Here is a 72,089-nt window from a genome sequence, read left to right as displayed (position 1 = left end):
GTGCAATGCACAGTCTAACCGAGCCTGTTGAGGACTAAAATTGCGTAATGCACAATTTCAGTCAATAGTGACATGCAAACCAGCGAATGACATTGTGCATTTTCTGGGGCCAGCAAGGAACTGCCTCCCAGAATTACGCAATGCAAGCCTCGAGGTCAGTGTTGGGATAGACTTACGCAATTTCTGGAGGGAAGGAAGAGCCTTCACTTCTGAAAATGCGCAATGCTAGTTGGGCAAGGCAAGGTCTGGGCTAAGGCAGCCCAGATCTGCTGACGGAAAACTGAACACATGAGAAGTCTGAATGCATGGAGATACTGAGTGTAAACAAGAGTGAATGATATTGCATGCAAACAGTGAGTTCCAGATTTAGAAAATAGGAAAACATGCATGTGTGTGAAGCAAGTCGCCACAACGGTGACCGTCGGTGCAAAAACAGTGTCATCCATGCGACAATAGTGAGATGCGAATGAAAACTGAAACGATGCTTCTACAAGCTAACATACATCAAAAGGACATCAAGCGCTCATTGAAATCAAGAAGACAACACTTACATAAGCTGAAACACAAAAAACGACATAAACGAAGCGCAAGACATGAAAAGTGGGCTTACATTGAAACAACTGAGCTGAATGTGCCAACAACTCCTAGATGTGATGTGGGATGTTAGCACTGCAATATCGATGTGAGGAATAATCTCTGCAGTGTTCGGTTCATATTTTTTGATAAAATCGAGGTTATGACGTGCATTCCACAAATATAGGAAGAGCAACACTTTGCGAGAGGTTTCTAAAATGAGCATTGCATGTAACCTCTAGCTGCTAAAAATAGATCCTTAAATCTAGGGATGCCTTTACATGCTACCTTGGTAAAAGCATTCCATGCATGCAAATCAATTTTGCTCAGTCTCGGAGGGAACCAGTCAACCTTAAGGCACATGCATCGGTCTGCAAGCCTGGGATAAAAATTTCCGCAGTTCTTAGGATGAACTAGGCTAGCTGTCCCAGAGGGATTACGCAATTTCTAGGGTCAGCAGGTGACTACCTCCCAGAATTACGTAATTTCTGGGTTGAGCAACAGTGCTGGGTCAGATTGTGCAATTTTTTGGAGGAAGACTACCTGACTACACTACGCAATTATGGAGCTCAGCAGGCTTCCAGGATGATTTGCGCAATTTCTAGAGGGAAGGTTGGTTCCCCTCCATAATTGTGCAATTTTCTGAGGGAAGCCTAACAAACTAATTTGTGCAATTCTTGAGCTCATCAGGTTGTCTAGCTGATTTGCATAATTTCTGGAGGGAAGGTTGGTTCCCCTCTAGAGTTGCACAATTTTCTGGGGAAGTTTCTTAGCCATGTTGACACGTAATCATAGAGATTGGGTGAACAATTGTAATTAGTGTAAATAAATAATAGAGAAAATGGAGAGTCATCGGGAGATGAACTGAACAGTCACTCCCTCTTGTATATAATAATGAACTACCTAAATGAGTAATAGAATTACATTTGAGGAGTTACCTCCTGACCTGACATGGTATCAGAGCTAGCTCTACTTTTAGCATTCCTTCCCTTGTAACTCCTATTCTGCCTATGTTCTACCCATATTGCAGAACTAACACCTTTGAGTGTATTGTGGTGCCTATTCCAACATCTAATATTGACACCTCTGATTCAGATAGTAGCACTCCCAATTCAAAACTCAGCTGAGTCCAAAACTTGCAGAATCAGAATCGAAGGTCGAGGAGGGAACGCCACTGCAGGACAAGACTCGACTGCTGTGGTGCCATTGTGGCTCTGAGCTGCACTGTTTTCAACATTGTTTTCATAACACCTCCCTCACGCTGGTATCATTCATAACACCTCCCTCACGCTGTTTAATACACCATTTTTTATTGTTATGAATGCATTGTTATGAAAGTATATGCTCCCATACCATCGCTCCCACACTGTCTAGCTCCTCCCATACTCCATACGACTTGCACGCTGTCATATTACAAAGGCCTGCCACTGGCTATTATATACGTTGTGTGGCCATACCACTCCCAGGTTACGCACAACAGAATTGTAACTGTGAAATATATGATATCCGCAGACTTCCACTCTGCTCACTCCATATGCTACCTTAAAATCCTACCACGTTGCGTTGCTCCTCAAACCATACGACCCCTCCTCCCACGTTGCGCTACTTCTCCCACACTGTCGCTGCTCCACGTATATCCGCCATAGGGTATCCTCTCCCTCTTAACTCGCAGCGCTAGTCCCACCACTCGCAGTGCCTCCATATAACTCCATTGCACAGTAAATAAATCCGATTTTTTTTTAATATCTCCCCTCCCCCACATACTCCCTCCCCCACATACTCCCTCTCCCAAATATACCCTCCCCCAGTAATACCTCTGCTCTATACATATCATATTGTGATTGTCTTACCACCAGAAGTACAAATTTTATACATTGGCAGCAGAAGTATTTTTACAGTACACAATTTTTTAAAATGCATTCATTGATATCTATTATGGGAGTGGTTCTCACTAGCGAGGAGAACTATCCAGAATGGTCAGAGAAAATCAAACACACTCTCATTTTTAATGAGGTGTGGAAAGGAGTGTGTGTTGGAAACAGAGACAAAGAGCTAGAACAACCTACCTCAGACAAGGAATTCACCGTTTGGGAAAATAAGAACAGCAAGGCTTATGCATTGATTGTAGCATCAGTAAATGAAGAGGTGAGTCGCCATATTTCTCCATTTTCAAATGCTTTCAAAGCCTGACAAAAACTGAAGGAACTCTATGACTCACACTCTACACATGAAGTTTTTCAACTCATGATTAAATCGTTCACCCTTGAATTACAAAATGATGATCCTCTTGCTCTTGCATCAGAAGTAAACTCTATTATGCATGATATCAAAGTCACTAATGTTGAGCTTGATATTCCTCTGATAGCTTTTCTCAAGGCACTTTATCCCACTTACTCAAATTATCTTGAGTCATTGCAAGCAAATGGAAACCTCAAAGATATTAACTTTGACTCCCTTTTGAAAAAAATTGCTGAAATAGAGAAAGATTTTAGGAAGAAGACAGCTCCTCAGTCTTCTGAATAGGTTGTGTGCCTTGCTCATAGAAAAAAGAATCTTGCTCAAGATTCTTCTAGAGGAAGAGGTGGTCGAAGAGGAAGAGGAAGAAATTTCAGAGGCAGGGGGGGCAGACACTCTCAAGGAGAAAAGTCAGATTTGCACTGCATATGTTGCAAAAGAGATGGATCACATGATGCATCCACATGCAAGTTGCCTTGGGACAAAATTGAGCAGGAAAGAAACCAACCCAAAGGTAAAACTAATGACAAAGAGAAAGGTAAAGCACCTGAATCCGCTCACTATGTTGTGGCACACTGTAATATTGGAGTAAATGAATGCTTATTTAATGCTTCACTTGCTTCTTAGAAAAATGATTGGTTTCTTGATTCAGGAGAAACTTGCCACATGACTTTTAGAAGAGATTTTTTTAAGAATTTACAGACAATGTTGATGGAGAAGTATACTTTACAGACAAATCAAAACTCAAGCCATCAGGGCTTGGCACAATCAGGCTTAAATTGCCTGGTCTTCCAGATTTTCTTCTGCATCATGTTCTATATCTCCCACAGCTGAGGAGAAAATGTTTTCCTTGGTCCACATATGCTAGCAAGGGCACTCAATTCATATGTTTGATGGCAAGCTTGAGGTGACAAAAGCATCAGACCACTCACTTGTCATGACGGGGATAGAAGAAGAAAGGCTTCTCAAGTTGCAGGGTACCTCTGCTTGTGCACAAAATCTCTCATACAATTCTCATTATGAAGAAGGTACATTTGCATCAAGTTTATTATGGCATGCTAGATTTGGACACTTGAACTATGATAGCCTCCACTTGTTGAAGAAAAATGGTGTTACTGGTTTGCCTAAAATTCCTAGGAAACTTAAGCAATATGATGCTTGCATTTTAGGAAAGCATAGCAAACAGTATTTTCATGATTCACATTCCAGAGCACAAAGAAAACTTGAACTCATTCATTCAGATTTATGTTGTCGAATGCATGTTCCTTCTGCAAATGGAAATAAATATATGTTGACATTTATTGATGACTACACCAGAATGTGTTGGGTTTATTCATTGAAGAACAAATCTGATGCTTTTCAAACATTCAAGAACTTTCATACATGGATTGAAAATGATGCACAATCTCATATTGGCTCTATTTGCACTGATAATGGAAAAGAATACACTTCAAATGAATTTGAAAACTATCTTCGCCAACATGGGATCAAACATCAAACAACTATGCCTTATAATCCCCAACAGAACGGAGTAGCTGAAAGAATGAATAGGACAATGATGTTTTTCAAAAATGTAAAATTGATTTTTTGGGCTGATGCAGTTCTATGTGTTGTATATGTAAAGAATAGATGTCCATCTAATGCTATTAGAAACAAGACTCCTTATGAAATGTGGTATGGGCACATTCCTTCGGTAAAGCATCTCAGGGTCTTTGGTTCCACATGTTATGCCTTGATACCAAAGGTACATAGAAACAAACTTGGTGCAAGAAGTCGTAAGTGTATCTTCCTGGGGTATTCAAACACCTCCAAAGCATACCATCTCTATGATGAAGTCAATAAAAATTTTGTTGTATCTAGAGATGTAATCTTTCTTGAATCATCCAAAACTGACAATGTTGTTGAGCGACAACTTAATCGCTTGGATAGATTCACAAATGCAAAATCATTTCAAGAATTGGATAATCAGATTCCATAGCTTGAAGGGGGGATTCCTATACTAGATCAACCTATGGAATCTTCTTCTGAAGCACTCTCTCCCCTGCATGAAACTTCAACAACGGATGATACTTTGAGTGATGTGATTAACAGAATTGGGAGACTCAATCTTGATTCAGTCCCAACTCAATCAAAGGAGCAGCCTGGACCATCTGAGAAAGGTCCCCCAAAGTGGCTGATAAAGACACTTGAAAGTGTTCATCTTGATGAGTTTGGAAAGACAGGAACTAGAAATTCAAACCGGCAAAATGGAGGTGATGTAGATGACTCTAATTCACCTGTTGATATGGATGTTTCTTATGATTGTGAATTGAATTTGTCTACAGATCTTGAACCGACTTCCTTTAAAGAATTTTCTTCTCATGATGAATGGAAAGAAGAAATGCAAAAGGAGTATGATTCCTTAATAAAGAATGGCACTTGGAAGCTGGTTGATCCTCCATTGCGAACCAAACCAATTGGCTACAAGTGGGTCTACAAGAACAAGTATAACGCTGATGGCTCACTTGACAAGCACAAAGCCAGGCTTGTGGCAAAAGGTTTTACACAGAAGGAAGGGGTTGATTATGAGGAGACTTTTGCCCCCACAGCAAAATGGGCTACCATCCGAACACTCTTTGCCCTAGCAGCTTAGAACGGTTGGAAAGTCCATCAAATGGATGTAAAAATTGCTTTCTTGAATGGAGATCTAAAAGAGAATGTTTTTATGTCCCAGCCTGAAGGATTTTCTATGAAAGGACATGAACATAAAGTATGCAAACTTGTGAAATCCTTGTATGGCCTCAAACAAGCACCGTGAGCCTAGTATGAAAAACTAACTGAGCATCTTCTGAAACTCAATTTCAAACATTATGATCTTGATAATGCAACTTTATTTGTCAAGAAGGTTGGGAAAACAATTTTATATCTTGAGGTATATGTAGATGATCTTTTGATGAAAGGGAACAATGAGAGATACATTGCATCCATAAAGAAACAATTGAGGAAAGGTTTTGAAATGACTGATTTGGGCTATGTTCATTATTATCTTGATATTGAAGTAACTCAACATCCCAAGTCCACATTCCTTTCTCAAAAGAAGTACATTGGAGATCTGTTGAACAGGTTTGGCATGACTGAATGCAATCCTCTGACTACTCGAATGGAACAAAACTTAAAGCTCACATCCATTGAAGGAAAAGAATTTAAGGATGCAACAAAGTATAGACAGCTTGTAGGAAGCCTCAACTACCTAACTACTACCAGACCAGACATCTCATTTGTTGTTGGAATCCTCTCCAAGTTTATACAAAATCCTTGTGAGGGACATTGGTCTGCTACAAAAAGAGTTCTAAAGTACTTGAAGGGAACTCAAGACTTTGGAATCAAGTATACATAGGTGGGCGACTTTAGCTTGATTACATAATCTGATTCAGACTTCGATGGAGATAAAGAAACTGGGGTATCTACTTCAGGTTATGCTATGAGTCTTGGATCAGGAGCTGTCTCCTGGAGATCACGCAAACAATCAGTTCCAGCAGATTCCACAACAGAGGTAGAATATGTGGCAACAGCTGAGGCAACAAAAGAAATTGTGTGGCTCAGGAAAATTCTTGAAGATTTGCAGGTAAAACAAGTACAATCGACTCCACTCATGATTTACAATACCTCGGCAATAAAGTTGGCCAAGAACCCAAAGTTCCATGATCGAACGAAGCACATCAATACAAAATATCATCTGATTCGACATCATGTTGAGGCCAAAACAATCCATCTTCGCCCATTGTTCCACTAATGAGAAAATTGCAGACATCTTCACCAAAGTGCTTGGAAGAGAAAAGCTTGAAAGATTTAGAATGATGCTTGGACTCACCAACATCCCTTCAGATTAAGGGGGGGAATGTTGACACCTAATCATATGGATTGGGTGAACAATTGTAACCAGTGTAAATAAATAATAGAGAAAATGGAGAGTCATCGGGAGATGAACTGAACAATCACTTCCTCTTGTATATAATAATGAACAACCTGAACAAATAATACAATTACATTTGAGGAGTTACCTCCTGGCCTAACAGGCCAACACATGGTCTAAGTCCAGAAAGACATCATGTGAGGGGAGTGAAGAAAAATGACATGCATAAGCTAACAAGACGCAGAGACATGCTGCTAAGGATGGTTGGTAGGAAGGCTCCAAAACGAAGCTAAGGAAAAATTTTGGAGGGTGTTTGTAGCCACTACAATACAAATATCTCCAAACCAGTGTGAATTGTACAGTCACAATTCTCTTCATGCTTCCATTTTGCTAATCACCATATCACAGATACCAATGAATTTCTCTAATCTAAAATAGTTTTTTTATTTGTGTATTATATCTTTAGAAGGCACTTCTAATTCAAATAACAGCCAACTCCATTGATGGTTTGAAGCTAATGCTCATCAGCTCACTAAAATTTGAATATGTTGTCAAAGTATCTACCATTGAAAATGATAATTGCTTTATCACAATGTCACATACATTGTTTACGGTCTCTTCCTTTGCTACGCAGAGGATTGGTAAAATGTTATTGTAAGACCTCAGTAATGGCAGAGCCACCAATCAAATGCAAAAATGAATGTGGCTTGGAGCGCAGGAAATGAAAAAATACACCATTAGCCTCTATGTAACATGTTCAAGAGAGATGCAAGCTAAAAATGCAACAATGCAACACCATTTCAACATAATTACTGTTTGTTTCAACAAAGGATATTTATTTTTGGGCATTTTAAATATGGAAGGCGAGAAACTATTGGAGGATCAATAATTGTGCTCTGTATTCGCCATTTTCTCCTTCTTCAAAAGGAGCATAATGCTTATATACTATGTCTGAGGAATATGTTGAGGGAAATTCTAGAAGTGCTACTTGTAAATGCTGAACTCAACAACAAAAAAGAAATGCCAACATCTAGTGTTGAACGTAGCTCTTTCTTCCTCATAGTAGTGTCACGACAACAAAAATCACATACAAGTTCATTAATTAATCACACAAGTAAACATCTCATTCACAGACATCTCTAACAAGAGGATTTTTCTCACTCTGCTTTGCGGCTACAACAATTCTCCAATGTCCAAAGTCCACATCTCAGTTCTCCAGAGTCCACATCTCAATTCTCCGAGGTCACCCCATCGAATGGTTTGTTGACAATTGTAGTAATTTGTTTGTTAAATCTCACCACAAAGTAGGAGGAACCGGATTGAAGAAGAAACACGTGGAGTAATAACGAAATTAAAATATGTGTTGAGTGGAGTAATAATGAATGCCAAGCTATGATGACTACACCTATTGCATAAATGTCAATGATGGCAGTTGCCACAAGATGTGGGTTGTTGTTTGTTCACCAGGCCATCTCTGTTGAAAAATGTGACTAGGTTCGATCTTCATAAAATGCATTTCTCAAAATAATTTTTATTATTGTTACAATGACTTATTAAATCATGGGTTTCATGCTTGGGTCATCATTTTATTATTCAAAATCCCCATTGTGGGCTCCTAGAATTAATAAAGAGTCATTAGAGTCATTGTATATTTTATGAGAACCTTCTTGGGCTTTCAAATGATGTAAAAAGAATTATTTTTGAGTCAAAATGAATTATGTAACCTCCACACCAAGTCAGCCTCTAGAAGATCAAGTCGGCCTCAAGGAAGACAATTCGACCTCATTGGAAGGCTATATATACAAGGTAGTTTGACTTCATTTGGAGCATCTCACTCTCTCACACATCATTCGATATCTGAAGCTGGAACATGGAAGCTGGGAAAACTGTGAAGGTGAAGAAGGAGTCTAAAAGGAGTACGATTTTTTTCAAGGAGGAAGGCAAGAACAAAATCGAAGTTTTGGTGTCTCTCTCTCTCTCTCTCGTGTGGGCTAATTTAGGATATCAAATTCTCCTTGTCAAAGTTGAAGCTATTGTTGATGTCGGAAGCTTCCAGGTCGAAGTTTCTAGGGTCGAATTGTTGTTGCTGTTAGGTCAAAGTTGCAAGGGTTGAATTGTTGTTGCTGCTAGGTCGAAGGTTGGATCAAAGAAGGAGAGGTTGTCTTGGTGTGGAAGAGGTCTTTTTCTAGGTTGAAGAGTCTCAAGGAAAACTATTGAAGGAAGAGATTTTGACTAGGTTTTCCCTTAGATAGGGGTTTTTCCCTAGCAGAGTGCCTACATCTTGTGTCTTGTGTTTTTGTGATCTTCATGCACTCATAATTTGGTAATTTCTTGATGAAATATAATATAAAAAATAAGTACAAGAATCTAACATAATTTATAAGTAATTATCAAGAAATAGAAATCTAACCCTAATCCTACTAGCATTGATTTCTCAACATGCTATCGAAGCTAAGGTCGAAGAAGATTGAAGATCACTTCGTTGGCTTAAAGGAAATTATTACTCCCTATATGATAAGAATGGGATTCGATTTTACATGAATATGGATCAAGAAGATTGTCTACTACTTAGTCAACAAGGTCAAAAGCCAAGGATTCTTAGCTACACTTACAAGATCACTTAATGATGATAATGCATGGATCATTGACAGTGGAGCATCAAGGCATATGACTGGGAAAAGTAAAAAACCACAAACTCTATCAAAGGAACCATCTTCCCATGTAGTGGAATTGGGAGACAACAAAATCTATGTTGTTATAGGCCTAGGATCAACATCATTGAAGTTGGAGAATGGAGCAAAACTACATCTTAACAACATACTATATGTTTCATGTTTGAAAAAAAAATTGCTTTCAATTTCTTGCTTAGAAGATAAATGGGATAGAGTTGCTTTTGTTGATAAAAAGGCCTTGGTTTAGGGAAGAGATTCAATTATTGATAAAGCTAGGGTTATTGGAGTTCGTGAAGGAAGTTTGTATAGAGTCATTACACCACCTCCTCAATCCCTAGTTCATATGGAAATATCTCATATTGAGCTATGGAATAGAAGATATGGTCATATTTACTATGTAGCATTTATTGATGATCACTATAGAAAAACATGGCTCTACCTTCTCAAGAAAAAGGATGAAGTATTTGATAAATTCAAAGAGTTTAGTTGCGAAGTGGAAACCCTAACCGAAAGAATGATAAAAACTTTGAGATCCGACAATGGTGGGGAATACACTTCTAAAGAATTGATTGCATATTGTAAAGAAGAAAGAATTAAGAGGGAGCTTATTGTTCCCTACTATCCCGAACACAATGGAGTGGCTAAAATAAAGAATAGGAAAATTGAAGAAGGTGTACATACAATGCTATTTGATCAAGACTTAATAAAATTTCTATGGAGAGAAGCAGCAATGACATCCGTGTATATACAAAATATAAGTCCTCATAGAATTCTTGATAATATGACACCCGAGGAAGCATTCATAGGGAATAATCCAAGTGTGGACCATCTCCCAATATTTGGGAGTCCTGCCTATATCCATGTTCTAAAGGAAAAATGAAAGAAACTAGATTCTATACGCATCTTCGTTGGCTATGGTCTATCCTTAAAGGAATATAGAATCTACATCAAGGAAGGGAGACACATTGAAGTAAGCAGGGACATTATATTTTATGAGAATCAAGCCTAGAAAAGATCGAAGGATATTCCTATTGATTTCGATGACGAAGATCTACCCATATTTGGAGAAGAAGAAGTACAACCCGACAACCCTTCTACAATTCAAGAGGAAGAAGAATGACCAAGTGAGCCTATTCAACCTATGGTCATACCAAGCACAAGGAAGAGCCAAAATTGGTTAAAAGTTACTCTTGAAGATGTTGAAGGGCATGGAGCTATGAAAGGTACCTTTAGGGAAAGCAAAAGGTCGAAGATATATTTTGGATATGTTGCATATATGACAAGACTAATTGAAGCAGAACCATCTACATTTGAAGAAGCTATTCATCAAGAAGTATGGAAGAAAGTTATGCAGGAAGACTATCAATCCATCATGAAGAATGGGGTTTGGGAAATCATTCCTAGACCTAGTCACAAATTTATTGATACCTCAAAGTGGATCTACAAGATTAAACACAATGTTGATGGAAGCATAGATAAATACAAGGCAAAATTTGTTGCAAGGGGTTTATCTCAAAAGGAAGACATATATTATGAAGAAATATTTGCACCCACTACAAGGTATACTACCATTAGATCTTTGGTTTCATTGCCTGCTATAATGGGATGGAACATCCATCAAATGGACATGAAGACAACATTTATGAATGGAACCATCGATGAGGAAGTATATATTGAGCAGTGTGAAGGCTTTGAGGTAAATGGCAAAGATACTCATGTTTGTATACTCAAGAAGGCCCTGTATGGTTTGAAGCAAGCTCATAGGGCATGGTATGCAAGAATGGATGCATGCCTTCTAAAAAATGGGTTCGTGAAGAGTTCCACTTACCCAAATCTCTACATCAAGGTTTTGAATAATGAGCCAGTCATTATTCTAATGTATGTGGATTATCTATTCATTACAGGTGTGGAGAGAAGAATAAAAGAATGAAAGAAAATGTTGGCAGCTGTATTTGAGATGAAGGATATGTCGAGGTAAAGGCCAGTCAATGCAATTATTTCGATGTGCCCATTCCCGATTCACCCATACCCCATGCCACTCGCAAACAAATGGATACCGTGTCTCTCTGTCCGAACCATTCGCTTCATAGACATCATTCCGTGCGTGCCATCGCTATCATCGGCCAATCTATTCGCATCATCAATGGAGCATCAATGCCATGTTCATCAGTCTTTCCTCAGTAGTGGCTCCCTCGCCCCTTTCACAACGTTTATTAGTATTGCCAGGTGTCGCTTATACCCAGTGTCAATGATGGTACTCGATCCCAAGAGTCGATTACAATCATAGCTGGGCTGCTCGGTTCGGCTTTGATACTTTGTTGGATACTTGGATGGGCCACACTTGGACGGGCTCCCCGGCTCGGTTGGGCTTATAGCCGCTTGGATACTCGAGCTTGGATACTTGGATTAGATACCAGTTATTTAAAACAGCCTAATTCACCATTATTCATTAATGAAATTGCTCCTTTTGAAAACTGGCTATCAGCGTGCCCCTATGGCTCTGACTGGCTGACTAGTACCGGCTGGCAAGGCCTCCTGGCTAAGACTATTGGCTAAGACAATTGGCTTAAGACAAATGGCTATCAACATTGACCTTAAGGCTATGAGGACTGGCAATGCCTAGCTGTATGGCCTGACCTTATGTCAATGAGGGTGTAGCACTGACTAGAATGATATTATGGCTGCTGCTCTGATACTGGTGGCAATGACCTTAAGGCTCCTGCTATGACTGGTTATTACTTACTGTATGGCTAGGACTGGCAATGACTCCAGAAAAGGACACCTGGCTTGGCAATGACTCCTTCCTGTCTATCGGCACTGACCTTAAGGCCTTCACTATTCAATTTCCCAGGTACCAAGGCCACCTTTCTGTACTGAATTTACCCACTTTGCACAAGGTCAGGGTCATTCCAATACGCCACCTTTTTGCTGCACTGTTACCTAGGTTTGGAAGTATGGAAAAATCATGGGGAAATATATTTGGGGTAAGGAAAGTATATCATCGTGTTGCTGCAAAAAATTGGGTTGGTGGATTCCAAGCCCATGACAACTCCTATGATCACCAATCACAAGAATGTTAGAATTAATGGAGAATAGGCTATTGTTGTTACGTAGTTGTGCATTTTACTTTCTATAGTTATTTAGTTCCTATTCTTCAAGGATATGATTTGTTGTCCCTAACAAATTGTATCTATTTAATATTGGAGATTAATGTGAAGTCCATGCAGCGTTTTGCTTGAGGTAGCTCTTGGTGATCCGCACCTGTGAGCTCCTCTTGTGTTGGTTTGTCATTTCATGTCTTCCCTGTGCTACTCTTGACATGGTATCAAAACTGCAGGATTGGTGATCCTGTACGCTGAGTGAAGGGTTCAACTGAGGGGAAATCATCGCACAGTTTGGGTGGAAAAATGAAACGATCACATTGTAGCACTTCACCCATAATTCAGTTTGAAAATTTGGCACGATGTCCTGACTCCATCCTGAATATCTGCGAAGAGCTTCGTGACTGTAGGAATTTACAGGGTAAGTTCCACAGAAAGAATACCAAAAGGACACCGCTCACAACCAGATCTCAAATCAATACACCAGTATTTTTAACGTGGTTAAAACCCTGTAAATTCCTACATGGTATCAGAGCTATTTGAGGGCCGCGTCCATTGGTGATCCAAATCTGAAGCCGGTAGAACTGCATGCGGCTGTCGTTTCCTAGATCTGCTGTTTCTGACTGCTTTCGGGCCGAGAGGACTGCTCTGTTGCGTTCGGAGCATCTGTTCCAGTGAGGAACCCCTTTCGTTTCACGCGAAAAGGTTTCCGGTAGCCCTAGCTGCGTCATTTTTCAGATCGGGAGGTATACAGTGTTTCTTTTGCAGTTTACTGTTATTTTCTCTCTGCTTATTTCGGTCTCAGTTTATTTAGCCTTTTTTTTAACCGAATCTATACCTTTCATTTCTGCGTATGCTCTTTGCCCTGCGACTCTGTGCGATCTGAACAAATCAGAAACAGAAAGGAAGGATTTTTCTCATGCGTATGCTCTTTTCCCTGCACCTTAGTGTGATCTCGGAAAATCAGAAACATTGAGAAAAATATTTAGTTTTTCGGCTAAAGCTAACTTTGAGATTTTTTTTTTTTAAATTTCTAGTTTTTTGGCTAAAGCTAACTTCGAGCCGCAAGGTTCGTTTTTCTTTGCATATTCGTGTTGGGTTTTGTGTTTTGTGTTTTGTAGGGAAAAAGAGCTTTCTCAAGGCAAGCACGCAAACCAAGCCCCCCCCCCCCTCTCTCTCTCTCTCTCTCTCTCTCTCTCAAATTTTTTGTATAGATCAATTCGTTCAAAGCTATTTTAAGAGAGTAGAGGTCTTGGGTTCAAGTCTCCATTTTGTGGGGGCGGATTTTTTCATTCCCGCACATTCGCGCACTTTGCCGGCAACGTCAACAATTTTTTTTCAAAAAGCCATAACTTCTTCATCCGGAAGCCTTTTTCAGAGCCGTTTTTTTTAAAACCGCCTATTTTTTCGAGATTTATCCGTTGGAACACTTACTTTCAGCATCTTCAGCTTCAGTTTTTTTTAAAATGGAAAGTCCATGCCAAGTCATTCTTGACAGCACTAACTACTTCCAATGGGTAGAATACATGGAAGATTTACTTAGAAGTAAAGGTCTCTTCAGAATAGCCACAAACCAAGAGAAGAAACCAAAAGATGAAGACAAGGCGGCAAAATGGGAAAATAGACAAGATCAAGCACGTGGTTTGATAGGGATGTCTATTTCTCCTGATCTTAGATTCCACATTGCAGGACTTGAGACTCCTCATGAAGCATTAGAAAAACTTGCTAAAGTTTTTGGGATTAAAAATGAAATTAGAGCCCATCAACTTGAAAATGAGCTGCTTACTTTGGATCCTAATAATTTTTCTTGCATTGAAGATTTCTTGTCCAAATTCAAGACCCTTAGATATCTCTTGGAAGGTGTTAAAGTTAAGAAAGAAGATGGTAACCTTATTTATTCCATCCTTACTAAGTTGGGACCAGCCTACTCTGTATTTGTTTCCACTTTCCATTCTACAAGGGAAGCTTTCATTTGTCAAGGACAAGACTACAAGGCCCCTTCCTTTGACTCCTTTTGTGATTCCTTAATAAGAGAACAAGAAAAACTCTTACACCTTGGTCTTCTTAATCTTGGAAACTCTTCCACGAAAGCATTAGCCGCCCAGCAGCAACCAAATTCAAAGAATCCTAAGAAGTCATATCCTCAAAAGAATGGTCCTAAACCATCTCAGCCTCAAAATGAAAGATCATTTCAGCAAAATGATAAGACCAATAAAAACAAATGGAAGAAGACTGATAGACATTGTAACTTTTGTAATCGAGATGGCCACTTAGAATCTAAATGCTTTAAGAAGATGGAAGCCTTGGAAGCCGCAATGAAGAAACATAACATCCATGTGGAGCCTACTTCAACTTCAACTTCCGGAATGGCACTTTCTGCATGTCATTGTCAATCATCTCAGTCTGGTTATGCATTAAATGTATCTTCTTCTTCTTCTCATTCTCATGAGTGGCTCATTGATTCTGGAGCCTCTTGTCACATGGCCAAAAACCAAGCCATGTTTTCTTCTTTAAATGATTGTAACACCAAAAATATATATATTGGTGATGATAGATCTCTTAATGTTGTAGGGACTGGAACTGTTCATCTAGACAATGGTCAGTTTAATGATGTATTATGTGTTCCAACCTTATCCTGCAACCTTCTATCTGTCTATCAGATAACTCACTCAGGTGAAGGTAAAATTGTTGAATTTTCACCTCATGATGTTGTAATCAAGGATCTAAAAGATCCTAAACAGATTCTAGCTACTGGTCTTGCTGATGATTCCAAAAGGTTGTATAAGTTTCACAACTTTGGGTCATCCAATCTTCCCTCAGTATTTGTTGCTCATAATGATGAAGTGAGCAAACTTTGGCATGAGCGATTTGGTCACTTAAACTATCGCTCCCTTCAGCATCTATGTAAAGAAAATATGGTGACAGGTCTTCCTATGGTATCTTGCAGAGATGGTGTTTGTTCCGGATGTGTACTCGGAAAACATCATCGGGACAGTTTTGACAAACGTGCCTCTTGGCACGCCTCAGCCCTTTACAGCTTGTGCACAGTGATTTATGTGGTCCTCTTCCTGTTGCTTCATTCTCTGGCTGCAAGTACTTCTTAACTTTCATTGATGATTTCTCCAGACGCACTTGGGTATACTTCTTAAAACTCAAGAGCGAAGTATTTAACACTTTTTTGGCCTTCAAAGCCTTTGTTGAAAAACAATCTGGACATCAAATTCTTAAGCTAAGAACTGATAATGGTGGAGAATATGTTAAAAACACATTCATCAACTTTTGCACCGAAAATGGAATTCAAATGCAACATATTGTTCCATACACTCCACAACAAAATGGTGTAGCTGAAAGGAAAAATCGCACCTTAAAGGAAATGGCTAATTGTATGCTGCAATCTAAAGGACTCAGTCTTAGTTTTTGGGCCGAAGCAATTAATTGTGCAAATTATATAATCAATCGCACTCCTACTAAGGTTCTAGAGAATATCACTCCAGAAGAAGCTTGGAGTTCCATTAAACCAGATGTAAGTCACTTTCGTGTGTTTGGAAGTGAAGCATGGGCCCATATTCCAGATGAAAAGCATAAAGCTTTAGAACCTAAGAGTGAGAAATGTACTTTTGTTGGATATTCTGAAGATGTAAAAGGTTATAGACTTATTCCATTTAAGTCCAAAAATGTTATCATTAGAAGAGATGTAAAATTTGATGAAAATAAATCGGCCTGCGAGCCTAGTCCGGCGGATGTGCCACCTCTTCCTATCTCTTCTACTTTTGAAAACCTTTCTTCTTCAGATTATGAAAGCGAGGATGATAATCCTCCCCCACCCTCTCAGGATCCTCAACTTCCAAGATGGGTTCGTGCTACTCGGGATGCAGCAGGTGATCTTGTCGGTGATCCTACAGATCAGCGACGTACACGTTCTCAGTTTGAAAGAGCCTCTTCTTTACTGGCTCAAGCTCCAGTAAATCATGATCCTGACACTTTTGCAGAAGCTTCAGGCCATCCACATTGGGAAGCAGCTATGAATGAAGAATATCATTCATTAATGACAAATGATACATGGGATCTTGTTCCTCTACCAAAGGGACGCAAACTTGTTAGATGTAAATGGGTTTACAGAACCAAGTATGGACCAGATGGGAAAGTTGATAAACATAAAGCTCGTCTCGTTGCTAAGGGCTTTTCACAGGTTGAAGGCATTGACTACACTGAAACCTTCTCCCCTGTTGCCAAAATGAACTCTATCCGCCTTGTTCTTTCCCTTGCTACCTCTTTAAAATGGGAAGTCCATCAGATGGATGTTAAATCTGCCTTCTTGCATGGGGACTTGCAGGAAGAAATCTATATGGAACAACCCATTGGCTTCATACAAACAGACTCCAGCCTTGTTTGTCGACTTAAGAAATCCCTTTATGGCCTCAAGCAAGCTCCTCGGGCTTGGTATGCCAAAATGGATAACTTTCTTTTAGAATCTGGCTTTTCTAGGTGTCATTCTGACAATACTGTCTACACCAAGAAAGTGGGCAACTCTCTTATCATCCTTGTTCTTTATGTTGATGATCTTATTCTTACTGGTAGTGATCCCAACCTTATAAACCATGTGAAGTCCAGCCTTAAAAAGAGATTTGAAATGACAGACTTAGGACATTTACACTATTTTCTCGGTCTTCAAGTCTTGCAATTCGAAGAGGGTATTTTCCTTTCCCAGTCCAAGTATGCTTGTGATATTCTTCGTCATTTTCACATGGAAGACTGTAAGCCAGCCCCTTCTCCCTTTCAGTCTGGAGTCAAACTTTCAGTCTCTTGTACTTCTCCTGAAGTTGATGCTACCTTATACCGTCAACTTGTCGGAAAACTCTTGTATTTAACCCATACTCGTCCTGATCTTTCCTTTGCTGTTGGCCTTGTTGCTCGTTTTATGCAAAACCCCTGTGAAAGTCATTGGAAAGCAGCTAAAAGAATACTTCGTTATGTTCGAGGTACAGTACAGTTTGGGATTCATTACAGTGCCAAAGCAGCTCCTCTGTTAGTTGGTTTCACTAATTCTGATTGGGCTGGTGACCCTGATGATCGGAAGTCTACTACCGGTTATGTCTTCACTCTTGGTTCAGGACCTATTACATGGGCTTGTAAGAAACAGGCTGCCATTTCTCTTTCGTCAGCAGAAGCAGAGTATCGTGGTGCCGTGGAAGCTAGTAAGGAAGCCTTGTGGCTTCGTCAGATCCTATCAGAGTTTGGCTTTGAGCAGCAGCATCCAACCACACTTTGGTGTGATAATCAAAGTGCCATTCAGCTATGCAAAGATCCAGTCCAGCATCAGCGCAGCAAACACATTGAACTACACATGCACTTCATCAGAAAGCTCATTCATGACCATGTTCTTGAAGTGCAATATTGTCCAACAGATGATCAGGTTGCAGACATCTTCACAAAGGCTCTCACAGAGGCGAAGTTCACTAAACTTCGATATATGCTTGGAGTTCAGGAAGTTGTCACTAAGGGGGGATAGGCTCTAGTGCCTCCTTCCTTCTCCTATTGTGTCATATTTGTAAATCCTTCAATCCTATCCCAAGTTGTTCTTAAGGGGGGATGTTAGGATATTCCGACACATAGGATATAGTTAAGTTCAACTTGGTCTAGTATAGAGTTAGGTTAGAGTTAGGTAAAGTGTGTTTCTTTACCGTTGTACATTTTGTAACTTACAATCCGACGGTCACGATATGTAGTGATCCGACGGTTCACTCTCACCTCGGTATTACCGAGGTGAGAGTGAACCGTCGGATCACTACATATCGTGACCGTCGGATTGTAAGTTACAAAATGTACAACGGTAAAGAAACACACTTTACCTAACTCTAACCTAACTCTATACTAGACCAAGTTGAACTTAACTATATCCTATGTGTCGGAATATCCTAACAGTGACTCCCTGGTGGATAGGGGCGCTGATCATTGTAGAAAAAAAAAAAAAGTTGCATATATATTTTTTGTGGTCATCTACGTATGCGTGCCGTTGGATGTTGAGGTGACATGAAGGAGGTCCGGATCACCAAGTAGAACTACTGAGGAGGTGAGGAGGCCAAGATCGCGGAAGAAGCCGGCTGCGTGTGGCTGTGTGTCAGACTGGTGAGGACTGCCACAGAGGCCGCGTGGAGGAGTTTCCCACCAAGGGATTGCGTGAATCGCTGTCTGGCTGAGTGATTGGCGTGGATGGCAGGATTCGAACCAGCGCAGGCTGATAGAATAGAGGAGCTTGGACTTGCCCGGAAGTTGCGAGGAGGAGGCCAGTTTCTGTTCTTTTCTTGCCGGCTATGAGGAGATTACCATCCTCGGAGCAGTGTGAGATCTGTGCAGCAAAAATATGATCCAGGCCTATGCAATCTAAGGAGATTCATGGAGCGTTGCTACTGCCTCTACGTGGAGAAGAATTGTGTGAGAAGGATTGTGTTTTTTTTTTGGATTTGGTGTGGATCTTTGAACCTTGTGAACCTTCTGATTTTCTCCCTATCGCGGCAAGGGAAGAAACAACAGCCAAATTCGGTGAGATCTGAAGGCAGCGGATTCAGTGAGCATGAATTTCGTGGAGGCATGCAGAGGATATGAGATCCTGAATGTTCGTTGCTAGTGAGAGGATGTGAGAACAAGATCCTGAATGTTCGTTGCTGGTGAGAGGATGTGAGAACAAGATCCTGAATGTTTGTTGCTGGTGAACCTGCATTGAATTAAAGCGATCTGCCATTTTAATATATGTTGAGGTGGCCCCTTGCAACAAGAAAGTTTGAATAATTATCGCTCAGATAATTAAGTTTGTTTTTTAATTGAAGTTTTTTTTCAAAGCTTTAATTAAAAATTTTGGAGTTCTTTTAATTGAAGGGCTCTCATTATTTGAAGGGATTATTATCTGATATTAAGGGGGTGTTTTTTTTTTAAAGGAATTTGGGGTCAACATTTTTTTTAAAAGAAGATCTGGGGTTTCTTTAAATTATTGAAGGTTTTATTCATTCAAGATGAATAATCAAATTGCTGAAGCTTATCTCAATGAGAGTAATAAGCTTGATGGTTCCAATTACACTAATTGGAAGTTTAAGCTCCAGAACTGCTTGAGGGACAGAATGCCTATGGCATTGCCACCGGTGATGAGGTCAAGCTGACTACTGCAACTGGTGGATCAAATACAACAATTCAAGACTGGGAGAAAAGGGAGATGAAGGCAAAGGTTCTCCTCAAGTTATCAGTCAAAGATTGCATCATCCCTCACATTCAGGAGTGCAAGACAGCGAATGATATATGGACGATTCTCAAAGAAATGTACGAGATCAAGAACACCAGTCGAACTTTGTACCTCAGGAAGAAGATTCTCTCCATCAAGATGGAGGAGAATGAGTCTATTTCTTCATTCATATCTCGGATAAAGGAGGTTAAAGATAAACTAACTGATATTAGTCAGACTATGGTGAATGATGATCTGGTGATGATTACCATGAACGACATGATGGATGATTATCAGATGTTTATAACAGGATTGAATGCAAGAGAAAAGCCTCCAATCTTTGAAGAGATTATTGGGATCTTGCTACAAGAAGAAGAAAGGAGGTTGTCCCTCAAACCTCAAAATCCAGATCTTGCATTGATGACCAAGTTCAAGCCGAAAGGGAAAGCAGTGGTTGATCATAGGAAAGGCAACGTATCATGAAAAAGGACACCATAAGGTATGACCTCACATAAACATGACTCTTCTCCTAAATGTTTTTATTGTGGTAAGATAGGCCATATTGCTAAATTTTGCCATAAGAAAAAGGCAGATGGGGAGAGGTACAAGCAGAAAAGACATGTAGGTCATCTCGCTGATGTAGATCAGAACCAAGATGTCAGATTATTTATGGCTGAGACTGCACTAGCCACTAAGGAGGATGAATCAAATATTTGGTTCGTAGATTCTGGAGCCTCCTCACATATGATAGGTAAAAGGAAATGGTTCAAAAATTTTAGAGAATCCAAAACTGGAGTAAAAGTATACCTTGGAGATGATAGAGGGTATGAGATCAAGGGACATGGAGATGTCCTTGTCACTCTGCCTGATGGAAAAATTAGAAATATATCTGATGTGTGGTATGTACCTGGTATTAAGAAGAACCTGATTTCTGTATCAAAGATTGCAGATCAGGATCTCAAGGTAGAATTCTTTAAATCTTATTATATTATTAAAGACTTGTTGAACCAGATGAAGCCTATTTCTACAAGTGTTCATATAGGAGGACTCTACAAACTGGATGTGAAGAGTACACCACAACAAGAATTGATGTCATCAGATAAGTCTGCTGAAAATTTGTGGCATCAACGACTTGGGAACAAGCATTCAGTAAACAACATAGAGATGAATTTCCTGCTGTTAAAGATAGAAATAGAGGGATACACTCAAACTTTTACACACTGATTTATGTGGGCCTATGCAGACAATATCGTTAGGTGGGGCCTACTATTTTCTAATATTTTTTTATGATTGTACAAGATTCACATGGGTGTATTTTCTTAGACAGAAGAGTCATGCCTTTGAGTATTTCAAGCAGTTTAGGAACATGATCAAAAAGCAGACAGGAAAGTTCATCAGGATTATTCGATGAGATCAAGATGGAGAATTCAAGAAAGAGGATTTCATCAAATACTGCAAAGAGCATGGGATACAGCATCATTTTACAAAACCTTACACTCCTTAGCAAAATGGAGTAGCTGAGAGGTAAAACAGAACATTGGTGGAGTGTGCTCATAGTATGTTGAAAGGTAAGAATCTAACTAATGGTTTTTGGGCAGAAGCTGTCAATACTACAGTATATTTGAAGAATAGGAGTCCCACTAAAAGTCTTGATTATAAAACTCCTTTTGAAGCATTGTTTGGCTTCAAGCCTGCAGTAAGTCATCTTAGAGTATTTGGTTGTAAAGCTTTTGCGCATGTTCCCAAAGAAAACATGAAGAAGTTAGATTCAAAGGCCATTAAATGCACTTTCATTGGATACTGCAATGAGTATAAGGCTTATAAGTTGTTTGATCCTTCTACTCACAAGGTGTTTGTTAGTAGAGACGTAGTATTCCATGAATAGGTTGATGATGGAAATCCTGTTCAAGATAATGAAGAATGGAATGTACCCTTACTTTCAGATGAGGATGTTGAAACAGGGATCAGTCAGCAACAACAACAATAGCAACAACAGTAGCAACAACAGGATAAAGAGGAGGAAATTGAGTTCAGTCCACAAAGAGAAGAACAGAGCAGAATAGTTGACACCCCACCACTCAAGAGATCTAGCAGGTTGAAATAGTTACCAGCTCGGTATAGGGATTGTGTGTTCATGACTGGTATGTTAAACATTGCATAACCTTCTAATTTTCATGAAGCTAGTAAGATTTCTGGATGGAAGGAAGCAATGAAAGAGGAATATGAATCTATTATTAAGAATTATACTTGGGATCTAGTAAAGCTTCCTCATGATAAACAACCCATAGGTTGCAAATGGTTATTTAAGTTGAAATTTAAAGCAAATGGGTCTATTGATAGGTATAAAGCAAGGTTGGTTGCAAAGGGGTATTCCCAAAAAGAAGGTATTGAATTTGAGGAAACATTTGCCTCTGTTTCAAAATTAAATACTATTAGATTGATTATTGCTTTAGCCGCTAAACATCATTGGAAAATACATCAATTAGATGTTAAATTTTCTTTCTTAGATGGTGATTTAAAAGAAGAAGTATACTTAATGCAGCCTGAGGGGTTTGTTAAGAAGGGATAAGAGCAGTTAGTTTGTAGACTAAAGAAAGCTTTATATGGTTTAAAACAAGCTCCTAGATCTTGGTACGACAAAATTGATTCATTTTTCCTCATGCATGGTTATAAATGGAGCAAAAATGATCCTAATTTGTATATTGTGTTTAATGATGAGGGGCAGATAGTGTTGATTTCTTTATATGTAGATGATCTGATCATGATAGGGAGTGCAGACAATCTCATTGAAGAAATCAAGCAACAGTTATCATAGAAATTTGAGATGAAGGACCTTGGAGAAATGCATTATTGTTTGGGTCTAGAAGTTTGGAGAGATTCAAGCCAAACTTTCTTGTCCTAGGGTAAGTATGCTAAGAGTTTGTTGACTAAATTTAAAATGGATGAGTGCAAGGTTGCATTTGTGCCTTTACAGTAGAACAACAAACTTCAGGTGAATGATGGTTCGAAATATGTAGATGCAACATTGTACAAACAATTGGTTGGTAGTCTTATTTATTTGACTACAACGAGACCAGATCTAGCTTATGCAATGAGTGTTTTGAGTCAGTTCATGACTCAACCTCATGAGAACCATTAGCTTGCAGCAAAAGGAGTACTGAGGTATCTGCAAGGAACTTCAGACTTTGGTATTTTGTATTCTGACTCATTTGATGTTAGCTTGATAGGTTATACAGACTCTGATTGGGCGGGAAATTTAGATGATAGAAGATCAATTACAGGTTACGCCTTTAGCATTGGATCCGAGGTCATCTCTTGGTGCATCAAGAAGCAGCATATTGTAGCCTTATCCTCAGCAAAAGCAGAATATCAAGTTATGTGTGCAGTAGCATGTGAGGCAGTTTGGTTGCGCAGACTTCTCCAAGATGCAGGGGGAGAACATATAGAAGCTATGGTTATCAATTGCGATAATCAAAGTTCCATCAAACTGGCTTACAATCCCATGTTTCATAAAAACACTAAGCACATAGACACTCAATTTCATTTTGTTAGGGAAAAGGTGTAGTCCAAAGAAATTTGTGTTGAATATTATAATTCTTGTGTTAATATGTTTGATATATTTGCTAAGCCTCTGGGAAGACTCAAGTTTGAGTTGTTTAGGAACATATTAGGTGTGTTTAAGAACCCTTTCTCCATTAAGGGGGAGTGTTAGAATTAATGGAGAATAGGTTATTGTTTCTACGTAGTTATGCATTTTACTTTCTATAGTTATTCAATTCCTATTCTTCAGGGATATGATTTGTTGTCCCTAACATTGTATCTATTTAATATTGGAGATTAATGTGAAGCTCGTCCAGCGTTTTGCTTGAGGTAGCTCCTGGTGATTCACACCTATGAGCTCCTCGTGTGTTGGTTTTTCATTTCATGTCTTCCCTGTGCTACTCTTGACAAGGAAGTTGAGGATCTTCGGCTCAAGTCTCGTAGATCCTACCCCATATCATCAGTTGGTAGGTTCTATGATGTATCTAGTAAATACTAGGTCGGATATATGCTTTATTGTGAACATCCTCAGTTAGTTTTAGTTGGAGCCTCGTCATGATCATTGGATAGTTGCCAAGCATATATTGAGATATCTTCATGGCACGATACATCACTACCTAAAGTACAATATCAAGGAAGTTAAGTTGATTGGCTTCATAGATTCTGATTGGGATGGTAGTGAGACCGATGGAAGAAGCACTACTAGAGGATGCTTTAGTTTAGGATCTATCGTGATCTCATGGATGAGTAGAAAGCAAGATCCTGTTGCTTTGAGTAGTGTTGAAGGAGAGTATGTGGTTGCATGTGAAGTAGGAAAGGAGGTTGTATGGTTGAGGAAGATTTTGACATATTTGTTTGAGAAGCCTATGGATCCTACTGTGATTAATTGTGATAATCAAAGTTGTATCAAGATGTCTAGAGATCCCATGTTTCATGTTATAATGAAGCATATCAACAATAAGTTCCACTATATTAGGAACTTGGTGCATGATGGGATCGTGAAGCTACAGTATGTCCCGACAGACGATCAAGTAGCTAATATACTAACAAAGTCTCTTCCTAATAAGAAGTTTGAATATCTTAGAAGCATGCTTAGTTTAGTTGATATTGTTGATTTTGTTGATGATGATAAAATTTTGGAAGAGATTTGTTGAGGCCTTGTGTGTGAGACACGTTTCCTTAGAGGACACCTAGATGACACTATGTGTTGATGTCTAATTCCCGATGTAGGGAGGGTGGATTTTATCATGGAGCTCTGACTTCGGATACACACCTAGATCCATGGGTTGATGGTTAACAAGTAAGCCTGATGGTACCTAGAGAGGTTGAAAGCTTTAGGCCATCTTAGTCCCACTTGGATAGATTTCCCTGGTTGATCCAGGTGGCTCCAGGGACACACACAGGACAAAGAGGGCTTATGGAAGCTCAAAAATCAAAGTGATCAGAATTCTTTCGAACTAGGACTAGAGCGTAGATCTTGTCATCCTGATCGCAACAGTGTGAATGGTTTGTCAATCTGAGCTCGTATGAGGGAGAACGAGCCAGTCAAAGTTTTGGTCAAAGTTGGACTGTGGGCCAGGTTTAAGTGTCCTACAATTTGACCGACCCCGGGGCATGAAACCTAGCTCCCGAGAGTGGGCGAATTTATTGGATACTTAATTTGTCTAATATCCCTTATATTAGACAAATTAAGAAATGACTTTTATTGTTATAAAAAACAAAAAAATATTAATATAGGTGGCGGGCCATGACCCCCGCCACCTCCACCGGACCCAATGTTACATAGAAAAATTTAATTTTTAATTTGGGTCGGCGGCCATTACCCCGCCGAACCCTCCAACACTCAACCACATACATTATTAATGGGCCGACGACCATGACCCCGTCGGACCCCCTCAACCGCCAACACACATTAATAGTAAATGGGGGTGCGTGGGCCACCTCCGGTGGACCTAGCCCACGCCCCCACCTCCATATAACATATGCCATATATAACAATGGGCCAGCAGGAATCGAACCCGCCTGGCCACGTGACCGGCCCGCACCACGAGCAGCCCAACGAACCAAACAATACGCCCCCTTTAATACAAAAACAAACCACCATTTCCAACGTGTTGCGGAGGTTAAGGGGCAGGCCGCCCAATGCGAATCCAACCCTCAAAAAATATATTAATGCGGTTTTTTCTTAAGAGAATGTGTGTTAATATGGAGTGGTCGGGGTTTGACCCCCTGACCTCCTCCTTATAACTCGGCATTTTTACCAATCCGCCTACAACCACCTCATTGTAATATTCGCCCACAAAAACATTATATAAACCCTCCATTTCTCAGTGCACAGAGGCCAAGGCATGGCACGAAAATCAAGAAACATTTTTATTTCTTTATTGCAAGTGGAACCATGATCCTGGAAAAGCACAAGCGAAACCATGATTGAGCCAAATTCTCAAGAGGGCGGAATTTTTCCAGTGTCCAAATTGGACAAATTTTATGTTGATCTTACACTCTCAGCGACACAAACTTGATGGCGCAGTCAAGATTTTGATCTGAACAGAAGATCTTCAGATGACCCGGAGAAAGGAATCTTGAGAAATCTAAGGGGAATCTAAAAGATTCCTTAAACCCCAGATTTTCATTTTCTCAAAATTCAGAAATTTGACAATTGATTTTACACTATTCGACGCCACAAATCTGATGGTGCAATCATATTTTCCATTTGGTCATTTCATTTTTCGGCCACTTTTCAAAGTGGAGTGTAGGTGTCAGCATTCATGGGCAAGCAGTCATTTCCATGAGATTCGATGCTGCGAGATTGATGGTACGGCCAGCTTCAGCAGTTTGACATCATTTTCTTCAGATGGCCCCAGGGTGTGAGGTATATGCACTGTGTTCATGTACTTCTTTTGCTATGAGATGCATTGTGCTGCATAGATCCCTATTTGATGTTTGATGTGGGATCTTGTTTTCTTACTTGTCTCATGATTCCTACTTGATGTGATGCATAATCATTTGTGGGATGTATTTGTTGTCATAATTCGTCATGTTTTGTTTGAGATCCCTTTGTCGTCATGTTGACAGGATACTCATGTGTCGCCATGTATGTTTGCATTGAGATCCCTTTTATGCCATGTTAGTGAGATGTCATCATGCATGAGTTTAGGTCATACTAATAGGAGTCCTTTTTGAATGAGAGTTCTTGTAACCTAACATCTCTTGGAGCCACTCCTACGTGAGGGCATTTTCCTTGTATGATAGCGATGTCACCACCTATGTACATCATCACTATTGACAGCACTTAATGCAACGACCTACACCATCTTGACACTGGGGCCCGAAGATGTAGTCCCTCCTAGACGAACTCCATTATCAACGTATTGAGTTTTATGTTGTTAATTCTTGTCATGTTCCTTCTTCTTTACAATATGCATATATGTTCCTTTGTGCTATTTTAAATTCAATTATAATCACATCATGAAAGCAAAAGATCTTGGTTAAATCAGGGAGTTAAGTCAACTCGGATCATTGGTCGGGAATCTAGTCTGTGGTACTGTGGTTCCTAAATTGTTGAGAGGCCTTAAATAGATTGCCTTAGTCAGGAATCTAGTCCATGGTATTGTGGTGCCTAAACTCTTGATAGTTCACATAGTTTGAGATCTTCTATATGAATACCTCCCTAGTTAAGAGGGAGTGTTGAAAAATGTAACTAGGCTTGGTTTTCATAAAATGTATTTGTCAAAAGAATTATTATTATGGTTACAATGACTTATTAAAGCATGGGTTTTATGCTTGGGTCATCATTTTATTAGTCAAAGTCTCCATTATGGAATCTTAGGATTAATAAAGAGTCATTAGAGTCATTGATGAGACCCTCTTGGGTTTTTGAATGATGTAAAAAGAATTAGGTAGCAAGCTAAGTGGGCTTGATTGTGGGGAAAACTCCAGAGTTAAGCGCGCTTGAGCCAGAGACGATCTGGGATGGGTGACCTCCTGGGAAGTCCTGGTGACTGGGTGCAAGCCCCGAAAGTGATGATTGATGCTATGTGATTTATTTCACTAGTTTCAATTCCACTTCTTCACCCCTATGAGCATCAGCCGATGCAATGAATGCTAAGTGGACTATTCAAAAATCATGAGAAATTAGTGAGTTATGACTACCTCTCATGGAAATGGTCATAGATGAATGACTTACTTAAATGCAATGAGTGCTAAGTGGACTATTCAAAAATCATGAGAAATTAGTGAGTTACAACTACCTCTCATGGAAATGGTCATAGATGAATGACTTACTTAACACAATTGAATCCCAAAAAATGATATAGAAATTATTTTTTAGTCCAAAACAAATTATGTAATCGCCACACCAAGTCGGCCTCAAGGAAGACAATTCGACCTCATTGGAAGGTTATATATATATAAGGCAATTCAACTTCATTTAGAGCATCTCACTCTCTCACACATAGTTTGATATTTGAAGCTGGAAGCTGGAAGGTGGGAAAAGTGAAAAAGTGAAGAAGGAGGCTAAAAGGAGTATGAGTTTGGTCAAGGAGGAAGGGAAGAAAAAAATCGAAGTTTTGGTCTCTCTCTCTCTCTCTCTCTCTCTCTCTCTCTCTCTCGTGTGGGCTAGTTTAGGAGATCGAAGTCTCCTTGTCAAATTCGAAGCTGTTGTTGATGCCGGAAGCTGCCAAGTCAAAATTGCTATGGTCGAAGTGTTGTTGTTGCTAGGTCGAAGGTTGGATCGAAGAAGGAGAAGTTGGCTTGGTGTGGAGGAGGTCTTTGTCTAGGTTGAAAAGTCTCAAGGAAAACTATTGAAGGAAGAGATTTTGACTAGGTTTTCCCCTAGGTAGGGGCTTTGCCCTCACAGAGGGCCTACATCTTGTGTCTTGTGTTTTTGTGATCTTCATGCACTCATAATTTGGTAATTTCTTGATGAAAGATAATATAACAAATAAGTAAAAGAAGTCAACATAATTTACAAGTAATTATGAAGAAAGAGAAATGTAACCCTAATCCTAGTAGCATTGATTTCTCAACAATCTCCACCGTAGATATATGTTCAGATGAAAGTATATTCTTTAAAAAATAAATCTTGGCCATTTGTTCAAAAGTTAACAAACCTCCTTCCACCTAAAGTTCATATATATAGGCCTCGACTAATTATAAAATAAAATTATTAAACTTTTTTAATTTTAAAATTTTAATGATTATTTTATAATAAATTTATAATTTTAAAATCTAAACCATATTTTTCAAAAAAGAAGAGAAATATTAAAATAACATTTAGATGTGGTTGATAAAATAATTAAGATAATCCTACTGAGTAAGAGATATATCATCACATCTAATAATATTAAAGAGATAATGGACAATAAAGTAAAAAAGGTTTTAAGAAGAGGTATAATAAGATATAATGAAAAATATATATTTTTTTAAATTAAGAAGAGATATATTTGTAAACTATTATCATATTTTAACCAAAGGTCGCTGATCACAAATAAAATTAAAAATGACAATAAAATTAAAAAGTTCGAAAAAGAAATATAATGAAATATAATGAAAAAATAATTTTTTTTATAAAAATATGATAAAATATAATGGAAAATATTTTTCTTTAAGAGAAGATATATTCGTAAATTATTATTATATTTTAACGAGATAAAATAGAGTAAGAATCCAAATTTTGGAAAATTAACAATAAATAAATGTGTTTATAAAATTTAAAATTTTCTATAAGATTCCAAATTTTGGAAAATTAAAAATATATAAATGTGTTTATAAAATTTAACGTTGTCTATTTATTTATATTGGAAGGATATGAAAGCTCCATTTATAAAATTAAAAGTAAAATATGGATTATATGACAGGTATAAGTGGCAAAGTAATGAAGGTGGTAAAGAAAAAAGAAATATAAAAAGACAAAATATCGAAAAATATGACATCGGTGAGGGCCCAACTGGTGCAGAGAGAACCTGTCTTATTCATTATTTACGTGTTTGCCTTTATGACGAATGAATTAAAAAATACATGAAATTAGCAAATTCATAGTGTAAAAAATTAAAGAATACATGAAATTAGAAGATTGATGGAAAAGTTATTAAAGAACTCTGTAAAATGCGGGGACCGTCGCGCCAACAAATTCGCTTTAGTCAATCATTTTCTTATTACAAATTATGAAGTGTGTATTACATATGCAAAACTCGCAACACTTTACAGACAGTGGCGTGAACAAACAGTTCCATATTACAAATTTAGAAGTGTGCATTACAGATACAAAAGTCACCACAAAAATGGATCGCGACACTTTACAGCGTATCGCGAGGGCACAAATTCGCAATAAAAATTATAATTTTTGGTGACACTTTACAGCGGATCGCGAGGGCACAAATTCGGAAAAAAAATGATCATTTTTGGTTGGAATCTGGTTTGTTTTTTTTTTTTCTAATATAATCATAAGTGTGTTTGAATTGTTTTTTACAGGTTCGACACCCCAGAATCAAAGTGGTAACCCAAATTTCTAAAATTTATAGAGAGTTTTAACAAAAATGATACAAAATTTCCACTAATTTCCCAGCCAATAAAATTTATCCTCTTAATAAAATTCCCTACCTGGAATGCAATTTCAATTTTATTATTAAATCAACACCTGTCCAAAACGATGGGCTCTTATACAGGAATCATCCTCCACATGGGCTACCATGCAGCCTCAGCCTCCAGATGACCTCTCAGGTCAAAAATAGACATTACTGTAATGATTGTAATAACTGGAACCTACTACAGCCCGATTCCCAATAATCTACTGTGGCCTGTTTCCCCATATTCCAAAATCGGCAGCATCTAAGGACATAGAACGTTCTACGCATTGATATGACACAATACCAGAATATACAAAGGAGTCATTCGGAAGAAAAAGCAAAGATTAATTAACAATCAACCCAGCGCTCCTTGATAATGTAAAAATCCATAAAGAGGAAAGTTGATTCTCTGAATTAGACATTCGTATACCATGATTCTTAAAAGAAAATGCACTTGTGACAGAGATGATTAAAACTGCTTGAGACCTTCAACATTCTGAGCAATCCAAATTTAGCAGATCTAACTTCAGTACGAAAGCCTCGAGATATCACTAGCCACATGAAGGAGTGATTCCAATTTAATTTATTTATACAAATCACATATTGTAGCTTTGTAAGTATTGTAGGAGGTGTGAAACTTGTCAGGTATCGAGTAAACCCTAATTTATCATTAAAGACCTTTTGAGTGAACTCTTTAAGTTTAAAAACGACATTTTGAGTGAACTTTTCAAGTTTAAAATGTTTTTTAAGTGAACACTCTACTCATTATCAAAGATATTTTGAGTAAATCCTCAATAAATCATCTACTTTTCACTCATCAAAAACGGAACTCATTTGAATCAACCTTCCACTCATCATGAAAGAGGTTTTGAGTGAACCCTTAGCATTTTGAGTGAACCCTCCACTTACCTGACATACACTTAATTGACATTGTTAGTGAACCCTAATCAAGAACAGATCTCATAATCAAGAACAATAGAAAAAAAAGATAAAAACAAAAGGAGAAGGGAACCCATTTTGAGTCAACCTTCCACTCATCATGAAAGAGGTTTTGAGCGAAGCCTCCACTCATCATATAATCAAGAACAAGAAGAAAACAGATGAAAAAACAACAAGAAAACAGATGAAAGCCAAAGGAGAAGGGAATCAAGAACAACAAGAAAACAGATGAAAGCCAAAGGAGAAGGGAACCCATTTTGAGTAACCCTTCCACGCATCATGAAAGAGGTTTTGAGTGAACCCTCCACTCATCATGAAAAGCAAAGACAACATTTTGAATGAACCATCCAATTAAGTGACTTAACACTTAATTAGCGTTCCTAGTGATCCCTAATCAAGAACAGATCTCATAATCAAGAACAACAGAAGAACCATCAAGAACAGATCTCATAATCAAGAACAATAGAAGAACCCATGTAAGCCAAAGGAGAGGGAGATAACTTCTGGCCTCTTTTTTTTCCAGCTGCGAATGCCTAAGGAGAGGGAGAGGGATTTTAAACTGTGAAAGCCCAAGGAGAGGGAGATAACTTCTGAGCTCTCCATATCAATTTTAGTAAATTTTCGAAAGTATTCACTTAATTGCACACAATTTTGGGAACACCATTCTGTAAATGAACGTCATCGAGAACACCATTCTGTAAATGAAAGAAAAGGAAAGTAATGTAAAGATTACTGCAACTTGTAAATCAAATTCCACAACCTTAGCTGCATTTATGCAGATCAGGAGATAATACAGAGATTATTGCAATGTGCATTGTATTTGGAAACAAATTAGGCTATAAATTCCGCCAAATATAAGATAAAAGAGATGGACATTTTCCCATCGATGATTCATACATTCATTCAATTATTCTGTTCCAGCTGCTTCAGAAATGGCAGATCTGACAATGCCCAGATCAATCAACCAACAGCGGTCCAAATGAAAGCTTGAACTGAGATTAACCCATCTGATGCTGATGCTGATTCCCTCAACGACATCAACTGTGTACAATGCTTGAAGTGAGGAAACAAAATCAGAGGCCCAGAATTAGTATCAATGGCGAGACGAGGAAGAAAAGGGCGGATCTGTGGTTAACCAGAGGAGCTGAGCGCGAAATCGTGTAGTAAGGATAGTAGGGGTGCTGTGAACCAGGGCTGACCGGAGGAGGTGGTGCGTAGGGGTAACTGTAGGTGTCGGGAGGCGGAGGGCACGCGCTCACGACGGGAGGCGGAGGGCACTCGCTCACGACAGCAACTGGCGGTGGTGGCGATGGCGGAGGAGGCGATGCAGGTACCACAGGAGTACATGGATTCTCGCATGTATCACAGGCCGTGCATATCACATTGGGAGGGGGAGGAGGCGAGTTGTAGACAATCTGTCCATTATTCAGGCCTGCGTGATTCGCCAGCAGCGAAAACACCAACAGGATTAACGCCATGAGAATCCTTTCCACGGCCATGATTGAACAAGAGGACTACAGAACTGATTAACCTGGCAATGTCTGGACTCTGAACCAGAAAAGATCGCCTCGCCTGGCTATTCAGACAAGAAGAGGAGCTCAAATTATTATAGATAAATCAACGTAGGGATTTAGGACACACTCAGAAAATATATAAATGGAAGGCTTCAGGTTCTGGAAGATGTTAAATGAATTGAAAAATGTATGGTGGTCGCCTCTATTGATCGCAGGGGACGCGAATGTCGATGCACAGGGGCGTAATTTTACCCGTTAGAAACGGCACATATAAGGCTGTGCGCCTGCATGGGCATGTGATAATGGGAACGAGGAGTCTTGGGCAGGCCGCCATCTCACGTTCTCAGGTCGAAAATCCCGGTGATTCTTACACCAGTCGTCGCAATCCCTCGACACCAGTCACCGATTGACTGAAATTCTCGGAATGCCGCAAGAAATAGCATATACTAATGAGGCCTAAACTTTTTATAAATTTCTATGGAAGTTTTTGGAAATCTGGATTACTCATGTGAAGTTTCAAGATAGATAAATTTTGGGTGTGCCCTGAGTGCACAGTTCACGCAGTGGGGGTTGTCAGTTTTTTGGCACCTCGCTCTTACCATTGTGACGTTGCGCAGCTATCATTGTGTAGTTATAAATTGGTGTTATGTGATTGATGTGACTGATGTATATATGTAAATATTGAACAATGGGCTTAATATAACAGCTTCTTCAAGGGATTAGCCACTTCTTTTAAAAAAAAATTGGGTGTGCTAAATTTTTTGATTGGGTTGAATTAGGGAGGTTTTAATAATTATTATTTTATAAAATCAGACAGGATTTTTTGTAAATCTAAATCAAAATTGTGAAATTTCAAGATAGATTTTAGATGTCATAAAAGTTTCTGTTTTTAGTGTGATTTTTTGGGTTTTTTGATGCCGGAATTTAGTAGAAAAATTTCAGGTGAAATCTTCATTTGTGTTATTTAAATTGGTTTTTTTGATTGTATATAGATTCAACACCCTCAAAAACCAATAAAACACTTCAATTGTGCAGGAGTTACCCATCAAATTTATAATTTCAATATATTCTTCTAAAATTTGACTAAAAAACTCACCAAAAAAATTCCAAAAAATCACACTAAAAACCATTCAAAAACAAAATTCAAACATAAGCAAATTCCAACTATTGTTTACCTTTCCGGCCAAATTGACCCTCGATACCCAAAACCGAAGCTTCGATCCCGAGAAATTAATCACATGAATTATCCGCAAAATTAGCTATGCATCGTCTTTTTCGATTGGGTCACGTCAATTCTTTTAATAATTTACTGGTCCCGTCTCCGTTACCTCACGTAAATATGAAACTTCCGTGATTCACAACTCCAGCTGCCATTAGACGACATAAAGACAGGCGGGCCAGCTGGGACCCCCTCTGACACATGGGTTGGTCTTTTGGGTAATTTCTATTTCTACTTCTATCAGTCCATAAATGTGTGGCTATATGTGTTTTTGATAGCTCGATATAACACGCGTGCGGTGATGACTAGATTAAAAAAAATAAAGACATGCTATATCAGACTATCCAGGGCGCATGTAGCGGCACATTTATGGACCAATAGAGATGAAAATAGAAAAGTTACATTATTTCTGGGCTGTCGTCCACACGCGTAAGGTGAAACATTTCACACATTCAAGTTGACTGTCATCGTCTGCAGCTTCCTTCTTTTAACCCGTCAAAAATTAACTTTCGGGGAAAAGTTAAATTAATGATACTTTGCGTGTGGTTTATACTTTTCTGATACGGGTCAAAAAATACCTTTGAAGAAAAAATAAAATAAATAAATAAAATGTTGCGTGTGGTTGATCTTTCCTTAATTGGTTCAAAATTAATTTTCGAGGAAAAATATGAATAAATAATATATTGCGATGTGGAATTATTGGGAAGGCGGTAGCAAGTGGCTCCCGTCAAAAAGCTAGACGATCTACGGATGCTGGAGCGATTCTGGAAAGACTTTGGAATGTTGGGCAAGAGTTAACGGGTATAGGGAAGAGCTAACAGGTATATTATAGGGCATAAATGCCTGGTTACATGTGTTTTTGTTAATTTTTTAACACCCGTGTGTGGGGTGATAGATAAATAAAAAATACGCATAAGTGTGTTAAGGAACTAACAAGGGCGCATATAGCCGAGCATTTAATGCCTTATAATATGCCCGTTAGCTCTTTCCGAAATGTTGAGTTCACTGTTTATATCTTAACATTAATATCTTACCATTCTTAAGGTCAAAGTTAGCTTTAAAATTAATTAATAATAATTATTAATTTGTTTATTAGTTAATTTGACTTAATCATATTAATTAGTAATTATTATATTAGTCATCCTTAATTCCTAATCTCCTAATATGATTTGAATTATTTTCATTATTTTCGTTATTTAATAATTATATTAATATATTAAGTAGAATATTAATTAATTAATTAATCATTATTATATTTAATTATTAATATTCAATAATAATAATTAATTATTATTCAATATTAATTAATTATTCACATAATAATTTCTTTGTGGTAGTTTTATAAAAATTTTATTAATTTCTTTATTATAAATATAATAATTAATAAGAAATAACATAGTAAATATGATTATTATTAATTATGTATTATAATTAATTAATAAAAATTTAGGAAATAGTAATTATTTATATTAATATGTATAACAAATAATGTTATTAATACTAATTAATTATTTATTATAAAAATTAATATCAATAAAATAAAAATGTAATTAAAAATATAAATATAAAAATAAAAATATAAAAATTAAATAGAAATTCAAGCCGACTCTTTGTCCTCTCCCATTCTTCCTCCTCATTAGTATTTATTAAAGTCTTTTGCTCTTCTTGGATCATCATTCTTCAACCCTGATGATGGATCCCACTTGGGATTTGAAACGTTGGTACAAAGATGTTAAAACTGTGGATTCTCCGATCACTGATTCAAAAAACACTAGCCACAGATCTCTTAAATCCAAGGTCAAAGTTATTTTTAGGTAAGCTTACCTGACAAGGATTTTTTATTTTTAATTTGGGTGAATGGATAATATTTGAGATAAGATGAAATTTTCTAGTATTATTAGAATATCAAGAGTATATCGTAATAATTTATAATTGAGTAGATTTAATAAATTAAATACGGCAATAATTTATTATTAATTATATTTTAAAAATATTATAAAATTATATTTACGAGGAAAATAATATAGTAAAAAAATGCAATTTCAAAGTGGTTTGGAATGTGTAAAGTTTATATTTTACATTTTTCAAGTCAAGGTTATTTTTAACTAATTTTTACTTATAGGTTATGTTTATTAATTTTCACTAAAGTTAAATATAATAATAATTTATTTCAAAGTCATTTTTAACTAATTTTAGTTGTAGGTTTGTTTTTTTTTATTTTCCCCATAGTCTACTGTGGCCTGTTTCCCCATTTTCCAAAATCGGCAGCATCTAATGACATGGTGGCCAAGAAATGAGTGTGAAACAGACTCCAGAGTGTAACAGAAAAACTGTTTCACCGTGTTCAGGTTAATGAGAATATGAGTGTGTAACAGAGTGTAACATAAAAACTGTTTCACTGTGTTCAGGTTAATGAGAGTATGGAAAATTTTGTATATGTGATTTGTTGTATAGATTGTTTTTCTATTTATCATTTAAAATTTTGTATTAAAAACTATGTTAAAATATTCCTTGAAAACAAATTGTTTCCGGTGTGCTTAAACAAAATAAAATTTACAACAATGACATATTATTTTTCCATTTAATATTAAAGTGAATAGACGCTAACATTTTCAGGGTGTGCTCAAACAAAATTAAAATTTACAAAATCACATAGTCGTAATAACAATGACATATTGTTTTTCATTCGACATTAAAGCCAATCCAACTTAAACTAAGCCCAACTTGCTTAAAATAATATATTGTTTTTCCGTTCACATTAAAACAAACCCCATCTTGCAAAAGTTGCTTAGAAGTTACTTCTACATCCACGCACGCCTGCCCAGACAACTTGATCCATGACAACATGACTTTTCCACGATAGTTAAAGCATTAAAGATATGACAGATCAAGATTACAGCAAAATGACCATTTTTAAAAGCTGATTAAAGCAGTTAGTTTAACCCTTGAAGGATTATCTAATCCAAGCTCAATGCACTTGGTAATTCTGCACCTTAAACTCAAGTTCAATGAAATTAATTGGAACCTGTTACTCTTTATTGTCTGCAACAGTTTTGCTCCTATACCTACTCAAATCAACTCTGAGAGTTCAGAATAGTCACCATACAGTTTTCAGAGATTTTGAAATCTGAATTAGACCCCCATAACATGAATCCTTCAGCATATTTTCTTAAAATGGCAAGCGTTACTCTTTGAATTGGAAAAACCCAAATTCAATAAACCCAACTACTCTAGTCACATTTACAGTAGCTAGAGACAATTACACCACGACATCATACAATGCAATCTCACCAAACACATTAACTGTTACACCAAATCCGTATTCAATCATTGATATGACACAATACCAGAACATTCAACGCATTGATATGACAAAATACCAGAATATACAAAGGAGTCATTCGGAAGAAAAAGAAAAGATTAATTAACAATCAACCCAGCGCTCCTTGATAATGTAAAAATCCATAAAGAAGAAAGTTGATTCTCTGAATTAGAAATTCGTATACCATGATTCTTAAAAAAAAAAATGCACTTGTGACAGAGATGATTAAAAATGCTTGAGACCTTCAACCTTCTGAGCAATCCAAATTTAGCAGATCTAACTTCAGTAGGAAAGCCTCGAGATATCACTAGCCACATGAAGGAGTGATTCCAATTTAATTTATTTATACAAATCACATATTGTAGTTTTGTAAGTATTGTAGGATGTGTGAAACTTGTCAGGTATCGAGTAAACCCTAATTTATCATTAAAGACATTTTGAGTGAACTCTTTAAGTATAAAAACAACATTTTGAGTGAACTTTTTAAGTTTAAAATGTTTTTAAGTAAACACTCCACTCATTATCAAAGATATTTTGAATAGATACTCAATAAATCATTTACTTTTCACTCATAAAAAAACTGAACTCATTTGAATCAACCTTCCACTCATCATGAAAGAGGTTTTGAGTGAACCCTTAGCTCGTCATAAAGGAGATAGACATTTTGAGTGAACCCTCCACTTACTTGACATACACTTAATTGACATTGTTAGTGAACCCTAATCAAGAACAGATCTCATAATCAAGAACAATAAAAAAAAGATAGAAAAAAAAATAAAAACAAAAGGAGAAGGGAACCCATTTTTAGTCGACCTTCCACTCATCATGAAAGAGGTTTTGAGGGAAGCCTCCACTCATCATATAATCAAGAACAACAAGAAAACAGATGAAGCCTCCACTCATCATATAATCAAGAACAACAAGAAAACAGATGAAAGCCAAAGGAGAAGGGAACCCATTTTGAGTAACCCTTCCACTCATCATGAAAGAGGTTTTGAGTGAACCCTCCACTCATCGACAACATTTTGAATGAACCATCCAATTAAGTGACTTGACACTTAATTAGCGTTCCTAGTGATCCCTAATCAAGAACAGATCTCATAATCAAGAACAACAGAAGAACCATCAAGAACAGATCTCATAATCAAGAACAATAGAAGAACCCATGTAAGCCAAAGGAGAGGGAGATAACTTCTGGCCCTTTTTTTTTCCAGCTACGAATGCCTAAGGAGAGGGAGAGGGATTTTAAACTGTGAAAGCCCAAGGAGAGGGAGATAACTTCTGAGCTCTCCATATCAATTTTTGTAAATTATCGAAAGTATTCACTTAATTGCACACAATTTTGCGAACAACATTCTGTAAATGAACGGCATCGAGAACACCATTCTGTAAATGAAAGAAAAGGAAAGTAATGTAAAGATTACTGCAACTTGTAAATCAAATTCCACAACCTTAGCTGCATTTATGCAGATCAGGAGATAATACAGAGATTATTGCAATGTGCATTGTATTTGGAAACAAATTAGGCTATAAATTCCGCCAAATATAAGATAAAAGAGATGGACATTTTCCCATCGATGATTCATACATTCATTCAATTATTCTGTTCCAGCTGCTTCAGAAATGGCAGACCTGACAATGTCCAGATCAATCAACCAACAGCGGTCAAAATGAAAGCTTGAACTGAGATTAACCCATCTGATGCTGATTCCCTCAACGACATTAACTGTGTACAATGCTTGAAGTGAGGAAACAAAATCAGAGGCCCAGAATTAGTATCAATGGCGAGACGAGGAAGAAAAGGGCGGATCCGTGGTTAATCAGAGGAGCTGAGCGCGAAAGCGTGTAGTAAGGATAGTAGGGGTACTGTGAACCAGGGCTGACCGGAGGAGGTGGTGCGTAGGGGTAAGCGTAGGTGCCGGGAGGCGGAGGGCACGCGCTCACGACACCAACTGGCGGTGGTGGCGATGGCGGAGGAGGCGATGCAGGTACCACAGGGGTACATGGATTCTCGCATGTATCACAGGCCGTGCATATCACATTGGGAGGAGGAGGAGGCGAGTTGTAGACAATCTGCCCATTATTCAGGCCTGCGTGATTCGCCAGCAGCGAAAACACCAACAGGGTTAACGCCATGAGAAGCCTTTCCATGGCCATGATTGAACAAAAGGACTACAGAACTGATTACCCTGGCAATCTCTGGACTCTGAACCAGAAAAGATCGCCTCGCCTGGCTATTCAGACAAGAAGAGGAGCTCAAATTGGAATAGATAAATCACCGTAGAGCTTTAGGACACACTCAGAAATATATAAATGGAGGGCTTCAGCTTCTGGAAGATGTTAAATGAATTGAAAAATGTAGGATGGTCGCCTCTATTGACCGCAGGGGACGCGAATATCGATGCACGGGCGTAATTTTACCCGTTAGAAACGACACCTATAAAGGCTGTGCGCCTGCATGGGCATGTGATAATGGGAACGAGAAGTCGTGGGCAGGCCGCCATCTCACGTTCTCATGTTGAAAATCCCGGTGATTCTTACACCAGTCGTCGCAATCCGTCGACACCAGTCACCGATTGATTGAAATTCTCGGAATGCAGCAAGAAATAGCGTATGCTAATGAGGCCTAAACTTTTTATAAATTTCTATGGAAGTTTTTGGAAATCGGGGTTACTAATGTGAAGTTTCAAGATAGATAAATTTTGGGTGTCTGGGTGTCTTAAATTTACTTCACAAGATAGATAAATTTTGGGTGTCTTAAATTTTTTTGATTGGGTTGAATTATGGAGGTTTTAATAATTATTATTTTATAAAATTTAATAGAAGTTTTTGTAAATCTAAATTAAAATTGTGAAATTTCAAGATGCCGTAAAAATTTTTGTTTTTAGTGTGATTTTTTTGGTATTTTGGTGTCTGAATTTGGTAGAAAAATTTAAAATGAAATCCTCATTTGTGATATTTAAATTGGGTTTTTGATTATATATATAGATTCAACATCCTCAAAAATCTCCTAAGACACTTCGATTGTGTTGTGCAAGAGTTACCTATCAAACTTATGATTTCAAAATAAATTCTTACGGGATTTTAGAAAAATTTGACTAAAAAACCCACCAAAAAAATTCCAAAAAAATCAAGGTAAAAACCACTAAAAACAAAATCAAATTCCAACGATTTTTACCTTTCCGGCCAAATTGACCCCCGGTACACAAAACCGAAATAATTTACTTAACGACAATCGCTTCGATCCCGAAAAATTAATCAGCAAAATTAGCTCTCCATCGTCTTTTTCGATTTGGTAGTTTCAGTTGATGTCATCATTTGCTGCACTGAGCTGTCACGTCAATTCTTTTAATAATTTCCGGGTTCCGTCTCCGTTACCTCACGTAAATATGAAACTTCCGTGATGCACAATTCCAGCTGCCATTAGACGACAGAAAGACAGGCGGGCCGGTTGGGACCCACTCTGACACATGGTTTGGTAAAGTTGCATTATTCCTGGGCTGCCGTACACACGCGTAAGGTGAAACATTTCACACGTTCAAGTTGACTGTCATCGTCTGCAGCTTCCTTTTTTAACCAGTCAAAAATTAACTTTCGGGGAAAAGTTAAATTAATGATACGTTGCGTGTGGTTTATACTTTTCTCATACGGGTCAAAAATTACCTTTGCAGAAAAAATAAAAATAAATAAATAAAATGTTGCGTGTGGTTGATCTTTTCTTAATTGGTCCAAAATTAATTTCGGAATTGAAAATTCCTTTCAAAAAGATTTGATATAAATACTCCGCTTCTTCCCTCATACCGCAATAATATATTGCGATGTGGAATTATTGGGAAGACGGTGAGCAAGTGGCTCCAGTGAAAAAGCTAGACGATCTACGGATGCTGGAGCGATTCTCAAAGGACTTTGGAATGTTGAGTCTAGTGTTTATATCTTACCATTCTTAAGGTCAAAGTTATTTTTAGGTTTTCATTTTTAATCTGGGGTGAATGGATAATATTTGAGATAAGATGAAATTTTCTAGTATTATTATAATATTAAGAGTATATTTTATAAATAAAATATTGTAATAATTTATAATTGAGTAGATTTAATAAATTAAATATGGCAATAATTTATTATTAATTATATTTTAAAAAATATTATAAAATTATATTTACGAGAAAAATAATATAGTAAAAAAATGCAATTTAAAAGTGGTTTGGAATGTGTAAAGTTTATATTTTACATTTTTAAAGTCAAAGTTATTTTTAACTAATTTTTACTTGTAAGTTATGTTTTTTAATTTTCACTAAAGTTAAATATAATAATAATTTATTTCAAGTCATTTTTAACTAATTTTAGTTGTAGGTTTGTTTTTTTTCTTTAAATATAATAATAACTTAGTAAGAATAAATTATAATTTAACAAAATCAAAATATAACTAGTTTGTTTTACGGATTAATCACATGCTATAGAATTGAACATGTTATAGAATTGGTGGACCTTTCGAACCAACTAATGTGATTCATCCTCAGGATAAAAGTGTGAGATCTAACGAAATCAAAATATGTTAAATAATTTAACTTATAACTTAAATTAAATACGAGTTGTATATAGTGAGATTTTTTGGAAGCTTTTCCCGTGGCATTTTCTAGTCTAATTTCTCTAAATTCTGAGAGGTTTTTATTGAAATCACAAGCTTGATGGGTAAGCCCTGCACAATAGAAGTGCCCTGAAATTTCTCAGGGTACTAATCCCTATATATAAATAACACAAATCAGATTTCACCTCAAATTTTTTTACCAAATTCCAACTCTGAAAAAACCAAAAATTCACACTAAAAACAACTCCAATTAAATATAATAATAACTTATACTTTAATAAAATAACTTATAATTTATTTATTTTTAAAAACAAACCAACCCCACCACGAAAATGAATGTAGAACTCCCAAAATTGTTTGGAATGGATAAGGTTTATATCTTACTCTGGTTCAAGTCGAAGTTATTTTTTACTAATCAATTGGTCTACGTGTCAAAGTTATCGTCTTTATATTTTTGCATTACGTGTCAAAGTTATCTCGGACCTGTCGTACTGTAACGTGGTAAAGTTATCGTTTTTATATTTTTCCATTACGTGTCAAAGTTATCTCGGACCTGTCGTAGTATAACGTGGTAGGGACACCCCCAAGTTTGGCTCTTCCACCAAGTGGCTTTAGCAAGGGCGGCTGTACTGGATGAATGCGCATAAAAAAGTTAACTTGGATGCGTTCTATTATGATCAAAGTTTTGGATGTTATAAACATATCAATTCAATTGGATCATATTTGGGGAATTTGTGGGTGGTTAGAGGCATGTTTAAATTTGCCCTTTTTTAATATTTTATTGAATAAAAACTTTAACTTATATAAAAATAGTAATACATTTTATATTATACGAATCTTATATAAAATTTCACTAGAACAATAAAACATTTATTTCGTTGCGTTTAAGTGTTCTTACTGCAAAGCATGTAGTAGCATTGTTTCACACTCACCCTCTTTCCTCACTCGTCCCATTCTCATGCCCACCCTATTACGCTTCCCAACCTTCATCTAAGGTGTTTATCTAATTCAATCTTATTAAGCATTAGTATTAAAAGAAATGGAAAGAAACTTAATCATCAACTTTGTGGTGTTTAAAATATTCAAAATTATGTTATGCATGTTATGATTATGCTAATAAATAAATAAAATCAATATGTTTCATAAAATATGATTGTTATAAGTAAAATATGAGACTTTTGTGTTATAAATATAAATAATAAATAAATAACATCTATTTTTTTAATATCTGAGATAGGAATGAGATAGGAATTGTTTTGTTTTTCATATGTAAATTTAATTAAAAAAAATTATATTTTTTTGTAATGTCTTTGAACTTCTTGCTAATAAATATCTCTTCATTATACTCTTTCATATTAATACAATTAATATGTAATAAGTTTAAAATATTTATATATATATTAATACTTTTTAAAATTAATTAATGCAAATATTTTATGGTGTAGTCTAACTTATATACGAAATAGTTTTTTTCACCAGAATTCACCAAAATCTGGCAATGCAATTGCAAGATTTTTTGTTATTTAAAATGCATTTTTGAATTTCACCGGAATTCACCAAAATCTGGCAATGCAATTGCAAGATTTTTTATTATTTAAAATGCATTTCTGGCAATGCAATTGCAAGATTTTTTATTATTTAAAATGCATTTTTGAATGCATCAGCTCCCTGAAAAAACCTAAGGAACTCAAATTATGCAGATTAAACAATTTAAACTCAAGTTTTTAAAAATCTTCATTGGATTTTGATTAAAATTAACGAGAAAAGATGTCGTGAAAAAGGCCATTTCGTCTATAAGTTAGACTACACCATATTTTATACAAACATGACATCATTTAAATATTGTAATACAAAGTAAAATATAGCAATAAAATTTAATATATATATATATATATATATATATATATATATATATATATATATATTTTTTTGTAAGCTTCGGTAGGACCCTCTCATTTTCTAGTTTTTCTAGTTTTTACATGTACTTTATTCACCCCATTTCCAGGGAGGGTAGCACAAAATCGAACCCAAGATCTCTGGTTGGTGAGTCTTCATTTCCATGGCCATTGCCACTTGAGCTATCCCATGCAGACAAATTTAATAATTAAATTTTTCCAAGAACATTTGCCTATATATACAAACTTCACCATTTGGTTATGCACACGACACGCCTATGCTAGGGTTAAGGAGAACTAGTTCTTTTGATTATCCATCATCCACACATAGTGGCCCAATATTGAGGTTTGTAATTTCAACATCAACTGTAATCCACTAACTCTCTTTCTCATCAACCTGTACAACCCAAGGGATGGATTCCCCTTTTCTACCACATAATCCATTGAGTTATCCCACTTGTCTCTAGGGCTCCAACACAAGGTCACGAGGAAAGCTCTCAATTAGAGACTCTAGGAATTCTCAATTATTCCAAGAGTGCTCACGACAATCTTCTCAAGGCTCTTGAGCAATTTCCTTGATACAAAACTCACTTGTAAGCACACAACCTACATTTCTAGCCTAAATCACACTTCCAACCATGCCAACCTAGTTCTAAGCACAAAACTAGGCCCTCTCATGGATTTTCTCATATATAATATGGCTAGTGCTCTTTCTCAACACCCAACTCTCTTATGTTGTCCATAATTTCACTTCTAAAACCAATCCATCTTCCTACTAAAATTTCCTTTCTCCCTCATGCATTCTTTGAGACCCTCACAAATTTTAAGAGGGTTGTACTTTGTGCACATTGTCATAAATTGGTGAGATGAGCTTCCCCAAAAATCACTCTTACATGCATTAAATATGGTTTTGATCATTCAAGTGAGGCAAATGTTAATAATATAATGGCTTGGATTATTATGCATGTGGAACCCATTAAACCCTATTTTAGCTCACTCTCTTATGGAATCATATCCCCCCAACATTATCATCCCTGTCATATTGTAGCTAGTGATTTATTCTTATTATAATTTTCAATGTAAAATACACAAAGCTCAACCCTTAGCCATATCAATCAATACAATCTCTCTAGGCCACAACATACTACCTTACTAGCCTAAATCACATATGTGCAATTACATCATAATTTTTAAAATTGGGATTTAAATTTTAAGCAATGATGTTCTTATATCCCAAATTATTATCAATGCATTATCAAAGTTCCTTTGAAAAATAAAAAAGTGTCCTAATTAGGAGAGGAGGAAGAGAGGATGTCACTTACACTACATAGTTAAAATAGTCTTAAATATACTACACCTATCATTCATCATTTATGTCAAGTCTAGACATGTGGACAAAAAAAGTTTTCCTTTTTGTTATAGGATCATTCAGCACTCTTGTAGACCTGATGCTCTTTGATGGCCCTGGGCAGTCCCTTTACCCTTGCAAACTTGAGTTTATATTTAAAATGTATATTTCAAATTCCATACGTGACTCTGCCCACACACAAGCGCATCCATACATGGGTCCCATAACACTATACCCGCATATACATCTTTAAATTTGAAAAAATAAAATAAAATACCATTTTTCGAGCAGGGTTTATGGATATTACCGAGAGCCCACCTATAGGAGCATATGGGTTAACTGAAATAACCAATTTGAGGTGGTATATATACACCCCTTGGGTAGGTCTAATGGATAAGAGAAGAGAGATATCAGCATTATACTCGATTTCCCCTAGATCAAGTATGCTTTTCTCGTACCTCCTGCACTTCCAGTCTCTATGAAACCCCAATTTTCTTTACAGGGATGCTCAGTCTCCTTATCTAGCATCTTCTTGCATTTATTAGAGAGGTTGTCTTCGTGGCTCGGGCTGAACAGATCCAGAGGAAGGCTTCGTTAGTGCCTTTGGCTTGGATCAGGTTGTATCTATCCTGTACTTACTATTATTCATCAATAAATAAGCTCATGTCTTGTTCCCGATATATGTTTTCATCTTATGAATGATAGTCTAAATTGTTATTTATGATGATCTAACATATTCTTATGCATGTACTTTGAATTATATATTCTATCTATGCTTTTTTTGATTGATTTGCAGGTCTGCACATCTTGGAGGAAGCAAAGGGTTTGGACCCTACAGGAACATCTTCAAACGTAGGACCCCCAAGTACGTTCCTAAGTCCAACTTTAATAATTCAAATGTTTGACATGTTGAATTGAGTGTTCTTTGTTGATTGATCTATTTCGCTTTGTTGAGGATTTCAAGCCTTGGGGATTATTTCCGCCAACACTTTCCATTATTGCATCAACCTAAAACTACACATGAGTGATGGATTCTTTGTATGTGTTTTATTGAAACATGTAAAACAATGGGTGGGATCCCTCTTTTTTGTTGGTGTTTATCCAACTAAGATACATAATAATCATGTTTAAATTCTTGCACTACAACAAACCCATGACGATTTTCTCACAATGGGGAGAGATACATTCTTGATTAAGAGACATCCTAAACCAAAGAAAACAACTTGATGACCCATAGTATCAAGTTCATGATGATGAATTTTTTAGTGTTCAATGTCACGTAGAAAAGAATGAGGTGGATGTGTTTTTATTAAATTAGGAACTATTCACTCTAAGCATAATGACGGGATGACAAGTGGAGGGATTTATTAGGCATGTGCATAACAACATCCTTGCAATTGATTCTACCTTTTGCACAAATCAATACAAGGTATTCTAGTTTCTATTTGCCTTATTTGTCATGATGACATTATTTTAGGTAGTAAGAATTCATGAAAATATTGTTTATAACAAACTTGTATACTAGGTTGACATTATCACTCTTAGGAAGGGATTTTCTTTCTTAAGCCAACAATATGAAAGAAATAAGTAGGCCAATGCATATATCCCTTATTATATGAATTTGTGAAATGCATAATTATAAGGGTCATTATTTGTATGTTTGTATCCTTATTCAAGGGATTTTATTTACCATGCATGAATTTTATTATGTACAATGAATTCATGAACCATTTGTTTCTAGTGACCTACTATTACTAAGCAAGTGTTATTACCATGTAATTTGAACTCATGAAACGCTTGTCTAGGGTGTCATTGTTCTAAAATATCTATTCATGGAATGGTTGCCTCTAGTGGCCTCATTGATCACACTATTGTATATTTATGTATGTAAGTATGATATCCTTTATTCACCATTACAACTTTTGACACACAATATCAAAATGGTGATCCTATATGTCGAATCATATCAAAAATTGTAATGCACAAAACAATTATGACATGGTTGCAAGCATTTTTCCAACATGTTTGACTTCCTATTACACATGGAAACCTTCATCCATTTTCAAGGATGATGACCTCACGTAGATCTAGGTGATAGGTGTGTAAATCTCTTAATTCCAATTTCCTTCATTTTGTTGAGTATTTATTTAATAGTTGATTGTTCGCTAAATATTGTTCATCCAAATTCATCCACATTAATGTGTTTGGATATTTCATAGTTCCTTGCATTTGGCACATGTATCATTATTGGTTGAAAAAACTGACCAAGTATGTTTGTGATAGTAAAAGAGAGATAGAATTGTCAAAGTATCTAGGAAACATCATCTATTATTGTCAATTGAGGCTACCACAAACAAATTGATAGGGTGATAGGTGTGTAAATCTCTTAATTCCAATTTCCTTCATTTTGTTGAGTATTTATTTAATTGTTGATTGTTCACTAAATATTGTTCATCCAAATTCATCCACATTAATGTGTTTGGATATTTCATAATTCCTTGCATTTGGCACATGTATCATTATTGGTTGAAAAAACTGACCAAGTATGTTTGTGATAGCAAAAGAGAGATAGAATTGTCAAAGTATCTGGGAAACATCATCTATTATTGTCAATTGAGGCTACCACAAACAAATTGATAGGGTTCTATTGAAAATTTTTTCATCAACATATTCAAAATCAATGGGATCTACAACTATATATATAGATATATAGATATATCACTGTGATATGTTATTACTTTCATTTTTAACAATGTTATACTAAATTTTTCATAATGATAAATGGTTATTGTTAATGATTTAGCTAATGTTATTTCTAAATGTGTCATAATTATAACTTGTTATTGTTGGTGATTTGGTTAGCGTTACCTATTATGTTGATATGTCATGTGGAGTCTTGCAAGTATGCGGGTCAAATAATCCATGGATTTTCAACATTTAATTTAGGAATGATCCAAATGGAAAACGAAATCAACCCATGGTATTTCCCCATGGTATTGTGACATCCACCCATGGTATTCAAAGACAACATTGTGGTGGAAAATGTGTCTTTTTACAAAATGTGTCTTGTTACTTGTAGTATTTTTCAGTTACAATACCATGGGTCAATTCCATCGGTGAATGAATACCATGGGTGGATGTCACAATACCATGGGAAAATACCATGGGTGAATGAATACCATAGGTGGATGTCACAATACCATGGGAAAATACCATGGGTGAATGAATACCATGGGTGGAGGTCACTTACAATACCATGGGTGGATACCACTTAAAATACCATGGGTAAATTCCATGGGTGGATAAATACCATGGGTTGATTCCATTTTCCATTCAGATCTTCGTTTTTCATGGTTATGGGTCATCCACAAACACACACTTCTTCGAAGTCCATTTGCTAGGTCGCACACTATCAGTATCATAGTTGGTCACAAGCATTACAAGGTATCTCTATCCTCGTAACTTCGTTCATCATGGTTATGGGTCATCCACAAACTCACACTTCATCGAAGTCCATTTTCTAGGCTGCACACTGTCAATATCATAGTTAGTCACAAGCATTACAGGGCATCTCTATCCTCGGATCTTCGTTCATCATGGTTATGGGTTAACCACATAAAATCCTTCTCTTCAGTGGCTCTTCATATTCAACAAAGGCTTCACAAGAGGGAACTTCATGCAATGGGAACCATTGCTTCTTAATGAGGGAGGAATTATCTGAATGGAAAATGGAATCAACCCATGGTATTCATCCACCCATGGAATTTACCCATGGTATTGTAAGTGGCATCCACCCACGGTATTGTAAGTGACATCTACCCATGGTATTCATTCACCCATGGTATTTATCCATGGTATTGTAACATCCACCCATGGTATTCATTCACCTATGGAATTGACCCGTGGTATTGTAACTAAAAAATACTATAAGTAACAAGACACATTTTGTAAAAGGACATATTGTCCACCACAATGTAGTCTTTACTGTTATTATATGTTTTAATAAAAAGTTTCTTTGTGGTTTTGTTTATTGGGCATTCTCCTCTTTTTCTTCTGGCATTTTAATTTTTCAGATCTTGGGGGTCTCCCCCTAAGATCTAGATCAAGGAAACAAATCCTTTCATTGAGTCATCCATAATCATATCAAACAATAGTTCCTTAGAGAGGTGTGTGTTCAATGCCAATTCCATGCTTCTATGTATTGATAATATATGTAAAAATAAATAAAAGCAATTATATATTAAATTTAATTTAATGTTATCAATGTTATGTTAGGTTTATAATACATCTTCTCGTAGAATGTATTGGCTTGTTAGAATCTTACAATGCAAGTACACTCCAATTGGTTTATTGTGTTAATGAAAGAAAATAGTTTGCTCAAAATTTTATAGCATACCACGTATGCAACACATCATTGTAGAGTGCACTTAACATCCTAGACATATATGCCCGGTATGATGCTATCAACTCTAATATTATAAACATCAAGTCACAATTTATATAACTAGATATGTTCTACACTATGTGAAATCTTAGATTGGAGATGGCAATTTGCAACTACCCAAATGCAAGGAGGGTAAATTTGTGCAAAAACATTGCAAAGGAATAAATGTGCATCAAGGGAGCATCCCCTTTTATTCCACCTAGTTTCCCACTCATGGATCCTCTGATGGGTGCAACATTATTTCCAATCTTCACTAAATTGCAGACATTATTACCACCATTATCAATGGCATTACTACTTAATTGCAATGATTTTGAATATGATTAGGTCACCACATTGGTTGGTGAATATGATGAAGAGGAAAACCATAATCTCATAGGTGAACATACTAAGCGGTGGGTGATAATATAATTCTAAGGCTATAGATCACTATATTCTTGTGAAATGGAAAAAATAAAGTGTTTAGATTAGAAGTAGCCAGGTGCAAAACAACAACGAAGTGTTTGGGGGAATTTTCAACTTGTTGATTTCAATCTTTAAGGAATATGGAAAGGGATAATGCAAGCATTGGTGATTCTCACAAGCACCTAAGGAGCTAATTATTGAAACACATTCTAAAAGGTCTAGCCAAAAGTAGGTACATGAACATCTTTGATTTCCTCAATTGGCATACCTACTGCAACAAAGAATTATATAAGATGTGCCACTTGATGTAAGAAATCCAATCATATACTAGATCTCAAAATAGATCACCAATGACATCCTAGAGATTGCATTTTCCCTCTTGGACAAACAAACTAATAATGTCAACATTCACTCCTTGAAGAGTGCATGTACAATGAAATCTAATTAAAAAATGAATCATTTGTTGATAACAAATTTGAAAATAATCGTTTCCATCTTTTAAAGTAACTTCTCATTGACTTATCATTCCAAAAACAATATTGTATCTCAAAGAGGAGTATTTTAATATTGGAGATATCAGGATCTATTCCATGTAGTACAATGGTATAGTTACACAATGTCTATAGCCATTTACTATCAAATTTCTTTATTTATAAAGCATACAACATAACCATTGAAAAAAACAAATTATAACTTGAACTAACAAGCCTAACATAAAAGCAAATAAAAACTAATATACCGAATGAAAGAATATGATTTATTGATAACAAATCTAAAAATAATTATATTCATTTTTACAGTAACTTGTTCATTGTTATTAAGTGGGCAAGGGATAAATTGGATCGTGAAATAGCACAGCTCTCCCATATTGAAGCGGACTTATGTTCACTCACCGATGACAGAGGACAGGGCTTCATGACAGCTGCGGACAAATGTAGGCTTATTGACCTTGAGAATCAAAAAGCCAAGATTCTCAAAGAGAGAGAGGAATCCATTAGATTAAGGAGCCGAGCTTTATGGATTCAAGCTGGGGATGACAACACAAAGTTTTTCCATAATTTTGCAAAGTGCAGGAAGGTATCTAATACTATCTGGAAGCTCCCTACCCCGGATGGAGAAATCGCGGACAACTTCAATAAGCTCGCTCACCTGGGCATCTCTCATTTTAGGAACCTCTACAAGAGTCCACGAGAAGAAAACTTACTTGATATTATTAATGTGGCTAACCACTTCCCGAGATTTGTGGAGGAAGAAGATGTGGAGACCTTAACGGACCCGGTCACTGCTGAGGAACTGGAAGGAGTTCTGAAATGGTTCAAAAAAGACAAAAGCCCAAGGCCGGACGGATGGACCATTGAATTCTACACAGCTTTCTTCGATGTTTTGGGTCAGGACTTACTACAGGTGGTTGAAGAAAGCCGGACTTCTGGATCATTATATCATGCCATCAAGTCTACTTTCATCGCTCTCATCCCCAAATCTGACTCCCCAGCATCCTTTGATGACTACAGACCCATCTCTTTGTGTAACTGCATCTATAAAATCATCTCGAAGACCATTGCAAATCGTCTTAGACCTATCCTCTCCCGTTCCATTGCCCTGCAGCAATTTGCTTTTCTCGAATCTAGACAGATCCATGAGGCCATTGGACTCGCTTAAGAAGCCCTCCATTCCATCTGGTCGAAGAACTTAAAAGCCATCCTCCTCAAAATCGATCTGTCTAAAGCTTTTGACCATGTCAGCTGGCTCTATCTCAAAATGATCCTCATTCATCTGGGTTTCCCTCATGCATACATTTCTTGGATCATGGCCTGCATTACCACACCATCTTTCAGTATTCTTATCAATGGTTCGGCTACAAATTTTTTTCATTCGGAGAGGGGTCTGAGGCAGGGGTGTCCGCTATCGCCCCTCCTCTTCCTGTTGGTCATGGAAGGTCTCAGCCGCCTCATGGAAGCGGCCAAGCGATCTGGAGACATTGGGGGCCTCCGCATAACTGACCTTTGCTATCTCACTCATCTACTCTTTGTGGATGATGTTCTTATACTTCTCAATGGCAGTGTTCGTGACACTCGAACTTTCTCAAAGATCCTACAACTTTTTTCCTCTGCCATGGGTATGATGCCAAACCAGATGAAATCAACCATTACCTGTGCACGCACATCTGTACAGGAGACCCAGACTGGCTTACAAGCATTCCCTTACTCGGTCCACCCCCTGGATAGAGGTCTCAAATATTTGGGGTTCAATCTGAAACCTACTTGCCAAAGGATTGCTGACTGGGTCTGGTTGGTTGCCAAATTGGAAAAAAGACTCACAGGATGGAGCTTCAGATATCTCTCCAGGGCTGGTAGACTGGTGCTCATAAAGTCTGTATTAGAAGCCACCCCGGTGTTCTGGATGGCCCTAGCCTGGATTCCTAGAAACATCCTGGGGCGGCTACAGCAGTTATGCATCCGATACCTCTGGAATGGGAGTCAGGATAAAAGAGTATTTGCATGGATCGGATGGAAGAAAATCTCATTGCCCAAAAAGTGGGGTGGATGGGGACTAAAGGAACTACCTGAATTTGCAAAAGCACTGGCCGCCAAGATGGGGTGGACTCTGCTTACTTGTCAAAATCTCTGGACACAGGTAGTCTATTATAAATACATTTGGCCTCATAATATTTTGGATTGGGCCCGTTTCCCTACTTGGTCAACAATGGGATGCTCATCGGTTTGGAAGGCTTTGATTCAATCCCTTCCTCTCATTCGGAACAATCTTGCTTGGCGCATTAATGATGGATTGACAGGCAGAATTGGTTTGGATCCTTGGATTAACTGTGGGGGTAGACATATCCTTAATCCAGATCTTATAATGCACCTACAGGCCCGGGATATCCGACATTTTGCACAGATCGCAGACCAACAGCGCACTGATATATTTTCCCAGGCTTGGAAATCCGCACAGCAATTGGATCTCCCTTTACAATGGCATCAGGAATGGGATCGCTATACTGAGGCATTATCTGAATCTCACATCCGTATAAAACAAGGACCGGATGAACTTATTTGGTGCATTGCTGATCATGGTATATATGCTCCAAAATTTGGATACACTGCTCTCATTTCTCACAGAATGCCTGAATCGTTACAGTCATGGTGGCAATCCATTTGGAAGCTCAAGGCTCCTCCCCGGTCCAAACTTTTCTTTTGGTGTGCACTCAACGGCAATGTACCCACAGGGGAACATCTTACCCGCAGAGCCATTTTTGGCCCATCATGGTGTATCTTCTGTAAAAATGCATCAGAGACTCAGGATCATATATTCCTCCTCTGCCCTGTCATCCTCAACCTATGGAACAACATATGTAATCTGTTGGGTATCGCTGTCAATTGGAAAGGGATCGATATTAGAAGTGCTTGGGATACTTGGTCTCACTGTCATTCGGGCACTAAATTACAAAACCTTCCACCTGTGGCTACTTGGCATATATGGCTTGCTCGAAATCGGGCTATATTTGAAGACCGATTGATATCGTGGAATCGGGTAGAGGCCACCATCATTGCAGCATATCATGAGTTACCAGACCCTCCACCCCCGAGACCGAGATCCATACAGCCCATGCCCAACTTTGATAGATCCATCCCGTGGGCATTTTTCGACGGAGCAGCAAATCAGGGTGGATGTGGCGGGGGTTTTGTACTGCACATAAATGAACACCATCGATACCTTGCAAAAATGGGCTTTGGCAATGGATCTAATAATTTCGCTGAGCTCTCTGCTGTCCACAATCTTCTACATTTTGCATTATCGCATCATCATACAAGAATCAATATATTTGGGGACTCATTGGTGGTTGTTAACTGGATTAACAATATCACTACTTGTCATACACACACTCTCAGCAATTTATTACATGATGCACTCATACTCAAAGTAGCATTTAACCATTGCACATGTTTACATATTTACAGAGAGCATAACAGCGAGGCTGACAAATTATCCAAAGAGGCCTCGTTACTTCCCCGAGGCGAGGGGATAATAGTGGAGCAGAATGGAGCAGAGGAGTATCAATTTTACCACAGGCCATTCATAGATCAAAGAGAACAAAGGGGCAACAGTCCCAACAGCTGATAGTCAATGGCGCTTTTGTTTTTTTATTAATAGAAATATATAGAACATGGATATTATGCTTATAAACAGAGTCCTCTTTCGGACAGCGGATAGAATGCACAGTCAGATGAATGTACACAGAACAATTTTGCTTATACCTACAGAACAACACCTTGGTGAGGTGAATTTTGTATGAACAATCCAGCAATGCCTTGGCATCTGCTTTATGTAATTTTCAAACATTAATGAAAGTTACTGATTTTTCCAGTGGAAAAAAAAACTTGTTCATTGTAACTAACATAACAAATAAAAATAAACTATAACTTGAAAAATAAACAACTATGATAAATAACAATAAAACAAACTAGAATAGTTTGAATTGTTTATGTACTACATACCAACAAAAAAACTTATAACTTAAACTAGCATAAAAAAAAAAAAAAAAAAAAAAACAAATAATAATGCTAGCATCATTATAGTTAATAATGCCAATGTCACTGTAGTCAATAACACCATCTTAACTAGTTATAGTTAACTAAGCCAATCACTTAGATCAATTGCTTATTTTGGAACTATAATTGCCACTCCTACATCCTTAGTCTTTGTATTTGATCCGTTGTGCTCTAGGTTATGCTTATATTGTTGCTTCTAGCTTTGTTACTGATAGATTAGGTAATATAACCTTAATAGTTCCTACTATAACACTTCTACCCTAACATATGGCTTTCCTGCCATCACAACAAGATATATCTTTGCCTTTGCTATTGATAGTTCTATCGATGCTACTAGTTATGTTACTAGGTGCATATTGTTGTAGTCTATGCTATTGATGTTAGGTATTGAACAATTAAGCAATAGAATAAACAACTTGTACTCTCGATATCACTTAAAGAATTGAATTTCATCTACTATTGATGGGTATATTGCTTAGTAGACAACTTCTACCTCTACCTTTGCTTATGTTACTAGCACTAGATAAGCATTTGCATCTTGAATACTAAGCTTAGATATTCTGCTTCAACTCAATAGTTAAAATTCTAGGTCAACTACTAACCTTTTGATAAGTATTATTGACTCTTCTAGAAAGAGTTCTTCAACAAATATAAGTGCAAATATCATGTTGGTCTGTTTATTCATTGAATCTTGAAATTTTTTCATGAATATAAGTGATCTCAATGTACTCTTCTTCTTAGGAGGAAATGAAATAAGAGCAATGTGTTTGGGTGGAATAACATCATCCATAATACAAGTCATGTCATCCTTCAAACCCCTTGTTCTTAAAGGCAACTAAAAATAAAATAAGAATATGCAAAAATTTTGATTTCTCAATTTTAGTATGACAGAAGAAATAGAAATGCATCAACTTCCTTTTTTATGAACTCAACATACATCATTTCTTGGAATACTAGATAATATACAAAATAAAATATTTATTAGAAATAAGAACCTTTAGTTGAAATAAATAAAGAAAATGATGGAAGTAACACAATATTGTGAAACCATTTACATCAAACGTAGATCTAAGCAAGCCTGGATGATTATTTTATAAACATGAAGCATAAGTTTAACATAACTACTATAACATAACTAACAAAAAAATGAACAAATCTATTACAAGGATGTCTAAATTCTATTTTATATACAAATAGTACAAATAGTAGTTATAAAATGATTGTTTGGAAGTCATGTAGAGGAGTCCATACCAAAAAACCTTCTCTTAGATGATCATAAGAAATAATAAAGGTATTATTCACAACTCCCATTCTCCCTACATGGAATTTAAATTTTGTATGCTTCTTGGGATACATGAATACAATCACGATAACTTGTTGAAGCTACTAAAAATAGCCGCATTGCAAGTTTATTCCCAGAGGCAGTGGTTTCCATTTCCATATCCTTGTACCACTTCACTTGCATGTCATCACCTACCTCCAACACATCTTGCAGTGTGATGTGCATTCTAGAGATTTTCTTTCTTTTGCTATGTGGAAAGTTGTGCTTAGAATGCACAAATATCTATCCTGGATCTAGTTTGTTGCCTCCTTTCCCCAACTCTACCTAGGTGACATCATAAGCAAAGGTAAGCTCATCATCAATTACCTATTCATGATAAAGGGTGTTAGAATAAAATAAGAGTAGCATATCAAAATAAATAAATAAACAACTATGGAAATTAAATGTAAATTTACATTTATCCACACCATCTCTACATATTGTTTGTATTGTTACCCAACATCATCTACTATCATGGATTCATGTTGTGCATGAAAATCATAAAAGTTATAACACTGACAATTTGAACTATAGAAACAAAATAACAATAGAGTAACTTGTAGAAATTCATAATGTTGTGTTGTAGCAAACAACAGCCCCTCATTATTTTTATTTAATAGAAATAATGGGGACCATTGAATTTCTAAATTTCCAAAACTTTTCTATGTAATTACTCTTTGTGCATAAGTAATCAATGCATTTTTTGTAAATATTGAAAGGCTAACTGTTAAGAGTGAATAAAAACTCCACTCTGAACCAAAGCTCTAACTTTTCCCCTCAAGACTTCAGTGCTAACAAATGTTAATGTTCAACTGGTACTTGCGTGTCAGTTAATCTGAAATATATCCTTGTCCTTCAAATTGTCGCTTGTCGGCAATGTGCACTTAAGGTTTCAACTATCATAAATCTCAGTGATTAAATAAATATAAATGTAAAATAATGGTTTTTTAATCTCTTTCATTTGACATAATATATGTTTGTCTATAGGGCTACCACCCGTCGAAAAATACATGCAAGTAATGAAAACCCTCTTTTCTCAAAGAAGTTTGATATATGGATATTACTTTACTTAACGTTGATCATGTTCACTAACACTTGTTGTAGATTATTCTCATTTGTTGGACCACCACCTGTCCACCACATTCGCTAATGTTTACTAAATACTCAAATTGGGTGATCCAATAAACATATATAGCACGAGATAGATTTCTCTTCATCACTAGATGGCTAAAATATCATCTATCATCTCACCACCCATAAAAAATGATACAATGTGTTAGTGTCTGTCAGTCCTGTTAGTCACCAGTGATCAAATATTCTCTTACAAAGTTTTTTGTTAGGGTCCTAGGTCAAAATTTTATATTTTAGTAGGTATTCAAATAAAAATTTGGTCACTGGTTAGGTCAATTAGGTTATTACTACTCCTTTCACCTCCATGGTCAATGGACATCATCATGGTCATGTCATTCATTGTTGAAAGAGTCCCATAGTCATCATGGTCATCATTCAGCTCATATTTCCATGTTGTGTCATCATTAGGTCATAGGGTTAAAATCATGAAAATTGGTCATTTCACCATCAAAATCATAATTACAGAAGGTTTCTTCATCAATTTCAGGTTCCAGACTATGATTTGCAAGTAAGTGGGTCATCTTATACCTTGTTTCACTTTAGTTCATGCTTGGAAGGATCTATTCCCTCTTCTAGGCTTTTGGTTGCATTTGCTTGGTTTCATAATCTCATTGATAAATTGCTGAGAAAATCCTTAATTTTAGAGCTCATTCACCTTCCCCCACCTGTTATACACCTTCCTGAACACTTCCCCTCATTCCTATACCTCAATTTCATCATTTTCCCACAAACCCTAGCCTAGACTACACTTTCCTATGCTAGGCTTGTCTTTTTCCCTTTTGGACCCCTTCCCCTCACTCATTCCCTAAAACTCCACCTCCCTACACTCCCTAATATTTATCCCTACTGCCCTAAATTTTCCCAATGATCTGAAAATGGGGCTCTTAGGCTTCTTGTCTAACTTATAAGAACCTCTCCCACTCCCAAAGCTTTAAGTATTCCAAAGTCTCATTGATTAACCAATGTGGAATTAATAAGTGCTTGATAATGTGGGTGTATGCTTGTACTTGTTTTAAACTGATTATATGCTTTAAAAATCTATTGTTTTCACTGATATGTAAATGTACTTAAACATATATATAAATGCATATAACAGTGAATAATGCAGCAGTAAAACAAACACATAACACAGCAGTTTAATTAGGAGTTCACCCACAACTCTTGGGCTACATCTCCGTGAGCTCTAGTCAACTCAACTAGGCTCTCTGGGATTATGGTATTAGTCCTTTTTACAAGCTCTTGGCTCAACTTCCACTGTTTTTACACAGAAACAGTGGGTTTAGACACCATATTATTCCCTTTGGCTCTTGAAGCTCTGGCTCTTGGCTCTAGCTCTTGGCTCTTGGTTTTGGCTCTTGGCTCTGACTCTGGCTCTTTGACTCTGGCTCTAGCTCTCTGGCTCTTCAGCTCTGGCTTCTTTCTACCCTCTATCAGTTCATAGCCCTCTTGGATTTTCACTTGGCTTCCAAGTGACTCCTTTGGCTACTCTTTTGCTTCTGCGCTGCCTCTTTGGCTTCTGCACTGTCTCTTTTGCCTTGGCTTTCATCAACAAACCCCCAATGATCAACAACAACAACCAACAACGACCAACAACCCCTCAGCAGTCATCAACAACCTGTCTCTATCGTTCTGTGGCTTTTTAAGCCAAATCAATGATGTTGGTTCATCTTCCCTCTTGGGCTTTCTGTCTTCCATCCACAGTTTGCTCAAATCCCTTCTCTGTGCGTTAGCCATCATTGCTAAATGCCCTCGGGGATGAATGACACCTATTCTATAACGAAATGGATCATCGACGCTTGAAATCCTTCAGAAACAGTTGTTCTCTATTTACACAGAGAACGCTGTAAAAACACAGAAAAATCCACAGAAAACACTGTCCCAGACTTCAAATTTTCATAATCCCGTTTTATATCCCTATCGGGTCTGCCTGTGAGTCACCATCGCATGTCACAAGGGCCTTGTTCAAGTTTCTCTTTGTATTTTTAAAAATACGTTAAAACTATGAAAACACCGCAAAATGGCTCATGACAGATTTCAAATATCATGTATTTTCATTTTGGAACCCTTTCAGGTCCGGTTTTCATCGCATCGCGCTTCCCCTTTGTATTTCGTTTAATAGCGAAATATATGAAAATACATAAGAAAATGCCTTTCAGTGTATTTCAAAATATATTAAACCTAGTTCATATTGCCGTCGGGTCCGGCCATCGCATCGCATATATACCATATAACATATATCCGCTCCTCTGTAATGCGCTGACATGATATTGCGATGCGACAAGTCGCAATCGCAGATCGCACAAGCCTGAGACCTTCCCATATAGCATGGTTTATGTCAACGCCGATTGCGATCCACCAATATCGGCGATCGCGGTATCACATCAGCCCAGTCCCATCGCATGTTATGCCTCTGATTGCCTCTGCCTATCACCGCCGATGCAATATGTTGATCGGATATGGACCGTTGATCGGCTATATTTGACGGCTCTTGTGCAAACACTATTTAAGCCTCTGATAGGCCTCATTTCCGCCATTTCTTCATATTTTTAAGGCCTGATAGTGTAATTCGAATTGTTAAGAGGTCCTCCTTTTGCATTGATTTTGACCTTTTCAAGGATTTTGAAGACTTAGAGGGTTTTTAGGACCCATTTGAAAGGGATTTTGCTCCCTTTTCCAAAAGGATATCGACAGCTTCATTTTATGATAACTTCTGCATCCTAAGTCAGTTTTGGCCCATTCAAATTGCAGTAGATTTAGAATGAGATGATCTCTGTAATGGGGCTAGTTCTAGGAACTTCCTTGGACTTTCATTTTCCTCAGTGAGGAACACTTAGACTTAGGAATCTATCCAAAATCCATTTTGTATCACGCCTTCCTACTAAAAGACCTTTTGGTCTCCAAAAGCCTAATACATTGATCTGAACAGTAAATGAGAGTGAATCACCCTCTTCTTTCAACCTTCCTACACTTGCCTTTGCATAGTGCCTCTGAACTAAGGTCTCTGACCACTTCCCTTCTTGGATGGGCTGGTCTTCTTGGGAAGAACTGTCTTCCTCCTTGCCTTCCTGCACAATTCCTGCTGAAATGATTATAGAAGGTAGTTTTGAGCTTCTCTACCTTGATCATTGATCCAAGGTGGCTCAAACAAGTGTGAAGTACACCTGCTTCACAAAACTTTCACTTGTACTTGTTTGAAAAGCTGTCAACAACAACTATTAACAACAATAGAAATACAGACAACAACAATTGGATGGCCTAACCCCTACTCCAACAAAGGAATAGATTTCACATCTTGTGAACACCTCCATGTCTTACATTTGTATACAAATGATGGACTAGACAACAAGCCCACAAAACAAATGACCCTTCAAGTCAAGCAGGTAGAAAAAGACCATTTGGACTCTTTTTCAAAAGATGAAACTCTTCATTATTATCTCCATTTGGGGACCAAGTTAACTTCTCCCAAGTCAACATGGCATCACATGCATGTCAAAGCAATCAACCCTACAGGTTAATTTACACATACATGTTCAAAAACAAGGAAATCATCAACATCCTTGTGTTCATGCATCTCATGCTTATGCATGCATTTCATCCTTCAACTTTCACTTAAGCACACTGTACTTTCGAAGCTGAAATGAAATATAATGTTGCAGAAACAAAGTGAGTCTCCTACTCAACCTTTTTCCATTCACCATCTTGGTAGGCCTGCAACTTGCATTCCATTAACAAAGAAATGCAAATAGATGCATTAATAGACATGCAATCTTAATCGAATAAGAAATCTAACCGTTTCTTACCAATCCCTTTCAAAGGTACTACCTCTGTCTACACATCAACATCAACATATGAATCATTTTGAGACACATCACTCATGGAATCAGCCTTTCCATTTTTGCCATCCTCTCTTTCCACTTTCTTCAGCTTTGGTGGAAGCATTGCTAGATTCCGTGTCCAACATTTTGCAGCAAGATGTCCTTGCTTATGGCAGTAAGTGTACTGCATGTGCATCTTCTTGACAACATGATTTGCCTTGTCTAATGGACCTTTGGCTGCTTGCTTCCTTTCCTTCAAAATTTTCTTGTATGTGGCCATTCTCTTCCAACATCTAGAAACATTATGGTTATCCAAACCACAAAAGGAACATGCAACTCTTTTCCCATACATATGTGGAAATTTATCATGCTTTGCACAGTCAAAAGGAAAATGTTTAGAACCAGATTTATACCTGTCTCTTTCACCTTTATTGCCTTCATGAGGAGGTGAATTGAGTGAAGAAGTAGCTCCCTTTAGAACACCATCAATCTCTTCAAGGCTATCAGAGTCTCCCAAACTCTTTGGTTTAAGTGTGTGCTTCTAAACACCTACATCCTACAAATGATGTTTCAAGCCATTGCATTCCTCTTAAATACAACCTTCACACTTCTGAGGTAGGGGACATGAAATGAAACTCCTTCTTGGGACTGTTTCAATGGTCTTCATGGCACCTTTGGAATTTTGTCCATAGCCAAGACCCAAATACTTAGGCTTTTCCTCAACCATTATTGGTTCAACAATACCTTGTGCATGCTTTCCCAAGCTTTTTCCTTCATAGACCATCTTGGACATTAGCTTGGAACCTATGCCTTTATTATGTTTTTCAAAAGAACCAATACAAGCATTCTTAGAAGAATTTGAAGACAAACTGCAATGGCTTACCTCTTCTTCAAGCTAATACTTAGCTAAGGCATCTTGGGAAAAAAAGAGCTGTGACTCCAACTCATGCATTCTCTTCAGGTTCATATTTGCAATATGAAGTTGCCTCTCCATTTCCTGCAATTTGTCAGAAAGCAACTGCTTCTCTTCCTCCACGGAATTCAACTTCTCTTTAAGCATGCTAATCTTCCTTCCATCCTCATACATTTCTCTCACCATATCCATCATGATGAACAAATCTTGCTTCATGTCTTCATCAAAGACTTTTGTGAAGAAAGGAGAATTTGAGGACTCACTTGAAGAAGTTGTCATTATGTCAATGAACAAAGAACTTCAAACAAGAATAACAAAGAGTTTTATTCAAGCAACCTTTTGCAACAAACCTCTTGTGCTTCAAGGACTGCTTTGAGGTCCGTTGGGATAGAAGAATGCCTTCAGCCCTTCTCCTCCTTGTCCTTCCTGGACTTAGCTATCAATATCTTTCCCTTCACCTCTACAAACTCAACAAATAGTCAATCTGAAAACAAGCATATAATCAATTAGACAACCAATCCTTGGCTGCCCAAACACCTTTCAGACAAGCAATCTCTGCTCTGTCAATCAAGCATTCTGATATAACCTTCTTAGAGGTGTGGTTAATCAATCTTAAGCTCTGATACCACTTGATTTGAAAATGGGGCTCTTAGGCTTCTTGTCTAACTTACAAGAACCTCTCCCACTTCCAAAGCTTTAAATATTCCCAAGTCTTATTGATTAACCAATGTGGAATTAATAAGTGCTTGATAATATGGGTGTATGCTTGTACTTGTTTTAAACTGATTATATGCTTTAAAAATCTATTGTTTTAGCTGATATGTAAATGTGCTTAAACATATATATAAATGCATATAACAGTGAATAATGCAGCAGTAAAACAAACACATAAGACAACAATTTAATTAGGAGTTCACCCACAACTCTTGGGCTACATCTCCGTGAGCTCTAGTCAACTCAACTAGGCTCTCTGGGATTATGGTATTAGTCCTTTTTACAAGCTCTTGGCTCAACTCCTGCTATTTTTACACAGAAACAGTGGGTTCAGACACCATATTATTCCCTCTGGCTCTTGAAGCTCTGGCTGTTGGCTTTGGATCTTGCCTCTTGGTTCTGGATCTTGGCTTTGACTCTGGCTCTTTGGCTCTAGCTCTAGCTCTCTGGCTCTTCAGCTCTGGCTTCTTTCTGCCCTCTATCAATTCACAACCCTCTTGGCTTTTCACTTGGCTTCCAAGTGACTCCTTTGGCTGCTCTTTTTCTTTTACGCTGCCTCTTTGGCTTCTGCGTTGCCTCTTTTGCCTTGGCTTCCTGCTTTGGCTTAGCTTTCAGCAACAAACCCCCAATGATCAACAACAACAACCAACAATGACCAACAACCCCTCAGTAGCCATCAACAACCTGTCTTTGTCGTTCTGTGGCTTTTTAAGCCAAATCGGCGTTGTTGGTTCATCTTCCCTCTCGGGCTCTCTGTCTTCCATCCACAGTCCGCTCAAATCCCTTCTCTGAGCATTAGCCATCATTGCTAAATGCCCTCGAGGATGAATGCCACCTATTCTATAACGAAGTGGGTCATCGGCACTTGAAATCCTTTAGAAAAATCCGTTCTTTGTTTACACAGAGAACACTGTAAAAACATGGAAAAATCCATAGAAAACACTGTCCTGGACTTCAAATTTTCATAATCCCGCTTATATCCCTATTAGGTCCGCTTGTGAGTCACCATCATATGTCACAAGGGCCTTGTTCCAAGGTTTCCCTTTGTATTTTTAAAAATACGTTAAAATTGTGAAAACACCGCAAAATGGCTCATGACAAATTTTAAATATCATGTATTCTAATTTAGCAACCCTTTTGGGTCCGGTTTTCATTGCATCGCGCTTCTCCTTTGTATTTCGTTTAATAGCGAAATATACGAAAATACATAAGAAAATTCCTTTCAGCGGATTTCAAAATATATTAAACCCGGTTCATATTTCCGTCGGGTCCAGCCATTGCATTGCATATATACCATATAACATATCTTTGCTCCTCTGTAATGCGCCAATGTGATATTGCGATGCAACAAATCGTAATCATAGATCGCACAAGCCTGAGGCCTTCCCATATAGCATGGTTTATGTCAATGTCGATTGCAATCCGCCAATATCGGGATCGCAGTATCGCATCAGCCCGTTCCCATCGCATGTTATGCCTCCGATTGTCTCCGCCTATCATCACCGATGCGATATGCCGATTGGATTTGGACCGTTGATCGACTAGATCCAATGGCTCCTGTGCAAACACTGTTTAAGCCTCCAATAGGCCTCATTTATGCCATTTCTTCATATTTTTAAGGCCCGATAGTGTAATCCGAATTGTTAAGAGGTCCTCCTTTTGCACTGATTTTGACCTTTTCGAGGATTTTGAAGACTTAGAGGGTTTTTAGGACCCATTTGAAAGGGATTTTGCTCCTTTTTCCAAAAGGATATAGGCAGCTTCATTTTATGATAACTTCTGCATCCTAAGTCAATTTTGGCCCATTCAAATTGCAGTAGATTCAGAATGAGATGATATCTGCAATGGGGTCAGTTCCAGGAACTTCCTTGGAATTTCATTTTCCTCAGTGAGGAACACTTGGACTTATGAATCTATCCAAAATCCATTTTGGATCACCCAGGAATTTAGACACCTTCAAAACCCTTCATCTCCCTCCATTCCTAAAACTGCCCCAAAACCCCTGTTTTCCTAAACTAAACCCTAATTTCCCTTCCTAGTGAGTTAAGGTTTCACAATGGATCTAGAGAACACAACCACTAATCATAGGAAGAATAAAGGAGTCCAAGGACAATATATCTCAAGAGGCATAAAGAGAAAGAGAGTGAGCCATTTCCTTCACTAGGTCAAAGGGACATTAAAAAAATCATTTGCTGCACATATGGACAATTTTGCTTCAAAGTATGTTTGTGACCAAATGGAGATGAAATTGACAAAAGTGAAAGAGGATTTTGTCAATCATAGACCAAGGAAAAAAAATCCCCTTAATTTTATACTCAAGTGTTATTATTTGGGAGAAATGCCAAAAATACAGTTGCTACAAGAGAGTTGTTGCACTTCTGGAGTGACCTTGGGAGAATGAATTTTTTGTAGTCTTGGAGAGGCCATTTTGCATGCTTGAGTACTCTATTGACAACTATACATCCTAATATTTCCAATGGTACATTCAGATATTCATTTGGATCTTAGGGACGCAGTCAAAAGTTCCCGGCAAGATGGCGCTATGTGTTTGCTGTGTTTTTGCTTCGCTTTTGGGAGTAGTCTTGGGAAAATGCATTTTTCTATGTCATGGAGTGTCCAAATGACTTTCCTGATGAGTTAAATGATAACCAGACATCCACATATTTCCAATGAGCCATTAAGATCCTGATTTTTACCTTGGGAAGGCCTCCAAAAGTCACTTCTACCAATTTCGTTGTGTTTTCTCCTGGCACGCTGCACTTTTGCCTGAATTCGCTACATTTTCACTTGAAAGCCACTTTCCTCAGTTGACTTAGTCCAGATTCGACCTCCATTGATGTAATTTGTCATTGTTTATGTTGTGATTATTTAAAGAGGTGTAAATAGATTGGTTAGAGTGAATGTGAAGTAGATACATGGTTGTAAATGTATTTTACGGTCAAATGTATTAGTTTTATTATTAAGAGGAGAGTTTGTTAACCTCCCTAGTCATTAGGTTATGGTTAGAGATATTTTGGGAACTACTCCACCACTCATGGATTTGAACCCTAAGATAAGGGAGATCTTGTTTTGGTATATATGTATCATTTTCTTAGTCATTTGGATGGTTGGACATTAGAGGTTGGAACACTTGTAGCTTGTACTTCAACTCTTTATTCAGGAAATCAAATGAGCAGTTGAAACTATTATCTAGGAATTCATGTGCAGTGAGTTTGTGATGATGTATTGTCTCTGTTATATTTTTATATGAATGATATACATTTCTCCTTTCCATACCTTATTTCTTCAGTAATTTTCCTTAAAGCTTATAAGCATAATTCTTTTCATGTAACGAAAATCACTGAAGAAATAAGGTATGGAAAGGAGAAAGGACAAAACCTTAAATCCATCACAAAAGTATTGCTACCTTTATCCTCCATATATTTGTTGCTGTAACCCTTTGATATTTTGACCTAACTACTTGGTTTTCATCCCTAATCCAACACCAAAACCCTAAAAAAATTAAAACCTACCCGAACCTAGCATACCTAGCCTAATATTCTTTTACATTCCAGTCAAACTTTGGTTGTGATTTCATAGAGAGAGACCTCTCTGGTTTGGTAGTTTTAGCTACCAAACTGAAAGCTTGGTTTGAGGTTACCTCCGTCGATCTTCTCCTTAGCCTGGGACATTATGGAGGATAACATAATGAATGGATGAATGATATTTTAATGTCCAATTACATAGCTTGGAACCTCCAATCAGTTGATAGCCTGATGAGCCAACTATGCTCCCACATCATAACCTTGTCTCATGTGTTCTTTTCATATGTAGCATCCATGTGGTACCTACATGGCCTCCCATGGCACAACTACCACGTCATGCCATATTGATTAATTGTGTTTGTGTGATAAAGATGGCCCTTATTGGTCCTTAGCAATCCAATGTTAAAAATTAATCAAGTTTTAACCTATTTTAAGATCCTGATGATCAAGGGTTAACATATATTTTAATTTAAACTCACCAAACGAAAAACTTGCAGTAGTGGCCTTCCTCCTTGAAATAAATGAAGTTTGTCACCAATACACCTAAAAGTGGTCATCATTAATGAGTTTTTATTATTCTAGTTTACTCAAAACTTGCTCAATACACAAAGATTTTTATATGAATCGCTTAAGGATATTTCTAATACTGCAGTTGTTTCTTCCATAGATTCTATTTTTTTTCCCAGGGAGGAAAAGTGTAATTTTCATTGATTTTAGAAAATTACATGTTATAGATGCAAAAAGCATATGTAGAATAGTGGGAAGAGCCACTTACAATTCAATACTCCAAATGGAGTATTCGTGAAAAATCTCGAAGCATAGTCTTCAGGAAAAAAGACAAAAAAATGGGTATGTAACCCCAACAATCCTGCAAAAACAGCTGCCCAGAAACCCCAAAGGGGAAAAATATACTATTGGAAAAACTGTGAGAGGCACATATGCTCGCCAAAGCCAAATAGCTAAAACCCTGCATAAACCAATCACAGTCTGCCAAGAAAATGAGCCCCGGAGCAGTGCCGTAGAGGGTAACAAAGAAACTCCATACCCACTACAAAACCCAACAAATAAGAAGCAGTGGTGTAGCCCCAAGGGAGTGATAGTGCAAATCCCATGAACAACATAGACCCAACACCGATCCGCCACAGTCGAAAACAATCCTTAGAAAAGAAACTGTGACAGGTAAGCTCAAATCCTGGAAGCCTAGACAATAAAGAGAGGCACGAAATGGGGGGGAAAAGGTGTTAGGGTAGCAACTCCTCCCCTACCCCCTCAAACTCTCCTCCTATATCAGACGAACTAGAAAATAAACAAACTACCACCAATCTTCCACAACAGCCTTCAAAAGCCCCAAGACACCCAGCCAAGTTGCAGCGGCACGAAACAAGAACAGTTTTGGCCAGGTTCTCCACGTCCATGTTCCCTCAATGCTCCAAATCTCAGCAAAAGAGAAGCCAACACACGGCCAACTTGCATTGTCTGCATCAACGAAAACCATCAAATCCTGGCCAAGATGCAGAGGCTCAAAACCGGGGACAGAGGCAGCTAGGGTTCAACGTCCTCACCCCCGTGCAGTAGAAGATCCTTGTTACCAGAAGCGAATTTTTTTTTGCCACGCAGGAGAAGGGTCTTGTTCCTCGTGTTAGCGCTTGAAATTTCACCTCAGGCTGAGAAAGGTAAACTCCAAGGCAACATCAAACCACTTAGCCTCGTAGCTAGCCCTACGGGGCAGGAGAGGGCTCTCTCCGGTCTATCTCGGTAGAGATCTTCAACGGGCGAGATAACCAATAAAGAACACTGATTTTAGGCTAGTAAACTGATAAAAGGTTTGATTTGAGATTTTTAGGATTTTGGTGGAAAATCGGGAAAAGGCAATTTTGGGTGCGGGGATTGGACACAGTTTTTGCAGGGGGTTCTTTGGGGCAAGGTAGGAGACTGTATTGATGCCTTTGAATTAAGTGAATGGATAGGAATGACCGGTGAGGAGCTAAAGAGAGCAAGAAACCTTCAAGAGTTCTCTTTAGACAGATGAAAACATAAATATTAAGCAAACTTAAAAGCAGAGCATGACAATCATGGATTCTACTTTAACACTTCATTTGCCTAATTTGCAGAAGGAAAAGTAAGAAGATGATTCACATAACAAACTTACAAGTACAAAGAGAAACACACCATCAATACATGTAACCACAGGAATCCCAAAAAGGACTGCAAAACCCTGGTCTTTCTTCCTTTGCCAAAATTGCAGAGATACAATGAGTAATACAATAGAAGCTTTCTCCCTCAAGAGTCCAACCTCTCCAACCTCTGAAAATGACTAAGAAAATACATAATATAGGCAATATAACACATTCCCTTGCCTCTAGGGGTCGAGCTCATCATCCTAGGAGCTGTTTCAACCAATTCTAAACAAAGCACTACAATCTAGGCAGTCAAAACAACTTGCCTCTATAAGCTAGGAAACCAATTCATTCATTAAATGTTTGCTATTTTATGAATGAATCTTCTAGAATAGGTAAATAAGTGTCAAAATATCATAAAATTACATCATTTACAACAAGGAGGATCAAAATCCACTCCAAAAATTCAAATCCAGTCAAAACTGCGTTTTGGTGAGCTGTAGGTGCATTTCTGTGAAAATTGCCCAATGCGTAGCGCCTTGATTCTGAACGCGTAGCGCGCCTTTGGAGCAACTTTGGAGGCACTTCCAGGTGTCCAAATGAGGCAAAAGTGGGCTTGTTGGAAAGGTCGGGATGTCTATTTTCCAACCCAAGTGGAATTTCTAAATTTGGTGGTCATTTACCCCTCCAAAATTGCAATCTCCCAAGACTGCTTCCTGTGTGTCAAAAAAGTGGCAGAAAGTCATTTTTTTTTGCTTGTTTTTTGACCTTCTGGAGGCTCAAAACTTGATGAAATCTCTTGGTAATTGCTGAGCAGGTGTATTTTTGCATGAAAAATCCAAAAATGCTGAGTTTTCCTGAAATGGAGTTTCCAATCTAAAGGGTCGCGCGCAGCGTGCTACGCGTTGAGGGCAAAAACCTGTGTTTGGCACAAAAAATTCACAATTGACAAAATTTTCTCCAAATTTCTTGAAATTTGGGCTGGGAGTCCCCAATCAAGTACCATGCTCAGTCAAAAAGGCTTTGGCCAAAATTTGGAGTGGATCGGGCCTTTTCTGTCGTTTTAGTGCCTTGGCCAACGTCCTTGGATCTGGCGATTGTAATTTTGACATTTCTCTAAAACCATGACACCTGTGCCAAAAGTGAAGGAGGTTTTTCTTCCTTGGCATGTTCTGGACAAAAACCTCTCTCAGTTTTCGAAAATTCATCTTTGATTGCTCTGAAACGGCTTTTGAGTGAAACTTATCCCGATGTGTGGAACAAGGGAATTTATCGAAATGAAGCGAAATGAAGGGGATAAGAGGCTTCTAAATTCTTGGGGAAATTTTTGGAAGTAGGGAGGGATGTTAGGAAGCAGGGGAAAGTGGAATATCAGAGATTGAGTGAGGGGAAGGGGTCCAAAAGGGCAAAAGACAGGCCCAACCTAGAAAATTGCCAGGTTGTAGCAAGAAACTAGGGTTTGTGCGAAAATGAGGATTTTGGGGGATCTCAGTGATGGGAAGCATTTGATAAGGTACTTCAAGGATAGGGGAAGGTGTATGAACATCAGGATACAAGTTTTGCCGATGATTTGACCGTCCAAGAGAAATTGCCTTCAAAACCCTAGGAGAGGGAAATGACCTTACCTAGGCGCAACTGAAGCATGGACAAGGTGTAAAATGATTCATTAGACACTGATATGATAATGAAAACCCTATGAATGATGATAGACTCAGCTGAATAGTGACATAGATTGGCATTTGGGCAACTTTGAAAAGAGTGAGAGCAAACCCTAGACCTAATGCCTAGTGACCAAATTTTGCTTGAAGACTCACTGAAATGAAAAAATTTGACCTTGACACTCTGAGACCACTTTGTAAGAGCATATTTGATCACTGGAGGAAGGCTGGAAAGACTGACACTAACATTGGCTCCAATGGGGATGGTAGCTCCTTGGAGGTGCCAAGAACCACAGAGCTCTGTAAGAGCTAGACAGTGCCTTCATCCATTGGGCAATGGAGTCAAAAACTCAAGCTGAAATGTATGACTGAAAACTGATGACTTGACAACACAAATTGACTCTCACTCAACTAAAAACTGACTCAATACTTAAACACAACTGACAAACTGAAAATGATGCTCAAAGTGGAGCTTATTCATGAAAACCTACTCTAACAGTTTCATTCATCACCTGATCAAGTGAAATGAAACAACCAATGCAACCAAGTAAGTATTCCATCTGCTGTTCGAATTTTCCGCAAGTGCTCACTTATGAACAACAAGAGAGAAATATTGAAAGGCAACTCCGATGGCAACTTGGAAATAGATCCGTAAAATGATATGAATTCTCTCTCCACCTCCAAAAACACTGCATAAGGATCTTGAAATTCAAGCACACTGGAACTTAGCTCATCCAATGGATTACTTCTCTTTTCCTCATACCATGAATGCAAACTTTGATCTGAGCCTTGTGACGAGACCTCTGCTGAAAATGACAAAGAAACCGACTGTCGGATCAAATTCATATCAACACATGTTTCAAGCTCACATGTAGTCAATGGAGAAAGACTTTGACTGCAAACCTCATCCAAAACATCAGCTATTGGATCATGAAAAACTTGAAAAGACTGTTGTAATGTATCCATTGAAAATGTATGACATCCTTCTAGCTGTTCATCTTTTTCTTGAGAGATTTTACGAAGATTCTGCCTTATAAACTGAAATGCTTCGAAACAAAAGGGTATAGAATCTTCCTGCATCATCAAATCATGTATTTCATCTTCCACATCTTCATCTGTAATCTGCCCTTCAATTTCATTTGGTGGCTGCAAATCTAATGCTACAGGCTGCTCAAGAGTTTTGTTATCTGTCTCATCCTCAACATTAACACTGAGAGATTGCTGATTTGTTATAGGCTGTTCATTTGAAGATTTACTATGCAATCTACCCTTCAAAAACTGAAATGATTCAAAACAGAATGGTACGGAGTCACCTTGAATCATTAAATCATGTGTGTGCACTTCCAAGTCTTCATCTGCAACTTGACAATCAATGGCTTTTGGGGGCTGGATATCTGAATATGAGAAGTCTTGAACAAAATTTTCATTGCTCTCAAGATGATTCAAATCAAGACTTGTTGACATTTGATTTCTGATTGCATGGTAGTTCTCTCTGATGAACTGAAACGAATCAAAACAAAAAGGAAAAAATCCTTCACTTACTTCAAACTTTGTTGCACTTTCCTCATCAATGTCATAGCTGATATGCATCATTTGATCATCGTACTCGAGCTGCTGTAAGTGAACTTCCTCCTCCCACAAACTAGCTGTTGATTCGTCTATAAGATTAGCTTTTGTTTGGAGAACATAATCATCATCATACTGATCAAACTGAGGCAAATCATCGATATAAAACATATCATCAAGCATGCAGGTCATATCAACAGATTTCTCTTCTCCAAGATGATCTACAAAACAATCATTATCAGATCTATGACAACTAGGATAAGAAACAAAATGTTTTGGATCAGCAACTTGTTCTTCTTCAATCAGCACGACATCAGCTTGAACATCATAATCATTTCTTGCGTTGATCTTGTCCATCATCTTTTCCACTGCACTTACCAAAATGTCAAGTTTCACCTCTAGAGATGTTGATTTTTCCGGATCTATGTTTTTCATCTCTTCTTCCTTCATCCTTGCCCTTCGGATCAGCAGATAAGCCTCTATATTTACTGCACTGTTCTGCATCTCGTGAAGTGTTGCAATATTCCTTTCTCTCAGGTGAAACTCCATCTCCAGATCAAAGGCACCCGGATAGTGCAAGAGAGTAGATCTAGGAGAAGGTCTTATATCAACTGGCATCGAATAATAAACTTGGTTAAATCTGGCAGAAAATTGTTGTACTGTCTCCCCTGGTAGTCTTTTCAACTGATTATACTCTTCTATAATAAGGAAAAGGTTCTGCCCGATCATCCACCTGTCGAGAAAAACTTTGACAAACTGCCGGAAATCTGAGATGCTTGCATCAGGCAGGGTTTTGAACCAACTCTTCACTTTAGCTTGCAAAGAAAGAGCAAAAAGCCTTATACTGACATCTTCTTCATCAACTTCAAAAAGATCTAGAAAATTCTCAAAATTCTGCTCATGTTGCTCAACGTTGACATTCTTACTTTCACCGTCAAACCTCGGCAAGTATAGATCATAGTTTTTGGGGAAAGCATGGAGAACAGAAGGTAAAACAAGAGGTTTATACCGATCTGGAATTTTACAAGGTGTAGGGGTATGTACAGTAGGTATAGAATCAGTCTTGGTCTCTTGAGGCTCATCAATTTGAAGATGGTCATCACAAGATTTAGAAGAAAGGTCTTGATCAAGCTCAAAGGCATGCAAATCTTTGGTATTCACAATCTTCAAAGGGAAAGAATCAATTGCAGGCCGAGGATCTTTTCTCAAGCATAGTATACTTTGCAAAGCCTTCTTGACATTCTTGGGAAAAGAGAAGAAATAATTTATGACAAAGAACAAAATGTCTTGGATGAAATTCCAACTTGAATACCTGATCTG

The 72,089-nt window shown here is 37.5% G+C and overlaps 1 protein-coding gene across 1 annotated transcript; it reads left to right on the top strand.

The window, feature by feature from the left end:
- The first annotated feature begins 51,389 nt into the window (after positions 1–51,389).
- LOC149174705 (uncharacterized) lies at positions 51,390–53,579 on the top strand. The gene has a single exon (XM_089420936.1). The coding sequence runs from the start codon at positions 51,390–51,392 to the stop codon at positions 53,577–53,579; it is 2,190 nt and encodes a 729-aa protein (XP_089277062.1).
- The last annotated feature ends 18,510 nt before the right edge of the window (positions 53,580–72,089 follow it).

This window comes from Pinus tabuliformis, chromosome 4_1 (assembly GCF_031772625.1).
Source record: "Pinus tabuliformis cultivar Carrire ecotype Pingquan chromosome 4_1, CPIR1, whole genome shotgun sequence".
NCBI lineage: Eukaryota > Viridiplantae > Streptophyta > Pinopsida > Pinales > Pinaceae > Pinus > Pinus tabuliformis.
The sequence above is the reverse complement of the archived record's forward strand: the minus strand, read 5'-3'. Positions and strand labels throughout refer to the sequence as shown.

Excerpts from the sequence above, each read along its gene's own strand:
- LOC149174705 (XM_089420936.1), top strand. The coding sequence starts at position 51,390 with ATGGAAGGTCTCAGCCGCCTCATGGAAGCGGCCAAGCGATCTGGAGAC.